Here is a 72089-nt window from a genome sequence, read left to right on the forward strand (position 1 = left end):
GGATTAAGAATATTCCAAGCATGGGGAACAGCCAGGAAGAATTCCTGGAGCCAAGAAGACTCAGATAAGGCAGACAACAATCTATCCAAAGTGAAATGGCCTGCTTTGGAAAGTAATGAGCTCAGCGTCACTCAAGATCTTCAAGCAGGGGCTGAATGATCACCAAACAGGCATGTGGTAGAAGGGATTTCTGTTTAGATATGGGCTGCTCTCTGAGATATGAATGCCAGCTCTGCCACTTCCTGCCTTTGTGACTTTGAACAAGTCACTTCTAATATCAGGGTTTCTGTTTCCTCGGGCCTAAAATGAGAGGTTACTTTTGTTGATTTCTCATATTACTAGATCTAAAATCCTATGACTCTAAGTTAAGGTTCCCCTACAGAAGCCATTACCGTATGGTCTCCCTCCCTTACAAGGCTTGCTTCTTTTAACACCTCATACTAACCACAGTCCAAGCACAGAGAGAGCACCCAGTTAGGAGGGTGTTCTAGTCTAAGCTTCCTGGGAGAATTAAAAAATGGCCTGGGAGAGTAAAGTGGTATTTGGGGACTTGCTCTTTGTTCAGGGATCTCCTCTTTTCCTTATTCAGATTGGTATTGAGATACTGTACTAAGTTGGCACTAAGATGTGGGGTCTCTATGTTTATTGTGTATATTTATCTTTAACACCCTGAGAGATTTCAATGAGGATTCAACATCATGAAGGGCTGGGAATGAATGTTGGGCAATATATTTTTCTTATCACTCCCTGAAGTATTAGCAAAAATTGCTACAAAGGAAGACTGTATTCCAAACCATCCTGACCCTTTAATTTGACCTTACTCTGAGATGTTTGGAGGCAGCGAAAGGCCTATGGGCCAACAAACTCCCAGAGAGGAAACATATTTCCTAATTCAAAAATCAGAGCCCCTTTCAGAAGATCATGGTTCTAGAAAGGGAGGGGAAGGGAGAACAAACCATGAACAATAGGAAAGGACAAGAAAAGATAGAGTGAAGACAGGTGTGGGAGAGCAAAACTCTCTGACATAGAATCAGACCTTAAAAGACTGGCATTGGAGCTGACTCCAAGTATCTGGAGGGATGCCATATGTACGAAAGATTATATTTGCTTTGTTTGGCTCAAGTGAACTAGGAGAAATGGGTGAACATTTCAGTAGCCAATTTTAACTCAACCAATCAATATTTATTAAGTACCTGTTATGTGCTAGGCATTTTACTGGGGATAAAAACAGAGGCAAAAGACAGTTTCTTCTCTCAAGGAGCTTACAATATAATGGGGACGAAAAGAAGCAAATAAGTATATTAAAAGCAAGCTATGTATAGGATAAAAAGGAGATAATTAACAGAGGGAAGGCATTGTAATTAAGAGGGGGGAAGAGAGGGGAGGGGAGAGTAGAGGAGAGAAGAATATAAAAATGAAACCATTGCATAAAGAAGGAAAAAATAGCTTAAATCTCTTAAAATCACAGGGGGAAGCAGAGTGGATCTGATAGAGTCTCTGGAGAGCAGGCATAGAGCATGGAAGTATTTAGCAGTTTCAGTGCCATTACTGCCTAACAGGGTGTGAAAAGTAATATGAATGTAAAATACTGTGGGAAAATGGAGTGTTTCCAGACCAGCAGCAAGAGACCCCCATACTGTTCCAGGAAGGATTCAGGCACCAAGAGCTCTAGGGCACTGAGTTAGACCTGTTCCTGTGCAGCAGCCTTGGAGCAGGGAGATGGCAGTGCAGAGTGGAAGGGGTATACATTATTGAGGATGGTGTGTATGGGCCAGAGTAGAAGGGGGAGGTGGATAAATAAGAATCACTGGAATGTTTAACTGAGCTTTTAACTAGAGAGATTGTAGAGAAAACTGTCTTGTGCCTTGATGAAAAGTACCATTGCTGTAAAGAAACTACAATCAAAGTGTTGTTGGGGACTGAGTCCTTTCAGTGATATACTTCAAAACTTTAGAAGAAAAATTTTATCTTTTAAAAGAGAATGAGATTCAAAGAAGAGATAAAATATTTTCCCCATTCTTTTGTAGAGGTTCAGGGTCACTGGGCACGGAACCTTGCATATAACATCAGACTTTCTGATGCGTTGTTTGGTTTTGATGATTTTTTTTTCTTTTCCTTGATCTTTCAAAATCTTGTCCCCCCCGGGAGGGGGAGGAGGGAAGATAGAAGGGGAAATATAGGTGAAGTAAAACGTATCAATAAAGATCTATTTTAAAAGTTTTTTTTAAAAAAAGAAATAAAGAAACTAGGTATAAGGTAGAGGGACGTTACGACATGCCAAGGTAAAAAGATGAGTTAGTAGGGGAGATTTTTTTGTAGTTTGAAGAAGCCAGGTGTCTCTTCTCTGAGAGGGTTGGGAGCTGAAATGGTCAAATATCTGCCAAAGACTCCTTTTCCCTTACTTAGTCCCAGCCTGTCATTTTCCTCAGATATGTCTGAGCATATACGTGTATGAGTTTTTGCGTACATATGTGTTTGTATGTGTGTTTCAGACTGACCAATTCAGGAGGCAAGGCTAATTGCTTGGAAGGCCCTTCTTTCCCCTCTCAGAAGGCCCTTCAATCAATCTGCTTTTAACACTTTCTGAACCCTCCCTTTCAAGGAGCCCCCCCCCCTTTGGACTGGAGAAATGTGAACCCTGAGTCACAGAGACAAGAGGTGGAAGAAGAAAAGAAAGGCATTGATTGGGAGTGCCGACGGCCAGTGGGAGCCAGAGGGAATTTGATCCAAGCCTTTCCCAAGTCACCTCCAGAGAGGTTACAAAGAAGCACCCTGACCCAGAGCAAAAGACTTTTGGGGTGTTGGGAAACTTTGAAGGGTTTCTCTAGTTAAAGTGAGAGATCCCTTACAGTGCCTGATGCATAGCAATAGCTTGTCAATCGACTGATTAATCCTTGTACAGGGTATGCAGACCTGTAACCATCAAAGACCAGGCTTCTTAACTTTTTGTGTGTCATGAACCTCTTCAGAAGTCTGGTGAAGCCTGTGAACCTCTTCTCAGAATAATGCTTGTCAAGGCATAAAATAAAATATACGAGATTACAAAGGAAATCAATTATCTTGAAATATAATTATATACACACCCATACCCACAAATTCAAGGTGAAGAATCCCTAAACAAGACCACTTTCTTAGTCATATTGACCAACGCCTTTATCCAAAAGTTTCTGTACAGATGCTTGGCTGGAGGATCCTAGGAGATTGCTGTTATTACTGGTTCCAGTACTGCCATTATTCTTGAACAGTTGTTTAATTGAGCTTCAGAGATGTGCTCTTGGTTCCTGAGAGGCTGAAGGAAGATGACCTATCAGTGCACAGAGCCAAAATGAAAAGCCCCTTAGAATTACAATCTCTTACGCTTTGGCTTGGATTTTCAGAAAAGGTTTATCGTTCAATACTCAAAGCAATTAGATGAGGAAGGTAGGGCAAGGCACTGCTTTTTATCCCCATTTTACAGACAAGGATATAGAGGCTCAGAAAGACACAGGGAAAAAAACAACTTTGAAAGACTTGAGAACTCATACCAGTAGAGCGACCAACCATAATTTTGGAGGACTAAAGATTAAGCTCTTCTTGATGGTGATTCTCTTAAGATGCAGAATGAGAAATTCATTTTCAGACACAGACATTGTAGAATTTTGTGCTGTTTAAATATGTATATTTCCTTTCCCTTCCCTTCCCTTCCCTTCCCTTCCCTTCCCTTCCCTTCCCTTCCCTTCCCTTCCCTTCCCTTCCCTTCCCTTCCCTTCCCTTCCCTTCCATTTTACAGTTGGTATAACATAAAGTGAAAGAAAAGAAAGACAAGAGGGTCATTGAGCCTTCTCCATAGAACAGAACAAAGGCCTGCTAGGCAGACCAGCTAAGTAGTACAGCTTTGCAAATGACAAGCTAGTCTTATTATATACCTAAAAAGAAGAGTAAACTACATAATAGAGATCTACAATTTCATGTACCATCCTCTTTTTTCTCTTCTATTATATGAAAGTGCCTCGTCTATTTGGTGTTTGTTAAGTTTGGAATTTTTTGAAAAATACTTTTTACAAAGACTCAGAGTCTTGTCTAGAGTCAAAAGACTTAATAAGTGCCAGAGCTTGAACTAGAATTCATTTCTTTTGACTCCCAGTTGAGGGAGTTTTTTGCTACCCCATGCTGCCTCTTTGCCAATAAATTCCTAGTTAGACCCTTGGAGAATCTGGAAATTTGATCTGCCAGCTCTGTAGTTTTGGGATTACCCCAAACACATGATGTTTCTAGCAAACTTGAACTATCCTGGGATTGATGTGTTGCTGTAGATGGGGGAGGGGGTGTCATCACTTTTGGGAAACAGACTGCTCTACATATTAATATTCTTTAGAAGTATAAGGATGTATCCAAGAATTGGCGGCAGGGGGTGGCAGGCATGTACTCTTTAAGAATTTGATGTTCTGATCATAAATTCAGACTTTGTAAACTGCCTTGCAAGATGCTCCAAACTGCATGGGATAGGAGTCTGCACCTGTCTATTCTAGAGTAGAAGTGAGGGTGATGGATAGTCTTAATCAGTTTCAGTCATCCACACAGCTAGAACCACAGTGCCCCCAGGCTCTATATTCCCTTAGCTTAAGCTTCCTCATACCTACCCCTAAATTGTAGCAAAGAACTTGAGACTTAGAACTCCCATTTCAGGATTTGAACTCCAGGACTACGGATCCTTACAAGCTTGGACTAAAGAACCAAAATTTCAAAAAAGCCCTTGAACTCGATTTTGGGAAGGTTGCTCTGGATCCCTTCTGGGGTCTTTAGTACCAGGGTGATCTCTTGGGGTCTCTGTGACCAGTTCTCCAGTCTTTGGACTGGGCCACCTTCCTTGAACTTTAATAGGAATCTCCTTTCTTTTCTTCATTTAAGCAGTCCCTTGAGTGAGATCACTTCCTTTTCTCCAATCCTTTCTTTTCTTGCAGCTGAATATCAACTCCCTCTAGCTGGGGTGCCCAAGGGAAGAGGAAAGAAGCAGATTTGGGACTTTCTCTGGTCCTCTTCCCCCAGCTTCCCTGTTTTTCAAGGTGCCATCTCTTCTAAAGGAGGGTCAGAGGTGAAAAAGGCAAGGGAGTAGTTCTCTAAATCCAGCTCGTACAGAAGACTTAAAGAGCCAATCATTTTCACTTTTCAGGACACAGGAACAAATGTCAAGGCTGAATGTAGAGAGCATAGCTCTTCTTTCAACATTTGAAGAAACCAGCTTCCCCCGCCCCCATTTTTTCTTTTTTGTTTCTTGTCGTTTTGTTTCCTCCCTTTAAACATATATATTCACTGGAATCTGGCAGACCAAAAAAAATCTCATATTTTTACAGTCAATAGTAACAAGAATATTCAAAATATAATTTGATTTAATTAGCCTTTAACATGTTCTTACATTCTGATATAACTAAGCAAAAATTCATGCCTCAATGAGAGTTGATTAAATGATTATTAGAATCATAAGATATATTTGCATTAAAATTCACTCCCAGAGGATTCATTCAAGATCTGGCCACATCTATCCATTTAAAAAAATCTTAAACCAGGGTGCTAGGAAAGTCTTTTCCGGTTAGTCAGGGTGTCATTGTCATGTATTTTCTTCCTCCCTCCCTCCCTTACTTTGTTCCTTCATTCCTTCATTCCTTTGTTTCTTCCTTCCTTCCTTCTTTTCTTCCTTTCCTTCTTCCTTCCTTCCTTCCTTCCTTCCTTCCTTCCTTCCTTCCTTCCTTCCTTCCTTCCTTCCTTCCTTTCTTCCTTCCTTCCTTCCTTCCTTCCTTCCTTTCTCTCTCTCTCTTTCTTTCTTTCTGGCTGAGGGAGGAATAACAGGATAGTTTCCAAAGTCACTGCTTTTGACTAACATAGTCATAGAAGCATTGCAGAAGCTCACTTATATGGGCAATGTTGATGCAAAACCAAATGGAAATGTAGATAATTATTTGATGCAATGTAAACAAACAGTCTAATATTTTGGGTCTTTTCCTCCCCCCCCAGTTCTCCCCTCCCCACTTATGTAGGTAATTTGTTATCTGTAAGCTGGCAGCAAATGTATATACATACTAAGTCTACCTCTAAATTTAGCCCATGCTTAGGGAAGATTTACTTAGTAGGAAATAAATGTTCCATATTTCATTTTATGTCTCTGTCTTTCTGTCTTTGTCTCTCTGTCTCTATCTCTCCATTTGTTGCTCTCTGTTTCTGCCTCTTTTTTCCTCCAACTTTACCTTTACGGATTTCCGTAAAACTCTGAAACTACTATTATCAGAGAGGCAGAGAAATGTGTATTGGTAGGTCCCAGCTTTCCCTGGCCCTCTCTTTGATCTGGTTGCATTATAATAACATGTGATTTGCGATTAACCACTGGACTTCCCTTGCATTTGATCAACTCCAGAGGTCTGTCTGTATGTCTGCTCAGCATCCTCATCTCCAGACGTTCAACTAGTCTCAAAATAAAACTCATGATATCATGTCAATAGATCCACCAACGTTTGTGATGAGAACAGATATGCAGCTTCCCTTTCTGAAGTCTTTAACTCTTCTCCCCCTTGGAAAGATAAATCTACTTTCTTTTACCTGTTAAATAAAGATTAAGTATTTGTAGTATGAACAGCTTGGCCTCCTTTAGGCTAACTTAAAGCCATTGGAGAAACAGCTTAGACCTACCTGTTGCATTAAATAAGTTATCCTGAAACTGTAATTTAACTGGTGGGTATTTTTCTCCTTCTATACCATATTTTTGTTCAAAATTGTTTCTAAGTGAAAGGTTTCTGTATTCCCATCTACTTTTCAAGTATGACTCTGTTGCAAAGGCATCCAACTGACTATAGGAGTCGCTGAGATAACTTTACCTAAAAATGGCAACCCTCCATCGGAGAGAGAATCGGCTGATGGAATGGAGCAAATATTGTACTGGGGATCAGCAGACCTCAGTTTTAGTCATGACTAACACTAGCTGGGTGACCTGGGGCAAATCACTTCAATCAAGAGTCTTAGTTTCCTGATTTATAAAATGGAGGGGTTACACTGGATTATTTTAAAAGTCTTTTATAGCTGTAAAAATGAACGAAAAGTTCTTATGGAAAAGAAGAAAAGGGGAGGGGGAAAGGATTTTAGAAACCCCAGAAATGAAGAGGAACATATTTCAGTTATTTTCTATGGTTTGCAAAAATGAAGTTTTTCTCCTTTTGTACACAACATTGATACTTCCCCTTCCATGCCCTTATTTCTGTAAAGTAAAAATAATGTTCACGTTTGAAAGCTTCCTGGCCTTGCTATCTTGGATATAATTAATTTCAAAGTCCAGTAATGGGCCCACAATTCATTAGGTCTCTTACTCCTGATCACTTAGGCTCCGTCCATTAATACAGCACCAGCCAAGCGGAGGGCCCAGCATATAAACAGATTTATTAAAGATATGTTACTTGGGCTGGTTATATGAGGAAATGGCCACATAGTGCTACAGGAGGGAGAAAATATATTCTCTACCCTGTTGGAATTGGGAAGGCAGAGTTGATGACCATAAACACACTATAATCCTTACCAAGCCCATAGGATTCATGAGAAAAAAGAAAGGGGGTTCAGCTGTCACTTTTAAAGATAGATAAATGAACAAATCAAGTCCCCTGACTTTGGCTAAAATCTTCACTAATAGTCTCTTAAGGAAGGTGGAAGGCAAACTAGTCAGTAGTTGTTGGAGGAGGTTGTGGGTGAGGGGACCAGGTGGAAACTAATACAGAGATGGAGGGACAGTGAGAGAGATGATGGAGCCTCAGAAATTTAGCTCTGTGAGGGCAGGGACCATTTTTTTGCCCTTGTAGCCCAAAGCTCTTAGCACAGTGCCCGGCAAGCAGGGAGTAGACAGTGATAGAAGGGAGGAGAGATAGAGAGGACAGTTTACACTTGCAACCTTCCCTATAAAGGCATTGCTTGTCATTCCTGGAACTCCCAAGTGGTGGCAGTTTCTCATCTGTGACCTGAAAGAAACTTTGTGTTTCTGTGTGATATTGTCTCCAAGGACATAGAGTCCTTTACTCAAAATCCTCTTTATCACCTATTTAGACACCCAGCTTCGCTGCCTGGTGCCTTTGGCCCAATCTTTCAGTGATTTGGGTAAAGTCATTGCTTTTTAATAGGATTTGCTGTCATTAGGTTAAAGACCAATAGGGTTATTGATAGGGACTGGAGTAGGGGGGTTGCTATTAGTAGAGTTCGTTGTCCATCCATCTCAGCCTGCCTTCTCCCTCCCCACCAACCTACACGGATAACTAATGCAAAGCTACTGCTTTGCCAACATGCTACAAGAGGGATTCAGAGGTTTTTTCTTTCCTCGGAGTAAACTTTGCTCTGAGGAGTTTGCTTGCAAGTAGTCAAAGAGCTTTTGAGAATCAAAACATAAACAGCAAAATGATAGCCACCAGAAGAACTCTTGGTGAGCCTCATCTGAGTGTACTACTTCTAGATATTGCCTTCTTATCCACATAGGAATTCTCAAGGCCTAGGTAGAGAAGCCTTAATCCCCCAAATTGTCACACCTGGTCAGTAAATTGTCCAAATGGGCAAATTGGAAAGACTGGTGATCAGTGCAATGCAGGTAGAATGTACTTTGTCTATACTAGTATCCATAAACTTATTTAAACACGACAGAATTTACTTCAGTCATTCAATTATAAACTTCTTTTCTCCCCAAGGTTTATAACTCATAAAAAGCAATTCCAGGTGAGAATTGGACAAACCCTATCTTACAGCAGGAGCAAAATTTATTTATTAGTTTATTTATTTTACACATTAGAATTCATTTACCCCTTTGCAAGTTGACTTCCAAAAGGATGAAGAAAAAAACACCAAGTATAAGAAAGCAACTCTTATGACTCAAGAATCTGCCCTCCCCGCCCCCCCCATTCCTTCATAATTCTTTCTTTATTCTTTATTGCTTCTCCTTTTCCACAGGGTCATAAGATATAGACATGAGAGGGATCTTAGTGGTTTTTGTTGTTGTTCAGTCATTTCAGTACTGTCCCACTCTTCATTATCTTAGTGACAACCTGGTATAATCTCATTATTTTACAATATAAAGAAATTGAGGTTCAGAGGTTAAGTAGCTTTCTCAAGGTCAGACAGTCAATAAACAGAGCCGGAATTCAAACCCATGCCATCTCACTATGACCCTCCTTCCTTCTTTCCCTGTCTCCTTCCTCCCTCCGTCCCTTTCTTCTCCCTCCCTCTCTTCCTTCTCTCCCTCCCATACCTTTCTACCTACCCTCTTCCCTTCCTCCCTTCTTTCCTTCTTTCCTTCCCTCCTTTCTTTACTTCTCCCATATTTCTCTCCCCCTCCCATCCTTTCTTATTTGGATTGAGCCTTGATGAAATAAAAATAAAAAGTCAAGCCATCTGCTCTTTGGAGCCAGAAAAATCATTTGTTTTGCATGTGCCTCATCTCTTCTCCATATATTTTTAATTATGTTTAGGAACAGTCTCATGCCCTGGTCACATTATGTATCGGTGTGAGCTTTTTTAGTTCCTTCAAAGCTTCCAGCAATTTCTCCCCTACCCAGTAGAACAGATATGATTGGTTTGGAGCAAAATGTATCTTTCTAAAAATATACTATATACAGGCACAAGATCATAAGGAGGGGAGGAGAAGGTGGAAGATCTAGAAGGTCATCCAACAAACACTAAGGGATTATCAAATATGTAATGAATCTTTAATCACTAGGCTGTAGTCACTTGGAAATAACCCTTCTACTTTATTGGGCATTGCATTTCTGCACACATGGCTGAAAAAGGGGGGTACTTAATGGGACATATTTTTAAAAAGTGGAATGAAAATGCACATTTTTGTGGGTTCCTCACACTGGGAAAATTTCATATTTAAAAAAAAAACTACAGCTGGGTGGGGTTGATGGGAAAAAAGACTTGAAAGATGGATTTGGTCCCCAGCAGTGAAAAGCAGAAGCCGAGTGTGGGACTAATAGCAGGACTCCCATTTTCTCTTGTGTTCCTGAAACTGCTTTTTTTCCAGAAAGATAGAACTTTTTTTTTATCAATTGCAGTTTATGCTAACTTTGAAAACAGTGGAGAGAAGATAGTTAACTAGAATTCAGCGATTTTAAGCATGTGTAAAATGTCCCGTTAGGAAACGCTTTCACTGAAACTTCATATTTTAAAGTTATCTGTATAATGAAAAGATGATAGCCTCGAGTTTTCTATATTGGAAAATTTTTACAGATTGCAAGATGGAAGCTCACAAAGTTTCAATAAGCATTTGGACAAACAAATGAATGCTGGCCCTATTGAGACACGCAAAATTTTATCACATATCCATTCTGTGTCCTTTTTTGTTTCTTCTGTCAAGCTTGCTGGCTTGCATGTGGTCCAGCAGGCGACATAAACTTGCCTTTATTTCGGAGGCGAAATTCCAGGACAGAATCAGCATACAACTGACATTGCCTAGGTTTTAAACTCCGTCGTAAGGACTGGGACAGAAAGAGCAGAAACTTATCCTATTCACCTGTCTTACTAAGTCCTTAGGCAAAGAATATGCTCACAGACACGTAAGCATAACGCGCCTTCCAGCCCTAACGTTCTATGATTCTAGAGATCATCTTTCCCAAGTAAAAAACAACAACAACAACAGGTGTTGACCATTTGGAATCTTTTTTTTTTACAGTAGTTTTTATCAAGGGGAAAGAGATTCGATGGAGAATCTGTAAAGTTTTCAGCAAAAGAAAAGAAATAAAAGACGACGGTGAAGAGAGCAGTGGGAGGTTGGTAGATTATTAAGGGTTTGATGAATTCCTCCAGCTGTTCAGAGCAGTTCAATTCTAGGCTTGCAAGCAACTAATTATAGAAGGGAGAGAAAAAGCAAGATGATCTTTCCAAAGCAACTTCCCCGCCCGCCCTCTACCCCCCATGCCCCATAAAGATAAAATGGGCAATAGATTGGGCAATTCTCAGTAGTCCTAATGTTCTGCTATTGGGGGGGGACCTCATTCAAAATGATAGAAAATGGTTTTCACTGAGCAGGGGTCACTTGGAACCAATCCTTAGCATTTAGTAAAAATAACAGGGCAATTATAGAGGCAACTGAAGGAGCCAAGGTATTCGGCTGAAATGGTTCAAGGTTAGCTTTTTAAAAAAGGAAAAAGAAAAAAATCTATGCGAGCTCTTCATATTTCAAGTTTTATAGGTAGTATTTTCCCTAAAGGATACATTTTCATTAGGTCATAAATGCACCAACAGATGAGTGCATGTGTGTGTGCCCTGTGTGTCTGTAGGGGTCTGTCGGTCTGTCTGTGGGTATGTGGGAGGTCTGTGTGTCTATGACTGTGTACACCCCATGGACAGAAAACATTCGTAGGCATATATAGCTGGTTTAGGGAGTGATCAATAAGACGATTTAGCTTTTCAAGTGGCGGGTGGGCTTGGGTCTCGAAGTTTTGTTACTTTTCCAAGTGTCCTCCAAGTGGCAACTCTAAGCCCCTAAGCCTTCCGCATTTAGAGGAAAATGAGAGGACTAAAGACGCGCTTTAGGGTTAATTCAGCGCTTACTGAGGATTTCGCCCTAGCTCATTTCTAGAAGTTAAATAACTATCAGATTCATTCCTGTTCGTCTAGGCGATCTAGGGAAGTTGATGTACAGCTTTCACTTGAGTCCTGAGCTGGAGAGGTTGTGATTTTGCAGAGTTTTTTTTGTTCATTCCACCCGGAAGAGCTCAGATCTAGTGCAGTCGCTCGAAAAATTTGGTTTATCTTACGATTCAGTAAAGGGAGGACTTAACAGAAAAGGAAGGGAACTTTCTCTAGATGTTTCTCCTCTGTTCTCTCCGACCATTCCCTTCTAGGCTTTGTTTAAGGTGAGCATGGTGTAAGCACAAGGCATAAACCACTCACTCACTGCCTTCAAAAAGGAGGAGAATGTTTTATGAACTAAATTGCCATATAGTTAGATGTCCTTGATTGTTAGAGAATTATTGCATAATGTCAATCTATTATCCCCTTCCCTGTCCCAGCAGAACATATATAATTGCTTCGCAGCAAAATATATCTTTCTAATATACATACATACATACATACATACATATATATGTATGTATACATATATATGTATATATATATGTATATACATATACAGGCACAAGATCTTGAAGTAGTGGTGGTGAGGGAAGGGGGGATGATCTAGAAAGCCACCCAACAAGGACTGTTGCATTGTCAGACGTGTAATGAATCAGGCCATAGTCACTTGAAAATAGCCATTCTGCAGTTATTGGACATTTGTACATATAGGAATTTGTACATTTGTACATTTAGGAATTTGTCCATTTGTCCATTTGTACAATAGGAATCTGGTGCCTGTATTTTGAATGTGATCTAAAGTAGAGAAAGACCTTCAGTTTGAGAAAGATGGGTAAGCATAACCCAGCCTTTGCCTCTCAACACTCACAGCCCTTTCTTAAAATTTCTTTCCTCTAAATCAGGCGGAGGTAATTGGGAAAAGGTAGGTAGCTAAAAGTCTACTAACATGAAAACAGGTAACTGCAGTTTGATAGGAAGCCCTAGAATCCTGCCTTCTTTTAACTTATGTTTTGTGCATATTTCTATATTGATTTAGGTTCGTCTTTCAAGGGCTCCTTGGCAATGTTTATTCGTAAGAATACAAACAAAACAAAACAATCTTTCCCTCCCTCCCCCCACCTCCAGTTCATTAAGATGGTTCTTTGAGATCAAGTGCTGCAAAAGGGCTTTTCCATCTCATTGTAAATTGTCATATTGACACATCTCCAGGAAAGGTCACAATTTGTGGTTCTAACTTTATGGGGGGAAAAGTACTTTATGGTTCTGAATCTTGGAAGTGGAAGGGGTGGGGGTGGGGGGGACACTGGAAGAAAGAGTGTGTAGCAACTTTGAAATAGTTTCTTCAAGACTCCAGAAAAGGTGACCAATTGTCTGTGTACTTAAATGTAGCAGAGAAATAGAGGAGTGAAAGAAGCAGGAATAAAAAAGAGAAAGAAAAAGTAGATGGAGAGAAAGTATTAGAGAGAAAAGGCAATCAAGGAGAGGAAGAATGGGAGAGCAGGGCAGAGAAAATGCGAAAGGGGAACAGAGAGGGGAAGAGTGGACAATATGCAGAGTCCCAGCCTGTGACACCAGGCCACCACCACTTGGGAGGTCCTCGGCCCTAATGTAACCCCAGCTAACAGTTCCCAACAGGAGGCTCTGTGGCCCAGGAGCGGTCACAATTACACCTCTGCTACAGGCAAGAACTTAAAACGCAAGGGGGGTGGGGTGGGGACCTGAAGTCTGCAAGAAAGCCCCTTCATTCATCAGAGAAAAGAGTAGAGCTGCCTTCAGTGGGAAGCTTTTACAAGACATGTGGGTACGAGAAAAAAAATCAAAATAAACCACTTTCATCCAGCGTTTGCAATGAAAAATCTCTCTTCCCCTGCTCCCTACTCCTCTACCGAGAGCAAGCGGGAGTTTTGAAATTCAGTTTGTGTTTTTTCTTTTTATAATGAGCTCAGTATTTTAACTGATAAAGAAGGGTGCTCTGGAGGAAGTAAGAGAATGTTAGGGACTGGAGAATGAGAGAATTGGGAAGAGGTGGTCAGAAGGTATTTAAAGACATTTTATCACACGTTTGCTTAAAAATGGATAACAAACATCGACATGTATTTAATATAATTAATTCTACCAGTGTAATGAAATTTCTTTGGGAGAAATGAAGGGATTAAATCGAGCAGATTTTTATATGTAAAGTAAGATCTATTTTTCCCTACCCACTTTTTCTTTTTAAAATATGTGTTGAAGGGAGGAGGGACGGAAGTCGAAGATTGGAAAACTTTAAAAGTTTGGCATCTGATTTTACTAGGAAGCCGGGTTTCAGGGTGCGGGAAGGTTTGGCTTCTTTGAAATAAATAATCTTCATCATAAAATGCTGGCTAAGGGGTAGGGTGATGGATTTGCTGCCTGCTGCCAAATGGAGCGTGTTTTCTCAGTTGGCACCACTGCACCCTAGGATGTGTACACCAGCAGTTGCCCCCTTAGAAAGGAGAAATTCCCCAAAGGGGTCCCTAGGGTTCTAGAGGAGTTCTATATAAATCCCAGAGTTCCTAGTGGATTCCCAAAAGGAGGATTCTGCAGATCCAGAACCTCTGACTAAATGACAGAAAGCTTCAACCTGGTTATTTCTGAGTCCTGAGGGTGGGAGTGGGGGTAGGAGGGTTGTGTGTGTGTGTTTGTGCGTGTGTGTGTCTTTATTCTCAAACTTGGCTCCATTTTTAACTCCAGTGTAACTAACCCTACGGTATCAGTAGAGCTGGGTGTCCAAAATAAAATAGAAAGAAAAGTGTGATGAGAGTCTGGGAGCTGAAAGTTAGTCCTGAAGGGATAAAGCTCTTTTTTTCTCTGTGCCTGAGACCCCAAATAAGAGTCGGAATGTTGAGGGTAGTGTGATCACCCCCAGTCAGATATCCTGGAGGAGTGTGAATGTGTGTGTGAGGGGAGATTGGTAAAAGAAAGGAAAGGAAGTATGTTGGTGATATTTTCCCTCCCTTTCTGGACCACTCCTGGAATCCCTTTCATCCTCCCTTCATCCTCTCCCTCTAGCTCCATGGCCACCCGTTTAAGCTCGAGTTCTCGGTTTAATGTACATTTATATATACACAAACACACATATGCTACATCTATCTCTGTCTCTCTATCTCCAACTACAGCTGAATTTCAAAGCTCGAGTTTCCTTTCTGGAGGTAAGAGGGGACCTTTCCAGTGGGGTGGAGGGTCCAGGGACGTAGGCGAGCATGAAGATTTTTCCTGTGGAAAGTGTTTGTCTCCAAGCCTTCCCGATCTTGGCTCCTACCCTCTCTTTTCCACCCAGGAGAGGCCCTAAGTCCAGTGTCCCCGCTTCTGCCCCAGACAATCTCTCCGAGCTCACCTTTCTATCCCCTCCCTACCTTCCGCCCTCCCCTCTCGACAGCTCCGCCCAGATAAGACTCCTTTACCAGGAGCTCGTCTTCAGTTCTCTTAGGACACCTCGGTCCACCTCTCCCCTGCCCCAACTTCACCCGACCGCAGGTTCCTGGAGATCTGGAGCCTTTGCTTAACTCTAACCGCACCCCACCTTCCTATCCTACACTCCCCGGTTTTCCGGAGGGGGACCTGGCAGCGAAGTCTCCTTGGGCAGCTGGCGGAGAACCCGAAGGAAATCTAGCTGAAAGAAAGGGAATGGAGCTAGTCTCAGTTTCGTTCCCTCTGCAGAGCTCTCCCCTACTCTCCGCTCCCCTCTTCTTCTTTCTCTCTTCACCCACTCCCTCCGTTGGCCTAAGGCGAATTTGAGCCGGTGCCATCTGGCGCTTCTCTGCCAAGACCCCCTCGCCAAGGAAAATGCAGCAATAAGACGACGCATCCCAGAAGTAGGCGACTCCCACCCTGTTCTTTACCCTCGTTCCAACTTCCTTTTTCCTTTTCCCCTCATCCCAGTCCCGGCACCCGCACCTACCCGCCGCAGGATTTGCTTCAGGCCGACTCAGTGTTTTGGTTGTCTTGGCAGTCATTCGGTACCAGCCTTGGGCCGGGGATACCCGTATAGATGTATTGGGGGCTTGTGAGGGAGCAGTCGGTAGGCCCAGGCTCAGCAGCCCTCTCTGATCTGGCACCCGGGGGCCAGGAAGAGTGGTAACATCTGGCTACAGCTGCAATGCTCGCTTTTAGCAGCCACAGGCAACCCTTGGAGTCCGTGCTAGGCGAAGAGGCAGGCAGAGGGAGAGGCAGCGCAAAAAAACAAAAAAAAAAAAAAAACAAAAAAAACCCCACAAAACAAAAAAACCCCAAAAAACCCCAAAACTACAACGCATTAAAAAAAATAGTAGAAGAAGCCCCAACCTTTGAGGTCGGGCCTTTTCATTTTCAGACGAAGTGACCTAGAGTATCTGGAGAAGGTTTTTGAAGACGTTTAGGAGGGAGGGAGAGAGTTTTCTGCTGGGAAACTCAATCTGCCATACAGTAGCGGTTCCATCTGGGATCTGTCACCGCTGACAGCACCGAGGGGCAAAGACATGATCTTCTGCACAACACTGCAACTCCCCAAATACCCTCCTCAATCAAAGGGTGTCTGCTGGACTGAGCAAGCCTCCAAGCCTCTTTCTACCAGGCTGGGGAGGAAGAAAAAGGACTGCTTCTTCCATCTCCCTGCTCCCACCTACCCACCCCTACTACCTTTTCTGCCCTTACACACCACACTCACGCCCCCCCTGCCAACCCCTTTTTTGGACCTTTTTTCTTAGATATTAGTTAAATTAAAAAAAATACAGAGGATGGAAATTGGTGTCATAAAGGACCATTAATGTAAAGAAGTTATTTTGTGAGAGTCCCTGAAAATTACTTTAATAATTTCAGAGATTGTTGTAGCTTGAGGTGATTACTGGGCGAGTATACGAAAACCAGCTTCTCAAAGCGAAAGGAAGGGCCACCAGCGACTTTCCCCCCATTATAACCTATTGGCGTTGTACTGGGCACCGGTTTCCAGTTTCAGACCCAAGTTGCTTTTTCTATTTTCTTTCTTTCTTTTTCTTTCTTTCTTTCTTTCTTTCTTTCTTTCTTTCTCTCGGTGGGAACAAGGGGGCAGAGATTTGCAGGAGGGTCATTTTTCTTCTTCATACACTGAAGTAAAAGATGTCTGATAAAAGACGACAGCTGCCTTGGTGTATCAACTGGATTTTTATTATCATTTTTTTGTGATTAGCATTTATAAAGTCGATTTCTCTCCTCCTGCAATATGCTGGGAGTTGAGGTGGTTTAAATGGACAGTGACTTCAATCTTTCTAGGAAAGGCGAAGTTGCTGCCATTTATACTTAGACTAAAGCCTCTTCTGGCCCTCTTGGCTATTCTGAAGTCATTGATGGAGTCTTTAGAGTATTCCTTTCCCAGCCCCCCACCCCCCCCCCCCACCCCAGCTAGTGACAGGTTTACTTTAAGCTGTTTCATCTGGCTCAGCAGTGTCTCATCAGAGAAAATCTGCAGTTCTCTTCGGCCCCTAATTTCTTATTCACCACAACTGGATTGAAAGATGATTTGGCGCTACAACAAAGACAGATATTTTTAAACCCTGGGGTCCTGTCATACAGAGACATCCGGTCGCACGTGGTTAGTTTTATATTTAAAAAAAAAAAGCCTTCTGGGGTAAGTGGTTTTAACGTCAGTTGTAGACTCCAGTTTCCTAACAGAGGTGGTTTACCTGGGAGTTACACACTTCCGTTTTTCCTTATAAAATATACATTCGAACTAGCCACTTGGTCTGTATTTTATAGAAATCGGTGAGATTATCTGGATAATTCAAGCCAAGAAACTGTGCTTTTACTTTCAACATCTAAACACATTTAAGGCAGGAAATGGGGTTTTCACCTGAAAAAAAATGTGTATAATTTAGTCTCCTGCATAGACACCACAAAGACCTGATTGGGGATTGCAGGCCATTTAGGGCTGAATATTCTTGAGATGGAGCCCTTGGGGTTGATAGCACAGGACCCAGAAAGCAACTGAAGGCCCAATAATCTTCTAGATAGCTTGCGGATAGTATTGGCTAAAAGTTTCAGACTTGTTTCTTTCTCCCCCTCCCCGCCCAGCTAGTCCTCCCAGCCTCCCCTCTCCCTCTCCTCCCAAACCATAAAGCTCGAAGTTTCCTTTCCTCTTGGCTGGGATAGAGAACTGAACTCACAAAGTGCCATTTTCCCTGGCTTAGCAAGGAAATGTTCTTTTTCCTTTCTAGATTACAGGGCGACACGGTGAAGTTGTGGTGTCTTGATTTGGAACAAAGGAAGAACTGGGAGGGGGCGAGCTGGAGATATTTATTTACTTATGTATAGTTATAGCCAACTTATCCATTTCCATTCCCCTCCCCCCCCAACACCCAGAAAAGGAAAATTGCGATAATTCAAGTGATCTACCTAAGATAACCAGAGCTAGCATTAGAATTCTAATCCTCTGACTCTAAGCCCAGCATTCTTTCCAAAACAGCATACTTTCAGCCTGGCTCTACTACTTATTACGTGTGTGACTTTGGCGAAGTCATCTAACTTCTCTGGGCCTCCGTCAAGTCATCTGTAACGTTGTACTAGATGACATCTAAATGTCCCTTCCAGCTCCAAGATTCTGAGCGCTAAGAAACTTACTGGGCTAGGCGTTTGGAGATAGAAATATGGCAAATGACACTCAAGGACCCTTCAGGTGAATTGGGGGCCGGGGAGGGCAATAGATAATTTGGTGCAGTGAAAAAAGTCTCAGCTTAGAATTTGCTAAGAAATGATTGATAGATTAAAACAAATACCAGCTCCCTCATCCTTTCATCCACCCACCCTTATTTTTACCATTAACCCAAAGAAACAAAGTACATAATCGAGTGATTCTTCTTAAATACTGATGTACAACCGACCGCTTTGAATCGTTCAGACTTCCCTAGTCTCGCTCCCCGGTCATCAAACGTAAAACCCAAGCAAACCCCAATCACCGCCACTCCGACCTTTAGTCTGGCTAGCCGCGGGTTGGGGGCGGGCCGTGTTACCAGAACTAGTCAGCTCATTGACTCAGCAGTACACTCCAGGCCCTTTTACTGGACTAGATCCAACTCCCTCCGCCCGACCTCCATCCCCTGCCTGCAACAGATTGCCTTGGAAAAAGTAGGTTTCGTAGAAACCATTCTAAAGTCTGGGAAGCCAGTTCAGGAATCTCCGATTCATTAGAATTTAATAACAGGTGCAAAGTGAACATCCGGGATTGGCTGGAGGATTCCTTCGAGAGTCATCTTGTTCTTCAATCAGCTTCGCCTTGGACCCAGGAGTTCATTAGAAAATCAATCGACTACCACTTTGGCTGGAGGACTGGGGGAGCCGCTTGGGGCGCGGCTCTGCGGGGGCGGGAGGCAGCCAAATCAGCCGCCTGGACCCTGTCTTCCTTTCTAGGCGCTAGCTGGCTCCCTGTGCCGCAGAGGCCGAGAGCCGTTCTTCCCGGTTGCTGTTTGTTTTGGAAATCAGTGGGGCTGGAGAAGAGACAAGTACTGGGAGAAGTCTGCTAAGAGCGGGCCGGAGAGTGTTTATTTTCGAAATGGGAAGTCATTGTGCACTATTCTCTGGGTTGTTGGAGTGGAAAGAAAAAATAATATTTAAAGCTCTGGAGCACACACACATACATACGTGCACATATACATATATATTAAAATTCTCCAGCTCCGCTTTCTCTTTTATTCCCTTAATTAAAAAAAAAAAAACCTGGGCCTAATGTTCACAGAAATGTATGCGTTTGAGTCCTTGTCCCATCACACCTGAATTCCAGCAGCCCGACTGGATTGTAGATGAAATTGGAAAGCAACGCGACGATTACACCCAGCTAGAGAGCAGGATGGCTCCGAGCCGTCTGATCTGACGTCAGCATGTCTCTAGGCCCTCACTACAAGATAGAGGGAAAAGAGGGGTGGGGGAGGGCCGGAGCAGGCTCCAGGCTTTAATCATTCCCAGATGTGTCTAATAGCAGATATAAAGACTTATATAGTGCCCAAGAATAAATTTGTAATCAGGTCTCTACCATCTGATTATCAAAGTGGTCTAAGCGTTGGGAGAATTTAAAGGGCAAGTGTGTGTTGGGGGGGGGGCGGGGGAGGCGGTGTTAGGGAAACATGAAGCTTTTGGAGAAAAGGCAATGGAGGTTTCTCTAAGGGAAACAGTTTTCGACAGGGTAGGGAGTGGGGGGTGGGAAGAAATTATATAACTTATGTACGTATGTAATTCAGATAACAACTGCACTTTAATCTCCATTATACTACGCGAGCTAAAACAGCTGAGCCGTAATTGGCCAATTAGAAATGGAAAGAGATTGGAGCTATTCTTGAAAGGGCATATATTTCATCTTAGGCAGAAATGATAAGGTGGCCAGAATCTCAAAGCAGTTCAGCTTTGTAGCAATGTGGCGTTTGTTTCTTTTCTTAGTTTTGCCCTTTATTTTGGGTGGGCTGAGAAGGAAACAAATTAAAGCTCTCTCTCTCACTCTCTCACTCTCATCTCTCCCCCTTCCCCACCAATTTCTCTCTCTTTAATTTCTCTTTCTTCTTTTCTCTTTTCTACCCTCTCTACCTCATCTCTCTTTTCCCTAGGACCCCCTCTCTCCTGTCTCTCCCAATCTCAGAGGACATAACTTTTCCTAGAGATATTTCCAAGCATCTCGAAGGCATCCTAATGATAAAGCAGGTCTACGCTACCGCCTATCCCTAGGGACAGGGAGAGGTGGGAGGTTCCTGTGCATTTCATTGCAACAACAGCTCAGACAATTTCTGCAACAGTCCCAGAGTCGGGGTCGCGCGGAGGGTACAGAGCTAGGGAACTCCAGCCCGCCTGCCTGCAGGGTGTCTCAGCCCTAGTCCCCCCCCCCCCCCCGCCCTTTATCGGTGACGCCATCTTTGACACTGATAACATATGAACCACCATTAGCTACACGCCCGCGTTTCCCTTCCCCCCATCTCCCCGTCCCCCCCCCCCCCATTTACTCCTGGACATCAGATCTAGAAGCCAGTCTGATTACATCCCTGTATTCAGGAGGACAGAGGCTGTGGGCCAAAGCAATTGGCCCCTCGGATATCGTAAAACATCCGACGGTGACAGGCCAGGGTTTGGTTGAAGATGGCATCTACCCTCCTTTGGTGCAGCCAATTTTGCTCCGACCTCCCGGATTCTGACAATTCTCGGGGCTGAACTGCTGATCCTTTTGCGGTTGCGTCTTTCTAACCTGTTTTGTTTGGCTTTTCCATCCCAACACCGCTCCTGGCGAGGAGATGAGTAAGGTGGGGCGGGCCGGAGGTGGGGGTGGAAAGAGCACACTCCGGAACGAATCCCTTTTAAAAATTAAAGGACGAAGATTTTTGAGCAGGACCTTCAACATCAGGCTAACTCAGTGAGAAAATAACCATCCAGCCCCGCAGGGCGGCCTCGTTTCCCCACCCGAAGCACTACATACATTGTTCAGACTTCAGAGAGAAGCAAAGCTTCCAGGGAAAATTTTTGCTTGCTTCTACGAAACATTTTCATATTGTGATGTGAGAGAACCGTCTCGTGTAGTCTTCCCACCGCACTTCCCATCGTTCCTGGGAGCCTAAAGGCGTGTTAAAACAAGGAACCAAAGTCCAGACAAGGAAACAACCTCTTCTTGAGAGCACTTTGGCTGTCTTAAAGGTGTGTGTATAGTTGTATATACACTTGTGTTTGGAAGGGAGGTGATTCTTCGTCTGTTAGTTGAGGATGTGAATGGCGAAGAACTGGAGCTAGGCACACACCCAATTCTTGTTACCACCCATCAGGTATGGATGGACTAGGAAGGGGGAGAGACTTGATGTCCTGATGTTCGGTTTTGAACAAAAATGCAATTTCTCTTGCCCATCTGATTTTTTTGACGAGTGGTATTCTCCGTTTTCAAACCTCAATATTAGCGGCAGCCATGGAAGGCTGGTGAGAGCATTTGGCATGTCTAAAACAGCTGATCTTGTCTCAACCAGGCTAGGCTCTTTCATTCCATTCTCCACACTCCTTTCTCTTTTTTCTCTCACCTTCTTTTCATTTCTCTTTCTTTTTATCTCCTTTTCCTTTCTCCCCTCTTTTCCTCTCCTTTCCTCTCTGTTCTCACTTTCCTCTTATTCTTCTCTGTTCGTCTCCTTCCTCTGATGTATTTTTGTTTGGGGGGGTCGCAAAATCCTACAAATGGACTTGTCCTGGCCCTGTAGGAGAGACAGATCTAAAATTCTTGGAGAAAAGAGAGAGAGAGAAGAGAGAGGAAACGGAGAGGGGAAGGGGGAGGGAGGGGGGAGAGGGACAGAGAGAGAGAGAGGGGAAGAGAGAGAGAGAGAGAGAGAGAGAGAGAGAGAGAGAGAGAGAGAGATAAACTTCTCGGTAATGTTCCCAGGGAGCATTCTTCCATCTTTTCCCCCCAGGAGATGATAGTGTTGCTGAACCAAAATACAAACGCACACAAACACATACCAACACCACCACCAGCAATAAGAACAATTCTCTTGCCCGTTTAGTATTCCCAGGGTTATCAAGCACGCAGCTCCACTCAGTGGTCTGGGGCCAGGCCACTGACATCCCGATCTACCATCAATTTACCTTCTGCCGCCCTGCTTCCCCATTTAGCTTTTAACGTCAAAACCTACATTTTTGTCGGCTCCGGCCTGTCTAGAGCTCTTGTGATTTCGCTCCAGGAGTGATTGCTTTTAAGAAAATGGCAGCATCCACATTATCCGAGCAATTAAAATAGATTCCTTCTAGCTTGTCCCACAAGGAGCCACTTGAAGAAATTAAAAAAGGAAAGAGAACTTTAACAGAGGACGAAGGGGCAAGAGACTTGAATTGTCAATTAGCTGGGGGTGAGAATCACCTGAACTTGGTCGCATCCCCCTCAGTCGGAATGAGTGACCAGCGGACTCATTAAGATGCAGGGAGCCGGAACATTCACGAGAACAGGGCATGAGAGCCCACCCCTAAGGAAGGGGGGTGGGGCTGAGACTGGGTACAGTGGGGGTGACAGGGAATCGGGAGTTCCTAATTCAGCTTGAAAGTCAGTTTTCAAAGAGAGATTTTTGAGGCATATTTACTACATCGCTGCAAGTGCAAGCCAAAAGTTCCTTCGTGAGTCTAACTGGCGTTTATTAGAAAAATAACGCTAAATCCAGCGGACTTCTGTTTTAAGCCCTGAGCTGATTAAGGACACAAAGATACACATACTCACAAACTCTTAAGATAAATTGAATTTTATCATGTTTTCTCTCTCTTTCTCTCTCTCTTTCTCTCTCTCTTTCCTGTTTTTCCTACAAACACGCAACACATACTCATACAACACACGCACATTCTTGCACACTGTTCAGAGAGAAGCAGCTGTCTCTCACATATACATTGGTATATATCAGTGCCGTGGCACACACACATTGTGTACCTAGTTCTCTGTCTATCCATTTCTGTCTGTCTCTCCCCTAGACACATTTTAACTACACCATAATCGCATACAACACCCAGGCTCACAACTGACATGGAAGAATGTAAGTTAAGGGCACTATTACATGGAAAGCTAGGGCTTGTTGATCGTTACATCAGGAAAGCGAAAGAAAATAAGGCAGAGACTCTCCTCTCCTGTGTTATAAACAAAGGCAAGTGTCTGTAAACACAGCCCCATGCCAGGATCGGCCAGCGCAAGCTGACCTGAGAGGAGAAAGTTCAGATCGCTTTGGCCTAGTTGTTCTAACCCTTCAACCTCAGCGTTGTCAGAGGAACCGGGGAAGCAGCGAAGAGACCTTTTCTTATCTTTTTTTTTTTTTAAATGAGCCCTTGCAAATCTGCCCTTTTCCCTGGTTCAGGACCGTCTCGAGCTACAGGCCGGGGAAGGGCGACAGGCAAAATAGGATAGAGCCAGACAGTCCCCTGGTTTTGATGGATTGTTCGCGAGCCTGCTGACTACTCTGGAGGTTCGCGGCGAGATCATCACTCCGAGGTTTTCAGGCAAGATGGAAACTCTCTAGCAAGCTTTGCCAAATACAGGATTTATATACTTGCGCGTTTCCTGAACAAACCGCTTTTCAATACGTTTCACCTTTCTCCCTCTGCTCCCTTCTTCTCCCTAACACTCCCACTCCCACTCTGCCACCACCACCTTCAGTCTTATTAGAAATCCTTTATGACCCTTAAGTTTCTTCCATTATTTAGGATTTGGTTTGTTCACACTCCCGGCTCAAGGCAAAACCTGGGTCTCTGGCTTGAGGGAAAATGAACTTTCTTCCAGCCCATTTGACCGAAGACTGTGTGTGTGTGTGGGGGGGGGAGGCGGGGGGGGGGAGGTGGGGCAACAGAAGTGGGGAGGCAGAGGAGAAGGCACACAAAATCACTGAAAAGGAGAGAAATCCACTGAGGCTGGGGACTGCGGTAGAGCAGCTGGGAGTAGAGCGGGGAGGGTGTTGCCTTCATTTTGACCGCCTGCAACCTGGGAGAATTCTGAGATTCACAGAAGTTCATATCCATTTCTCTGTAGCTCTCTGTAAATCTAACATTCTGAGCCCACCCCTACACCTACACCCAAATTAAATCCCTGGCCTTGTTCGCGATTTTTAACTTGACATAAAATTACCTGTTACCTAATCACGGGCATAACTCTAAATCTCCCCTCCACCTCAGGTCCAATAGCCCGAACAGATTAGAGAGGCTCTGAGATGCAGATTTCTGGCAAAATTTCACGCCCGTGTCTCTCTGTGTTTTTCTCCTTTGTCTCCGTATCCCCCTCTCTTCCTCTCTTCCTTTTCATATACTTTTAATATTCACCTTCTCACCAGGAAAACAAAACACTCCAAACAAATTTTGTCAATGGTATAAATGGGAAGAGTCCACGCAGATCACGGCCTGAACACGCACGCACCCATCATCAGATCACAAAGCTCTAGAAAAGGCTATTCTATCTTCCTGGAAGACCTGTGGATACTCCCACCTTTTGAGCTAAGCAAGGACCCCTGATCATTCTCTTGCCTGACATCCGAAAGATCCCTCAGAGCTGACCTGGAAAACCCCATGGCCTTTAGAGCTGAAGACGGCTCTCACCAGCCCTCTGGCTGTAGTTCAGAGGGTCTTGGGGGGTGGTGGTGGTGGTATTATATATGTAGATTGGTTTTAATTAGTGACTTCTTTAAAATAAAGTTAGAGGCAATCTTTATAACTTAGTTTACTTCTGAATCTTTTAAATAGTATGAAAACAAGAACAACAATTTTGTTTTCCAAACACTTTGAGGTATAAAACATAAAAAGATTTTTTTTGTAAAAAAACACACAGTGGTTTATTGAATACTTACAACGTTTACACCTTCAATATTAATTAAACTCCACTAATTGTTTTTAGAGGACGGAAGTGCACAACACAAGTAGCTGTTGGGAACATCTTCAAATAAGGAAAGCCCATTAATAAAATGGCAACACTACATACCCGAACCAACAGAATAACATTAGCGGCCCCATTTCTTCTTTGAAATATAACTTTATCATCCCCAGAAATATTTATATCTGAAAGGCCAAGTATTAAAGATACACTTCACATACACACTGATGTCAGGAGTCTTTTAGCTGGGTTGCTTGAGTTGCAATGCTGAGTGTCCTATACAGGCAGAAAAGGAACATTCACACTCGGACACACACTCTTTAAAAAAATAACAAAACAGAAACAAAACAACAACAACAACAACAAAATCCAACACAAATCAAACCTAAGAGACGATAGAACCCCTTACCACGATGGAGTTTCCTCTTCATATTAAAATATGGAATGCTTTCTTCAAATATCCATTTTTTAAAGGAAGGGATGGGGATAGGGTGCTTCAAAAGGGGCAATAGGAGAGAGGGGAGGGAAATTGCACATAAATAAACTGGCTGATTCCAAATACAAAAAGTCCTTGGAGCAGATGTCCGCAGAGCCTCCTGGAGAGGTTTTCCTTGAGTCCATTCAAGTCCAGCCAGGGGACTCTTCCTTTCTTCTTCTTCTTCTTCCTTTTCTTCTTCTTCTCTCTCTCTCTTTTTTCCCTCTCTCTTTCTTCACTGTTTGAGCTCCAGGGCCCAGACATGCTGTGGCCAGCCCGTCCTGCCTTTGGTTTTCTTGTCGTTGCTGCTTACTGTGCTTTTCAAGATTTCATTCTGGGCAGAGAGGAAGCAAGGGAGAAAGAGCAAAGGAGAAATTCAGAGATGAGATATGATTTCTTTCAATAGCCCTATTCTATCCCACCTTAGGGGAAATAGCAAGAAGGGACTGGGATGGCGGAGGAAGACAGCAAAAAGCTCAGCCAGGGCCAGAGGAGACAAACTCAACTACAAAGATCTCTGCTGCTCTGGCTCAGGCAGAGAGAGGCCTCCTCCTGTCTGCAACGCTAACCCTCCTGCATCGGAAAGTTTATAAAACCACCGCCTGTTTTAAAGTATTTTATAGCAAAGCTGGGGGCCTTTTCCCTTATGCCAGATGTGTACCTCGGGTGGGGGTGGAGTGCCTCTGGGGGGTGGGGTGGGGGGAGTCTGTTTTTGGATGTTTTTAATGGCAACCGAAAACTTGCGGTGCAAGGGAAGATTTGGGCAAAGACTTCCCGGGTTCAAAGCCACACACCGCCTAATTCTTGGCCTCCGGCTCTGCCTTGTTGGCTTGTGTTTTTTGGCTGGCCCAAGCACCTTCGGATAATGGGACTTCAAGGGTCTTTCTGTTAGCCAATGACTATTAACGTTAGTCTCTATACTAATCAGACATACAATGGACGAAGGTGAAATCTCTAATGGGCAATATTCACCCACACTCTTGGGGTCTTATTAGTTAGCAAAGACTGAGACACCCTTGGCCCCCAGGGAAGAAAGTGGGTTAGTGGGATTATTCTAAAGATTCTCTTCTGAACAATCAAGATATACTGAATATTGCCCATTCTTGTTCATAAGAAAAGGAGAGAGTTCTTAAATGGTTTGAAAATCCCTACTATTGAGCAAGAGCCATAACGGGAACAGTAATATTTATTATTGTGTCTCAAATTAAAATTTATAATCGACTTCAAATAAAGCTACACCATGCTCAGGAATCATACCCATCTGGGAAACATGAATCCAGTATTTCCTTGCTGGTCAATCATGGGATGTGGGTCTATGGTGCCTTTAAACATTCTTTAAGACTTCAGCCTCACCAAACCCGGTGTTGGACTTATCCCCCCTTCTCTCTTTAATTTTTGGCAAATACACCAACAAAGCTCTTAAGACCCCCAAATCATGGAAATGGAATTATTTTCATTGAAAAAAAAAGTTGCTCACATGGTTGGCATGGCAAATTAAGTTGATCTGGGGATTTCTAAGGGATTCCATTTAGGGGAAACAGAAGGAAGGGTCGAATCCGAGACAAAAATAAGGGATGCAATGTGGCAATTAGTGAAAGAGGGTAGGCTGGTTTTTTTTTTTTTTTTGGCGGGTTAGCTAAAGGAGGTTAGAAGTAGGGGGTTAGCTAAAGAGGTATCTCTGCTTTATCATATGTTCTTGTGAGGCGGCTAACTCGACCTTGCAACCAGCTTTGAATTCCGAAGCTGAAAGGGCTTTGCATTAGCACTCTTTCAAAAAGAATACTTGAAGGTAAAAACAGAACAAAAAACAAATGCAGCTTCAGCGTAAAAACCTCACTAGCTTGCCTCCAAATTCCACTCAAATTATGAGTCCTCTCCTTAACTAATAAAACACTTTCATACTAAAACCCTGTTATTGCTTATAGGTGTTTAATGAAGACTAGTTCGGCGGGTGCTGGCAATCTGGCCTGAGGAGTGAGTTAGCAGAAACGAAGCCTGCTCTACTGCAGAGACGTGTAAAGGCGGAGCACTTCCTCCTCCTTCCACAGAGAAAAGTGTGAAAATAAATAGAAGAATTGGGAATATCGTAGTTATTCTCAATACTGATAAGGCCTTCAGCCAGCAGTAACAGACACCCCTCCCCCACCTCTCCTCCCTCTCCTCCTCCTCCACCACCCCTACAGTTACTGACCAGCTCCTTCTTCCTCTTTTCCTCCTTCACATCTGTCTTCTTGATTTCTGCCTTGAAGGCCTCCGCTTCCCCGTTCTGGTCGTCCTTTGCCAGCAGGTCCATGAGGTAGGCGATATAGCTGGTAGCCAAGCGGAGGGTCTTGATCTTGGACAGCTTGGTGTCCGCTGGCACGTTGGGGATGCATTCCCGCAGCTCTGCGAAGGCGCTGTTGATGCTCTGAGTCCTGCGCCTCTCTTTGCGGTTGGCGGTACCCCGGCGCTTCACCGGACGGGGCCCCCCCAGGCCCGGAGGCCCGTTCCCGGGGGGTACTCCCCCGTAATGGGAGTGGTCGAGCCCTGCGGCGCCGTTAGCGTATTCGGGACTATAGGACAGTGCCATGCTGTAGTCAGGGGGGGACATCTCCGGGTGGCTGATGAGCCAGCCATGGAAGTAGGGGTTCTCCTCGTGGCCACAGCGGCTGGCGGCAGCCGCGGCAGCCGCTGCAGCAGCAGCGGCGAAGGGGTAACCCTCATGGTGTACCACCGGGTGGTGGGGGAAGCCTCCCACTAGACTCATTTCGCACTCTGGGCCCCAACCTAGCGTCCCACGGTGTCCTCAACCACGAGGCCCTAGAGCCTACCGGTTGCACCCGGGGGTTGGGGCCAAGAGCTGCTGCCTCCTCTCTCCTCTTCCTCCTCCACCCCGTCCCACCCCCCACCCCCCAGCCTCCCCTACCTCGCAGAGGTAGTGGCGGCAGCAGCACCCCCTCCCCTCCCCCCAGCCCCGGCAGGCCCGCCGAAGGGCTTCAGCAGCACTGGTCCAGCCTGAGGCTAGCCATAGAGCTGGCCAAATTCCCGGCGTGGTCACGGATGCGCAGCCAGGCTCTCTCCTTCGTTTTCTCTGCCTCCTCCTCCTCCTCCTGCTCCTTCCTGGCTAACCGAAGCTGTTGCTGCTGCAGTGTGGACAGCGTGAGCCTTCGTGCTCATACAAAAGTCCCTGTTCTTCTCCAAAAGTGTCTCTGGGGCCTTGGGTTTCCAAATCTCAAACAGTGACCGAGGCGGAGGTAAAACAGCAGCAACTTCGGACGAACGAATTTACCAGATTGCCCCTGACTCAGAAGGGGCAAGCAGGGAAGGCAGTTTCTCTCTCCCGTTCCCCTCCACTGAGAGCCGGACCACTTCCACGAGCTGGATCCTGTAGGTCCCGCAGCCCAGCCCTGAGGGAGGGAGGCACAGAGACTCTGGGGAGAGGAGTCCGGCTGGACTGGACGAGTCTCAGAGGCCGCGGGAGGGGAATCTACCAGTCACAGTGAAATCACCTCCATCCGATTCTCCCCTCCCCCTCTCTTCTTCCCTCTCCCCTCCCCCCGCCAGACCCCCCGGGTTTGATTCTTGGGTCTTTTTTTTTTTCTTTAATGCTTGGGGGGTGGGGGATTTGTTTGTTTCTGTCTGTCCTTGAATGTGACTTTTCCCTGCGAGGAACTCGTTCCCCGTTGCTCTTCTCCCTGCTTGGATCTGTGGCCTTTCAGAGCGATCTCGGCGCATCCATTTTCTTTGGCCCCTTTCTTGCGTCCTGAGGCTCAGAAGGCGCCGGGGGCGCAACCGCTCCTCCCGGTGGCCGGGCGCTTGATTCCGGCTGGCTAGGCCTGGGTTGTCTGGCTGCTGGGTCGAGCTAGCGATCCTCAGTCAGAGGCAGCGGCGGCAGCGGTGAGAGTTTCGGTGGCGACTTCCCTGGGCTGGTGGCCGTGCCTGGAACAAGTCGATTTTCCCAGCAAGAACTCCATGTACAGCTACATCTTTAGGGCAGCTCGGGTTAATATATGTCGTCAGAGGCTGTCCACGCCAATCGCAGCGAGGCAGGGGCGGTGCCTTGGACTCTCAGCAATAAAACTTTTTGATGTTCACGTTGCTAATTGCTGAAGTCCTCTGTTAGGATTGGCTACCCTTTCATATCCATAAGATAATTAAAACGAAGGAGGATTTTTTTAAACTTTTTTTTTAATCAGCCAATGGTTAATGCAAGAGTTTAGCAGATGCTTTGCTATAAAAAAAATCTTAAAAATCTTCTAAACTAACCGGATCTTCTCAAACCAGGTATAGTATCATTTCCCTTTATTGTCATTATTACTATTTTCTGTTTAAGAACACAGCACGGATACTGATTTTCAGGGTTTTAAAAAATGGATTAAAAAAATAAAAGGAGACCTCTCCATACATTTTTCCTGCTGTCATTGGAGTAGCACAATAACAGTTTTGTGCCGGCCCCAGGACCAAGCTTAGTCTAGGTTTTTATTGATACTTTCATATGTATTACATATATATGCATATATATATGTATATGTATATATGCATACAGCCGATGCGGCTAGGAAAAGTCTTCACTTTCTCGTCCCGAAGCCCAGAGCTGCTGTTAAGGGAGGAGGCTTGGGGAGGGGGCTACAGCATCTGACAGAGTAGTTCCTTTCCTAACCAATCTCCCATTAATTAAACTAAAGTCTTGAAAGGGAAGGGTAATTTTGTGAGCATCGCCGTCAAGGACTGACTGCGGAGTCAAAAGGTTGTGATATCCTCGTTTTTGATTAGGGTTATGGTTAATGTAACGATTGTCACTATTCTTGCAGGGAACACCAAGACCCCCAAATGGTTTTCCTCCAGCTTGCGGAATCTTAAAAACCCGGCACCTCGTTCCCTCCGAATCAGTGGTGTGGCCGATATCGGTTTTCTGCTATTTTAACTAGCCTGTTTGGTGAGTAACTGAATATTTTTTACAGCGTGTTCAGAGCTTATTTTCCAGTTTTTACGAACAAACATATAAATATATCTCTGCATTCCTGTCTCACCCATAAAAGCAGGCATCTGTGGAAACCAGGTTTAGTTATCGAAGGGGAATCATTAAACCCCAGTTTAACAGCCAGGCCGGATGAGAGCCAGTAGATGTTTGGATATTTAGGCTGGGTGATCTCAGACGCATCATAACGGGAAAATGGCTCTCCAGTTCTTATTCACTGGAGCTCACCGGTAGCTTGCTGGAGGGCACCTTGAGCCAAGACTCCGCGGTCATCTTTTAAAAAGGAACAGGATAACAGCAATGAAAATAGCTAATACCAGTCCTGGGTTGGCTTGGCTCCGAGACAGGCAAGGACTTGGATTTGGTGTATATTGAAATCCAGTACAGTATAGTTCTGTGCGGACAAGGGTGTCAACAGGAGCGTGCGGGCCATAAATGGGAGAGAGCCAGGGAGAGAGGCTGGAGCAGACAAAGAAACTCTGAGCCCAAGTTCTGCCAAGGCTCAGAGAGAAAGGCGATGTCGCTGGGGAGAGCCATGAAGGGCAGATCTCTTGGTGGGTAAATAACAGAAGAAGTGGCGCTGGGGCAGAGAAATGTTTTTATCAGTAGATGAAGACCCCCTGGAATAAGGGATTTTATTAATTTATTCAATCCACAGTGATCTCATAATGTCATTACTGTAGAGCTGCAGGACTCTCAGAGAATATGCAGTTTTAAGCTCCAGTGTTATCGTTGGTGTGACCTATTTTCCTATCAAAACAAGGGACCCTCATGGCGAAGCTGGCCGAACTTAAAGCGAGGGCACCGTGGCGAGGCTAACAGGAGGTTTAGGTTCACCCTACCTACTCCGGCACGGCGTTGGGTTTCCAGCTGATTTGACTTCCACTTGAGCATCGAAAGGAAGGAGCCACCAACTCCAGATCACCTTTCCCAGATTCCCGGATAATGCCAGGTTTCACTTTACTGGTTTGATTCTACGCAAAGAGAATAAACTCTCTCTTGCCGTGAAGGCCTAGAAGTTGAATGCATATTTGCATAAACGCCCACTTACCCTGAGGGCCAAACTTTCCTAGAAGTCCGAATTACAGGGCCTAAAGGGAGAGAGATGATGTATTCGTGAAACCAGGTTCTTGGGAACCCATATTATCCCACACTTTCCCACTACCTTCAACCCCCCAAAAATAGAAAAAGAGAAAGAAAAGTAATACCCCAAATCCAAAACCAAACTCAGCAACAATTTAGGCAAGTCTTCAGTTCCATCTTTAAGATGTAAATACTCTTTAAAAGGCTAGCACCCAAAGAGGTCTCTCTGGTTTCCAGTTGCCTCATCAAGGGAACAAAGCTGGTAGTGTAGTCAGCCCGCATTGTGTATTGGTTCACGGGAGAGGCAAACACAGAATGCATAAATACTAAGCCTTCCACAGACTGACATCTGATATATTTCTTAAAATGTCTGTGTTTATAAAAACATGTCCAGGGCAAGCAAGCAGGTAGATGAAGCAAGATGTTGTTTGAACTGGGCCAGGAGCAGATGAGAACTGAGGAAAAGTCGAATACTGGGCAACATTCTGGCTGGTTGGATGCAGAGTTTTGGGGGTGAAGAGGAGGTAGAAACCCTTTTTTACCGAGGCTAAAATGGGTTAGAGAGACCGCTTTGGCCACAGGGATGCAATTTATTCTTAAAAGCAAAGCCTCAGGAGCTTTCCATTATAGAGTTTTTCTGACTTTATTTTTAACTAAGAAAAAAGCAGCGGTAAACCACTACCACTGTGCAGATAGGATCTCAAGTGATGAAAGAAACGAAAAACATGAGGCAGAGCATCAGTAGAGTTTAATAATAAGTGGTACCAAAGGGTCCCCAGGATTCCAGCACGTCAGAGGCTTTTGAAACCTAGACCCAGATCCTTCAGCCTCAGTGAGAAGCGGGTCCATCAGGTTGAGGTGGCATGAGATAGAGAAAAAAAATCAAGAAAAGATTTTTGTATTCTCAACTAAATTAGTTGACTAAAATTTAGGCTCTACGGTATCCTCTTTGCTGCAATCCCTGTGAAGACCTATATTGAGAGAGAAAGTAAAAGGCTTTTCTTTGCCTTTTCTCTTTTCCCCTTTTTCCTCTTTATAAAAATCTGTCTGCCCACCCTCTTCCCTTCTTTCAATTTTTCTATAAGGAATTGACCACAGTGGTAAGATAGAAGCTAACTCTATTATCTATGTTTCCTGTTCAGATGGCCTAGGTACTACTCAGTTCCCCAAGTGGATACACCAGCACTTAATGGTGAGGGCATGAAGAAGGTGTTGGTGAGGTGGGCAGGAGGGATAGAGAAAGAAAGGAGGACGGGTGCTTCTGTACAAAAATTAAAAAAAAAATCTCTTCCCTCTTTCTTTTTGTTGTTGCAGTGAAGCATTACTTCATAGCAGTTATTATCTCAGTATCCACCTTTTCCCACCCAGACCATGGTCATCAGAAATCTGGAGGAAGACTGCCATCTTGGATGCATGTGAATCAGGCAAGAAAAAGCTCGGTAGTGAGAATTGCTCCATATGGGTGACTGGTATTGGACTGAGAAGTTTAGCTAGAAGATCTAATGCCTAGGGTCTCATTCTTAGGGAAGGTACCTTGGAGAATCTTCTCTTTCTTCCAAACCCTTCTGCTAACAGAGACAACAAATCTGCCATTTAACTCCCCATCATCCCGACAGCCTCTACACTAAAGCCTGCATCCCTGAGAATCAGCCATAGCTTTTGATAGGTTTTTATTATTCTAGAACAATTGTCTTCATTCAGTTCATCTGATAAACTGACTGATTGTTGTTCCTCTCCTCCTCCCCAACAAACAGGCACAAACTTTTTTTTGAGCTGAGGTTACTTGTCTTTTTTTCAACCCACCTACATACATGGAAGGGATTCAAAATGTGTTGGGAGAGGCTGAACATTGTAAGAGTTTGGTCTTTGTGGGGTACTATTTCTTAAAAATCAGTTGGATCCAGCCCTTATATTTTAAAGAAAAACTGGAACGTGTTTTGTGGGGGAAAATAGAGCTCCTTTTCTTATATTTATGATTGAAAGCAAAGCATGTCTCTATCTTATGTTTTGTGCAGGATAATTCAAAATAAACTGGACCACAAAGAGGAATCAAAAGAATCAGGCCAGATGGACCATAAATTCATGTTTTGTGTTGATGGGATTACATCTCAATTTCCTTTGTCATCTTTTCCAAATCTAATTTCAAATTTTCCAAACCATCACATGAGAAACGACTTTGACCTTGCTTTCAAGCTTCCATAATGTCTTAGGATAAAGTGGACTCTAAGAAACTTCTCTGATTAAGCATGAAACTGGGGAGCTGTGTGGAGAACACAAACTGTTCTGTAAAGAGATGGGATATTTGGGTTTCAGGCTTCAGAAGCATTGCTCAGATGACATGGAACCACTCAGGTGGTTGCTTACCAACTAGGTCTTTCTCTGTCTCTGTTTCTCTATGTTTCTTCTTTCTCATGAAAATTGACTTAATAGCTACTAACTGCCAATACCACAGTTCTGAGACTTTTAGGGAATTTGAAACAGTGAAAACTTGTCTAAAGAAAAGCTAGTTATCATCTCTGCACTGGTTGTTTTTTCCCCATTTTTTAAATGGAAATGATCACAGGTAGAAACTAAATTAGTTTTATTTTGTTATCTTTTTACTGCCACTCTAAGAATCAGGCCTCTCTTTCAAGACTGGGAGGGGGTAATTTATGTAACTACCATTGTTTTATTCCATTTTAAGCAAGATAGCTTGTTTCCCCCCTATATTTGGAGGGTGGAGTGTATATTAACAGAACAAGGACTAGAGGTAGGTAAGTTCTGTGACTGCCTAGGGCTCAGCAGGCAGAGGAGCATAAAGAGGAATGCCATTTTATATGACTTTTAAAATGCATATAATTTTAATACCAGAAAATTTCACTGCCAACGACACCTGGATTTTTACTTTGTGTTAAATCAAGTTTCCTACGCTAGACTGAAGATCTTATGATCAACAGTTACATACAGGGGGCGCAGTTTTCAAACCAAGGTTTGCTACTGATGGGTGGAGTAATTTTTGTAAGATATCCAAGTTCCACAAATGTCCAAGCGTGGTTCTGAGCTGGAGAGTGGGAGTGCATGGGGGGTGGGGATGGGTAAGACTGAGGGTAATAGTAGAAAGGCCCCTCCCTCCTCTTTCCCCCAGTGTTCTGACTTGTCCATAGAGAGGGAGCTTTCCTTGGGTGGGTGTCAGTGGCATTGATAGAATGGGGGCAGACGTAGGTCCTTCAATTCATTTCTGTTCCTGAAACTTTAAACTCATTATAGGAGTCATCGATTACTTTGAGTTTAAATTCCTTTCCTCCAGATTATCTCTGAGGTCTGTGCTTTCCCGCAGTGTTTGGATTTGTAGAGTCCAGCCAGTCATAGAACCTGAGGCTGAATGTACCCAAGTGAGAAGCAATAGAGTCATTATTTAAAACAAAAAAAAATCAAAGAATTATCTTAATATAAATTCTCCTTCTGAAGATTTCCCTTCCACCTTCTACGAATGCTAAAAATTAGACCACCAGACAATCTTAAACACACACTTTTGCTAGGGGTAGATCTTTTTAAGAGAGGAGAGAAATGCCTCAAATTTCTTTCGTTTGTGCTAGGGAAAATAAGGCCCATGGCGACCAGAGAGGACGGGTCTACACTGACTTTAACAAGGGGTAAGCAATGTGATCTTTCCTACACCTCTGTAGGTACTCTCTAGAGCGAATGAAAACGTAACTGAAGTAAACTGACATTTTTGCTACTTACACCCTTCAAGGGCTTGCCCACTCTGGTTTGAAGCATGACACCAGCAAGGGCAATATTTACCTCCTGTCAGGAGGAAACCACTAGAAGTTTGATTGAGGAAGTAGTTGTGATTTTGCAAACACACCGTTTATCTGTCGAAAGTAGCGGGTTTCAATTAGATTTCGGCGCAGACTCCATGGCAATATTCATTTAAAAGAGAAGCACACTTAAACGCGGGAGCCTTGCAAGAGCAACGTGAATAACGGAGCCAGCATGCTTCTAACTACCGAACTTGGGGTCGCATTTACATTTCTAGTTCCCAAGCATTGCCTGCAGTCCTGAGGAATTGTGTTTTGCAGCCTTCTTTGTAATTCTACGTGGATGGGATTTCTACGCACAGTTTTCTTGCAAACATTTATTTTCTTGCACGTTATAGAGGACTTCCTGTACAGAAAAACGACTTTAGACAGGGTTGTTAGGTTTCAAGTTAACAAAAAGAAACACTTTTATTGTCAATATTAATGGAAAAGCTCGATTTTTTTTTACGAGTTTGGTTTTAGCAGCGTGCATAGATCAAAAGCAGCCTGGTTTGATTTCCAAATATTCTCTGGAGCTTAGACAATTACCTGTAATTTTGCTTTCAAAGACACAACACAAAAATGTTAGTTACGTAAATGTTAATGCCATTGCGGGGTGAGGGTAGGGGCGGGCAGAACCCTCTACCTGTTTCTGCAGCGTCAGATTCTAATAAACTTTTCCCACGGAACCACAGAGTTCAGTTTTTAAAGGCAGCCTTCTAATTGAGAAAATCTTGTGACCGGTTTATTGACAATTGCACCCGGCTCCTTATCCTGTAGCTGTATATATCCCACTATCTTCTCATGGACCCAAAGGTAATGGATCTGGCTGAGTGAGGTCTTTTTGGTAATTTGGATACACCAAGTCTCCAGTTAATGACATATAATCAGCCTTTGGGTCATTTGGTCATTCTCTTATTACAAACCCCTCCTGCTCTCTCTGATCTCCTTTCAAACTAAATTTCACACAAACAAATAAAGCAAGACAGGGACAAGTCCTTAAAAAAAGGGAGAAATATTAGAAATGCCTGATATAGAACTCCAAACACGGAAAGGAAAACTCAAAGAGAATAGGAAAGAACATCTTATCAAAAAGAGCATGTTGTGTACAAAACATTAAAAGAAAATGCTCTGGTTTATGTTAAAGTGACATAAAATTAAAATAAAAATAATTGCAAACAGAAAAGTCATAATATAAACAGAGAAGGCAGAATGCTGGCTGGAAATGCGCGAGGAGGGTAATTTGTTGTTTCAGATTATGCATCTGAAATGTGATTGGAGAGGCATTGCTTTGTTCCATTTTCCAGAAAGAAAAAAAAAGATGATTTTTCTCTTTAATGCATGTGTAAGCCCGCACAAGTTAACACATGCCAAGACCCTGAGGAAAGAAAAAAGTGACCCAGCTGTTCTTGTGTTCTAAAGCCTTCGCCCTCCAACCTCCTAACGAAAGAATTAGTTATATAAAAATACACAATTCTTTGGAGGAGTACACAAACTCGATCTCATTTATGGTTTTTGTTCTGCTTGAAATTTCTCCGATGACATTATCCTGGAGGTCTTAAGCATGATTCGTCTGGGACCATCGCTTTCCTAAGCATCCCCACTTTTCTTTCCATCCAATTCCTACCTCTAGAAATATTGTATTTCAAATTATGCAATACACACTGAGAAAAGAACCATGACTGTGTTATCACCAGATTACCTTAGTAATGGAGAGACCAGTATTTGGTCTAGCTGAAAACAGCTCTACATTCAAAAACTCCAAATGTAAGTTGACTCTCCTTTCCTCAACTCATAATTGTGACTCCTTGTTCTTCCAGATAAGGTTAAAACCCCAGTCTCCTATTCTCCTCTCACCCTTTTCTTAGATAGTTGGTGCACCATATACAAACTTCTGGTAAGCTCCCGCTTCAGGCAGGGCTGGGAAGATAGGTAGCTTGAGAGACAACTGGATAAATCCCCCAAAACAAGGAGGGAAAGCCTTAAAGAATTAGACCACTGAGTGAAACCCCTTCTGAGCTTCAGTCTATATGTTAAGTAGCCCTATGGCTATGCAGTTTAGCCTACATTTCAAAAGTTTGGCCAAAATTTTCTTAGCTTCCTGAGCTGACTTGTTAAGAATATTTGAGCCCTATGTTTATAAACGCTATCCACTTGGGCCTATGCATAAAACCACCCCCTCCTTGTTGGACCCCACTGAATAGATGAGTGTTGGACCCAAGCAGGTTTTATTTTCATTTCTTTTTCGGACCACTGAGTCCAGCTGTCTTCAGATCTGTCCCTTTCTCAATTTTTATGAGCTGGAATGAATCAGAATCCCCATCTTTAACCTCTCCCCTCCTCAATTCTTTCCTTCCCCTTCTTCAGAAGAGGGATTTTGGACGAACTGGCAGGGATTTTGCTCCAAGATTATTTCTTCTTTCAGGTAGTTGGAGGGAGGTAGAAGAATGGTAAAATTAATGGTAAAACACCTCAGTAGGGGGTGAGTAGGAAAGAGGCAGAGAACGACAGAGAGACACACAGAAGCAGAAAGAAGTAGAGACAGAGACAAACTGACTGAGGAGGGAGATACAAGTAGAGAGACAGAGAAAAAGAAAAGAGCAAGGCAAGAGCCACATGGGGAAGGGAAAAGACAGAGAGAAGGTCTAAGACTTAAGACTGCACCCGGCTCATGAAAAAAAAAAGACTTTCAACTCTCACCAACAAAGCACCCCCAGGGCTCTTTCCACAGGAATCAGACAGGGTGCTGAGTATCCTCACATCAAGTCCCACCTCCTGCACTAACCCCCAGTTTTACCTTACCATCTGTTCATACAAGACTAGAATCGATGGTCTTTCGATCTCTCTTTGCTGGGCCAAGGAGGGGAAAAGGACAGTGACAAATGCAGAGAGATTCAGTCTCCAGACTAGATTTGCAACCATTTGGATGGTAGATCTGATAACAGAGCGTTTGATTAAAGCATCTAAGTGATCTCAGTCTCTTTAGTCCCTCCTGATCAGATTGCAGTACATTTTTGTCCATTTTCACCCGACCTCCCACTCCCCGCCCCAACCAGCCCTGACAAATATTGACGGTGGATCGACCCTTCAGTCCCAAGCCCTGGCTTCACTATATGTTCACCATATAGTTCTACATGGAGGAGTGAAAAGCTGAGCTGGCCCTCGGAGCAACCATAGCTTGCAAGAGCTTGCCAGAGAGAGAAGGATTCTGTCGCCTGGATTTAGACCAGAGGCTTCCCTGCCAATCTCATGTCATTTAGGTTGGGTTCCCTTTTCGTTATAATAAAACTCTCATTTTTGTCACCGAGGAGGACCCTTCCTCCTCTTACCAGGCAGGAGGGCAAAAAACAAAAATCCTTTTTCCTCAGCCGCTTTCAAGCTTTTTTTTTCTTTCTTGAACCGGGCGGCGGTTAGGAAGGGGTTAACCATTTCTCCCTCCGCCTCCTTGGCTCTAGCTGCGCCCCCTTGAATGCCACTGCTTTCCTCTAGAGGTCTCATTAGGGAAACCCTCACCGCTATTTTCAACATTTCCTCAATCAAGTGCCTTTAAATATAGCTACACAAACAAATTGGCGGCAAAAAGCGTAGATCTTGTCACGATTGAGACCAATCCAATATTTCAGCCTTGTTTGCTTTGTAATTACTGGTTGGTTTGTGGCTCCGGTGCCACTGGAACAAATCGGTTGAGGGCCCAGTAGCAACGGGGAGAACTTCGGTTGTCCCAGAGAGGACTGGCAGCCCTGGTGCCCACCCCCTTAGAGTTCGGGCGGACTCACGACGGAGGCGGGGGGTGATCTCACTGCGAGCTAGTGGGGTGTGTGTGTGTGCTGGGGTCACCCGTCCTCCGTTACTCTCAGAAGTCTGTGTAGAAATAGAGTAGTGTTTTAAAAAAAACCCCATCAAAACCCAAAACAATCTCCTCCCCCCCCCCCGCCCCCCGCCAAGCAACCCAACAACCTTTCTTTCCAGGTCTGTAGCCACTCTAATGTTCCAATAAATTCATATTTTTTGCTTTTTATTTAAAAATTCTTAAGTAATTTTTTTTGTCATGAGAACACAGAAATCTATGCTGTGTCCTTACAGGGGGTTCTTTCTTCCTTTTACTCACTCCCCCCACCCAAGTCCAATCTTTACAGGATTCTGCCCCCCTCCCCAAACTGTTAGTATGATTTGTTATATTTTCCACAGCTGCTTATTCTTGTTTGACTTTTTGTGCAAAGCCACTTTAAATCTGCTGCAGGAAGAATAAAACTCCCAGCTCTTTGGATGGGTTCCTGCAAGCATGTGGCTTCCCCTGGCCCACTTTAATTCCTGCCTAATAGCCCTTCTGTATAAATCAGACCTGGGATATGTTTGGTCACTGTGCAAGCAGCCGCTAGTTTGTATCAGCAAAACAGTAGTTAACTCAAATCATGTCCTAAGCCTTATATTTCACAGACAATTAAACCTTGGCTGCTATTTAACAAAGCTGTAATATTTACTCTCTTCTATGCTGAGGACCACTTTTAAAGTCCAAAGCAAATACTACATTTCAAGAAGAAAATATGGTAATAAATCTCTTTTTTATGGATTCTCTCTTCATAAGAGGAAAACAAAAGGATTTAACCCCACCCACTTTAGCTGAAGTTATAAAGATAACTATTAACAAACACACTTTATGTCCAAGTGGACTTAACATTGATTAGGACCTGTATATATGTTATATTTAGTTTCTTTGTAAGTGCTCATATCACTTCTGAGTCTTCTGTAGATAGGTATTCTGAGGTTTATCATGTCTGAGCTATGACTTTTTCTACATGGGATACATGGATATATGGGGGATGGTTGCTGGAGGGATGATTATTTCATGACTACTTTCTAATAGACTAACTTATTTAGATGGTAGATTTTTTTTTTTTAAATAGGAATCTGTAGAGTATTTCCTGGAAACTTTTTTTTGATCATTTAACTTAAAAATGGGAAAAGTGTAGATAGGAACACAATAAAACCATAGAAAAGGAAAATGGAATCAATGAAAAGAATTCCTATTCATTTTAGGCAATAGTAAACAATTTTATTTCATGGTGTTATTTTTTCCCCAGAAAGCATTTTAGAAATTCTAGCTAATTACTTCTTAGTAATTTTGGATTCCTTTCCTGTCTTATTTGAGTTGCTGTTTAAACAATTTGAACTTGATGCACACTTCATAAACAAAAATTTCTCACAATTCCAAAGTGATAAAATTACAAGCTATTAATGGTAGAATACAGAGAGATAAGCCTAGTGGGTCCTTTATATTTTCCATACCATTTACTTATAGGCTGGTGGTACTAGTACTTAGGGAAAGGGGAAGCAATAGCTGCAAGGGGTGATTTATTCATAAGAATTTTCCCTTTACCCAAGAATTGTTCTGGCTTATTATTAAAAATAAAAATTTGAATGTGATTTTCATTGCACTAATCTGTTTAGTATTACACTCTGAATTTCTTAACCATTAACATGTTTTGCCACACTACTTTCAAATGAGGGATCTTAGATAATTATGAACATTTTGATGTTAATGCTTTGTTAAGTGAAAAACTGGAAATGATGCATTTGGAGTTTTTAAAATATCTTTATGCTTGTACACACTAGGAAAAACACATGCACACATGATTATAGTTGGGAGTATGTATGCCATTTTTCTGAAGTTGCTCTACAAGAATATAGAAATATTTACCCTTAAAAAGGGGGGGCAGTTTTCAATTACTTTTTAACAGAAAACTTTCAATACAACACTGTGTTTAGTAATACCATAAACCACAGCACTTTCTACTGACAGCTATATGATTTTTCTTCATTACTCTTCATTACGCCATTTACAAACGAAGATAGAGTGCCATTCTAAAACATCAAAATAGGCAGAGCAACCATTATATTTTACATATTTATATAGGTTAATGCTGTTACAATGAAAAACATCTGCTGAGCATGTAAATGCTCCTTTTAGGAATGCTTTTTTGGATGCTCAATTATTATTATTTTAAAAATCAACTCCCGGTTTTCATGCCACAATTTTTCACTTTAAACAGGCCTTACATTGTTTTAAACAGTAGCTACTGGAACAATACTGCCCTTAGTGTTTTAGCCTTCCCAACAACAATTGGAATTGGATAAATGCTTTCAGCTGGGAGCACTTTCCTAATACCTTTGTAGGTAATAGGTTTCCCAGTTTGTGCTGGGTGACAAACACACAGGGCACCAGACAGGCCTCCCTGTCCTCTGCTAAGACTGTCAGGAAGTTGATCATGGCAGAAAATGGAGTCTTTCTATTGGAGTAGGGTATTTCTTTGTGGCCCTGTTTCTTATTCTGTTTTAAAAAGTGAATCGAGAAAAACAAAATCAATGTTTCTTGCGGTATAGCTACCAAACTGATGGCTTAAAAAGGGATGGAAAAAAGAAAATGGTGGGATGGATGTATGTGGAGAAACACAAGCAGGAAAGGAGGAAATTTGGTCCATCAATGTCTAGACATAGAAATGCAGGAGGTTGGTTACAACCATCTGATTTGATAAATGACTTCTTTTTCTTTCCTACAGTGCAGTTATTTCTATTAGTTTCATTACACATAGAAAGTATAATCAGAGGGGAAAAGGGACTAATTCAAATATAGCTGCAGTCTTGAAAGAGGAAAAACAGGGGAAAAATCCAAGAATATGATCTTGACCTTACATTTTTAGAAGAATAATATATATATTTTATTAAACAAATTTCCTTTATAATGCCATTTATAGAATGGAACAAGGTATGTCAAAAAGTATTGTACTTCTCCAAACCAGTATTAAACTTGAATAATCAAATAATTTCAATGAGAAGCTTTCCATAAAGACCAACTCACTGAAAAAAATGAGAAAAGTTCTTTCAGCAAGAAGCTCAGCCACTGTTATTAAGACAGATTAGGCAAAGCAGAAAATTGCCTCCAAGTATATCTAACAACTCCTTTTCAACTCCACTGTTTTTGCTTTTTCTTTGTATCCACAATCCTTAGTACAGTACAATGCCTGGCATATACTAAGCATTTAACAAATGTTTATTGATTCTCTACCACTGTGTGCTACATATGTATTCTGCTTCTAATGTAACTTTTATTTTATTTTTTCTTCAACTAATAAGCTTTTATTTTCTCTCCAACACATTTGTCAAGCCAAACAAATTCCCACATTGACTGTGTCCAGAAATGTATGTTTCATCGTGCATCTTGAGTATATTACCTCTCTGTCAGGAGGTGGGTCCTGATTTTAAAGTAAGGATTATTTTGTTTGCATTCAAATGATTTTCCTTGGAGGAGCGAATCAGGTACATATTTCTCCTTGATATCAAGAGTCATATATTGCATCCATCAGTTGACATGCTTAGCTATTTTATTGTAGCCTTTATAATATAAATAGAAAGAATTAAAGAGTACTGGGTCCTATGTATTTACGATGGTCAAGGTTGACCCTGGAGAAGTGCTGAGAGAATATACCTCTTTACTTTCATCATAGAGGTGGTAGTGGTGGGAACTACGAATATGAAATATTACATACATTGTCAGATGCTGTCTATATTTTAGATGATTTTCTTGAGCTGTTTTATAATCTTTATTACAACAGAAGGTTATCTAGGGAAGGGAGGGGAGGAGGGATGCATTCAGAAAGAGATGTGATATAAAAACTAAAGGCTTTAATAAAAATTCATCTTAAATACAATAAAGGAAGAACCCAGTTACTGTGTGTATGGGGGGAAGGGAGAAAATAAAATTTATCAGTAGGAAGGCAGGAATGGTGGCAAAGTCACCTTTAATTTTGAATTCATGATTATTTAGATTATGATTTGTATTTTTTTTGGAAAGAGATCAAGTCTGGACCTGTGTTTTCATCACTGTATGGAACTCCTTCTATGAAAGCAGATCCATAACTGTCTAATTTATAGCCTAAGAGAGTTGCTGGGGGTGGGTGGTGGGGTAGAGGAACTGAAAGAGTAAGTGATTTGCCTATGATCGCACAGCAATGTTACAGCAGGGGCAAGGCCTGAACCTTTGACAACTTTCTCTAGTACTACACACAGCCTCTCCTCATAATTGTAAGGTATAATTACTTGTACTTGATAAACTTTGTAATTAGTAATACCTTATGAATCATACAAAGATCAAAAGATTCATAAGAGGTCTTACTAGAGGAAATTCAGTAGTTCTCAATTTCTATTGTATATGTATATATAATTTACCAATACTGAAGTATGTATTTGGTGTAATTTTCCCTCACTGCCTCCTATCCCCAGCATTTCACCTTGTTAATGTTTGCTTAAAAAACAAATACTAGCAGCAATAAACTTTTTTCTTCCCAGTGTGTAAGGCAATTTCTAAATAACACCAAACATATTTTATGCTGCTTTTGGGGGTCTTTTCCTTAATTTTATTTAATAGCTATTTAAAAAACATTATTTTTATCTCCCAATATTTCTCTCTCTTCTTCCCCTCACCCACTCTCAGAGGTATTGATTACATAGTACTTCTCAAACTTTTTGGATCTCAGAACCTTTTTACACTCTTAAAATATCTTAAATTGCACCCCTTTCCCAATATTTTGATTGTGGGGTTATACATATCAATATTTTTTACATTAGAAATTAAAACATCTTTATCTTATTATGAACATAGTTTTGACCTCCAGGAAGCCCAGAAAGGGTCCTTAGACCCTTTAAGAACTGCTTCCTTATAGGAGACAGAGAGGGAGAGAGAGAGAGAGAGAGGAGAGAGAGAGAGAGAGAGAGAGAGAGAGAGAGAGAGAGAGAGAGACAGAGAGAGAGAGAGAGAGAGAGAGAGAGAGAGAGAGAGAGAGAGAGAGAGAGAGAAAGAGAGAGGAAGAGAGGGGAAACTTCTGCCAAATGAACACATCAATCAAGTCTGCAGCACATGCAGTGTTCGTGTCCTACCTTCACAGTTCTCCAGTGCTGCGAAGAACGGAGGGAGGCATGTTTTCATAGGTATGCATTGGCAGTGCACAACACGCAGTTTTGAATTTTTGGGTGGCTGCTCTTTCCATTTACAGGGTTGTGGTCATACTGGCCATTGTTTTCTTGTCCTTACTTCATGTAGCAGCAAGCTCTTTATGTTTTTCCATTTCTCCCTGTAAAATAACTGTTGAAAAATTCAGTTAAATATTTTAGTGTTTTGTCTCCAGGATGTCAAATGTCAGAGCACTTGGAAAATCTGATGTTTAGCTAATTTTAAAAAACTTTTTGCTTGGACACTTGGAGTATACATAACCTAAAGACAATTCTTATAGTCTTTAGGTAACTTAGGTGTGTGTGTGTGTGTGTGTGTGTGTGTGTGTGTGTGTGTGTGTGTATGTGTGATTGTGTATTACCTAAAGAACATATATTTATATGTGTAAATGTATATACACACATACATAAACATGTCTATATACACACACTTATGGGTATGCATCATATACATGTACATATTTATGTGCGTATACATATATACACAGATGCACTTTTTGTATGCATTCGTATACACAGAGACACATGCATATATACATATACATGTATGTATATAGATGTTAATACAGAGATATAGATACAGATATAGTCTATAAAATAATCTGTCAAATTCAGTCAAATATCTTAGTGTTTTGTCTTTAGGGCATGAAATTCCAGAATATTTGGAAATAGGTGGATGTTTGGCTAATTTTTAAAAATTTTTTTACTTGTATACTTGGAGTATATATAACCTAAATATTGTTCCTTGGAAAGAATAAAAGATAGGGGTAGGGGGAAGGGAACAAGCCTTTACTAAGCACAAACTGTGTACCAATCACTGTGCTTTACAATATTATCTCACTTGACCCTTGTAGCAACCCTATATGTTATGTAATATCCAAATTAAATCAACTTTTTATATGCATGTCATAGGTTGCTGATGCCTAGTAAAAAGGAAAAAATGACACTTTAAGTCATTAGTTCTTGGGGTCTATGAATTCCTTTCAGGGAATCCACAAGATCAAAACTATTTTTGCAATAATACTACTATGTTTTGATTTCTTTTAAAATATTTATTTATTTTAAATAAGTTTTATTGATATTTTCTATTTTCTCATTTAATTTCTAATACAATAAATTAACAGTTATAACTCCTGTAAAACAAAAGCTCTTTGGGGATCTCAGTAATTTTATAGTGTGAAGAGGTCTTGAGACTAGAAAGTTTGAGAACTGCTCTTTCAAGCTGAATGCCCAAGACTGAAAAGTCATTCCAGTTTTTAGCATCTCATTCAAGACAATCTAGGTTGTGCAGTAGCTAGAATGCTGGGCCTGGAGTCAGTAAGACCTGAATTCAAATTTGGCTTCAGACACACTTACTAGCTGTGTGATCTTGGGCAAATTGCTTTACCTCTCTTTGCCTCATTTTCCTCATCTGTAGAATTGGATAAAAATAATACCTACCTTCTGGGGTTGTAGTGAGGATCGGATGTGATAATGTTTGTAAAGCACTTAGCATAATGCTTGGCACGTAGTAGGCCCTAAATGTGTTAGCTATTATTATTAGCCATTATCTAATCTAACAAACATTTATTAAAGGCATACTATGTACAAGGAATAAGGCTAGGAGGTACAAAGACAGGACAAAAATAGTTTCTTATCTTGAGGACTTTACAGTCTGCTGAGATGACACAACACTTATATGGATAAGTTTTTATATTATTATTTGAAGAGCAAATTTTCAGAAAAGTCTTCCTGTAGGATCTGAGCTTTGAAGAAAGGTACAGATGCTAATAGAAAGAGGTGACCAGGAGTGTTTTACTGCCATAGGGGAAACTTTGGGAAATTGGTCAGCTTTTTTTCCTGCTCTGCCCCGTGGAGGGGGAGGTACAACAAGAGTATCATGTATGATAGAACTTTATCTCCTAAAACTTTGTGTTCCACTCTGGCTTTTTCTTTTTAGAGTACCAATTAATCTAGATTAAAGGGAGGGGTTAGTAGAGGTAGAAACCAAGTAGAGATTAGAAGTTCAACTGAAGTCCATTTATTGAAGTATACATGACAGTAAATGAAGTAACGAAGGAGCATTTGCAAACCATTGAGACATGCTAGTTTTGAAAGCTGCCTCTTCACGAAATGTTAGAGGGAAAAGGCAAGACAAAATGACAGGCTATTGTAAAGGCAATCAGTGAATGGGAAGATCTTTCCCGCCCATTCCCTGGGCTTCGGGGGAGGGGCTCTCAGGGTCCTGGGGGAGTGGCTAGGACTGGAGCCAATGGTAGGCGCCTGAGTTCTGGTCCACGTGATGACATGAAGCCTGTGGTGGGAGGAGCTTGCTGAATGGTTGGAGCAGAGCTAAGAGGCAGTTGGTGAGAGCAGTTAAGACCTGAAAGAGAGAGGAAGCAGTCAGCTAGCTGGAACACAGCTTGGAGATTGTGGCAGAAGTGGCGGTGGCAGGCGCCACAGAAAAGCAGGACTGACCCTCATGGAGATCAGAGAGTGCTGAGCAGGGGCTTGAGGCCACCGGGTGGTCTTCTTGCTGGAGGGCCCTGGCATGGGGGGTGGGAAAGCACCAGTATGTCTTGGCTTGCTGTCATAATGTTTTTCTGTAGCCTCCTGGTCACTATTGTGAGATGGGCGTTCTGGTCTTGGAAGGTTCTTGCCAGGATGTCGAACTGGGGACACTGGTCCATGGGTCTGCTACTTTGCTACTTTTGAGTTTCAATAAATGCTTTAATTCCTCTGCCTTCTACTTAGAGAATTCCTTATATCCTGTGATAATTGACCATCCAGGCATATTCATGGTCATCTTTGAAGTCATGAATTCTGCCTTCATGATATATCAGGAATTGGCAAGAATTCCAGGAATGCTAGGTGCTTAGGCAGTCACCTGAAAGTGTAGGGTACTTAAGCCTAAAGGAGACAGAACTAGCCACAAGGTTAATCAAAACAAAGAACAAAAGAGTAGGCAAGTATGGGCTATGAATATATCCTTGTGGCAGGTGTGTAAATGTATACTGTTGGCCTTGCCAAGTAAAAGCAAACTGGTCCCATTGCTTGGGGTGTATTGGGATCACGAAGAAGGCATTGGCCAAATCAATAGCTGCATACCAAGTCCCTTCATGTTTCTGTATTCTCTCTATTAAAGTAACAGTGTCTGGAACAGCAGCATACAAGGGAGGAGTCACTTTGTTCAGCTGTCTATAATCTACTGTCATCCTCCATGTTACATCTGACTTTCCAACTGGCCAGACAGGGTTGTTCCATTGAGTGGTTGTAGGGACTAACACTCCCGCTTCAACACATTCTTTTATAGTACTGGCAATTTCATCTTGCCCACCTGGCACATGATATTGCCTCAAAGTAATTACTTCAGAAGATTTGGGCAAAGTGATTGGATCCATCTTTATTTTCCCCACTAAGACTGCATTAACACCTATTTTCCTCACAGCAAATTGGTATTTCCCTTCAGGTAAATTCAAGGTGATACCGTTCAATACATCTATCCCAATGATGTATTCAGGAATTGGTACATTAAACACAGTATATTCTTTCTTGGGCAACTGTCCAATTTTCATCATCAATTTAACTTGTCTGGCTGATATTTCAGCCCCTCCTAATCCTGTGATGATAATAGGAGTTACATGGCTGAACTTGTCTGGATTTCCATATATATATAAGGGTGGCCTCTGTCCTAGTATCTATTAATGCCCTAGTTACCATACTTGACCCGTTTTTCCAATATATGGCCAAGTTAATATGGGGTCTGCAATCCAGCCTGTGTATTTCCTTAATGTGGATTGGGGTTTGGCCTGTTTCCTAGTATTCCCTAACATGTGACTCACTTGGGTGTGAGAATTCAGGGTCTGTAGCATCTATAGGAGCAGTTCTTATTCCCCTATCTTGTCTGTTATCAAGTCCTTTATCTTGGTACATTCTGTACAGTTCATTGGTTGGAATACCATCTATCATTTCAAAGTCTACCCCTGCTCTCAATAGAGCAGTGAACATTTCTTTTCTGGTCACTCTATTTTGGTGCCAAATTTGCTGGCTATTCTCATTCTCCTCTCTCGGGGACATCCATCCCTTCCCCAGTCTTCTAAGTCGCTTAACTGTAAAATCTTATCTATCACCACTGAAAGATGGCTCCCTATTTCCCTAAGTAACAGAGTCAAAATTAGGTGTTTATAAGTAGGAGGAGCTGTCCTGACTATTAAATTCCTATGAGGGACTCCTAAGGGATCATCGTAATATCTGTCTGCAATTCCTGTCATGATAGCAGTCTTTATTATCTCCTCCTTTAGTTTTATGATACAATCTCTAAGTGAATACCAAGGTTTATTCTCAGTGGGCCTCATAGAATTAGTAGCATATCTCTTATTACATCACTCAGCGGCTAATGCCATCAGATTAGTCTTGCCATCACCATCTCTTTGCTGATAATGTTCCCTAAATGTTTGCTGAACTAGAGGATCATGGCTCTTACCTATGAATCTCATTTAATCCACCCTATCTACTCATATTCTACCAGCCCCTTGATCACTGAGTCTTACCATCCAAGATATTAATGGTTCTCTCATTCTTTGGGTGAATCTACTCAGAATGTCTGTGATCTCTTGCTGTGAAAATTCTTCCTGAATGTCCCTCATAACTGAATTGTCACCTTGGGTTTCTGTCCTCCTCCTTTGTATGGGATGAACATCTGTCTGAGTATTTGACCATCTCTCATTTTGTATGTGAGGGACATCCTGAATCCTAGTAGCGTTTTGTGCCTCATCCCCTGACGTTGTCTCATTTTCTCTCCACTACTTTCCCCTGCCACCATGGCAAGGACAAAGCTGGCAGTCAGGCTCGACCTGGGCTGGGTTGAAATGCACTCTTGGCTTATTTGGACTCCTGTTGCTTCTAGCCACATTAATGGGAAAATTCTCATTTGAGTCAGTAGACTCTTGAGCCGCAGTTTGTTCTCCTGCTACCTGAGATTCCCCTTCTTGATGTGGCATAGGAGTGCCCCCATTTCTTTCACTTATTCTCAATCTTTCATATACTAGCCGGTAGGCTGATAACACTATCCAGCTTTGCCTAGATAGTGATGCCCCTGACTGAATTCTAACCTCTTGTAAACATCTTTCCAAATCCCTAGGATCTCCTCTCTGTAGCCTTGGTTCCCAGTTTTACAGAGTCCGACTCTTTTAGCCCATTCCTTTGCTAGGGAGGAATAAAATGGATCCTCCCACCCTGGGACATTCATCTCTTTCTCCAAAGTTCCTCTGCTTCTAAATAGAGATCTTATACCTAGCGATCCCATTCTTGTTGCCAGATATATCATGAAGGCAGAATTCATGACTTCAAAGATGACCATGAATATGCCTGGATGGTCAATTATCACAGGATATAAGGAATTCTCTAAGTAGAAGGCAGAGGAATTAAAGCATTTATTGAAACTCAAAGGTAGCAAAGTAGCAGACCCATGGACCAGTGTCCCCAGTTCGACATCCTGGCAAGAACCTTCCAAGACCAGAACGCCCATCTCACAATAGTGACCAGGAGGCTACAGAAAAACATTATGACAGCAAGCCAAGACATACTGGTGCTTTCCCACCCCCCATGCCAGGGCCCTCCAGCAAGAAGACCACCCGGTGGCCTCAAGCCCCTGCTCAGCACTCTCTGATCTCCACGAGGGTCAGTCCTGCTTTTCTGTGGCGCCTGCCACCGCCACTTCTGCCACAATCTCCAAGCTGTGTTCCAGCTAGCTGACTGCTTCCTCTCTCTTTCAGGTCTTAACTGCTCTCACCAACTGCCTCTTAGCTCTGCTCCAACCATTCAGCAAGCTCCTCCCATCACAGGCTTCATGTCATCACATGGACCAGAACTCAGGTGCCTACCATTGGCTCCAGTCCTAGCCACTCCCCCAGGACCCTGAGAGCCCCTCCCCCGAAGCCCAGGGAATGGGCAGGAAAGATCTTCCCATTCACTGATTGCCTTTACAACTATCCAAGTGTTAAATTCAGTTCAATTGAAGTGACTTCGATTCACATTTATGAATGTCACTGCCACAATGATTGCAGTTTCACACAGAATTTGTGATTTTAGCCAGAAGGCTAAAAGACTTTGGGATAGGCAGTTCTATCCTTTTCCAGAATTTAGCTGCTAGAAATAGTAACAGAAAAAAAAAACCTAATTATAGAAAACATTGGAAATTTATTGTTTCTGTTGTTTTTCCTCTCTAAGTCAGAGAGGATTTTAGGATTTTGCCTTACAAAACTTTTTTGCAAACCATGATGATTTTTTGTGGGTAATTAACATGTAGGATCCCGTTTCCCTTAATTCCTTGCACAGTTACATTCATGGTAATGGCTTGGATGAAAAAACATAGCAAATCTCTCTCTCCCCATCTCCTTTCCTGAATGGGACTAGGGGGGCAGATGGTGCAGCCCTTTCTGTTTGGCTTAGCAGTATTTGAAATGAATCTGTGTTTTTCTCTTTTCAGGAGGAAAGATGTTAGCAAATCTAAACATTTTAGCTTCCTTATTACCAATGGTACTAAGCTTAAGTACTTCCTAAATAAACCCATTAGCTTTAGAGAATGTTATCCAAGCTCTCTAAAACTCTGTAGATACAATTTTTACCTACAACATCCACCTCAGTTAAATATTGCTCCAGTAGTCCTTGCATTTCAGGGAGATTGGATATCTCTTTATTTCACAAATAGTATAGGATAAGAGGTCTCTTTCAGAGTGTTTTTCCTAAGGTCTATAACTTAAACTTCTGCTGTTGGCCTAATATTTTTCTTTGGGGAGGGGTAGTAAGGGCCTTAGGATAATTAGTAGCGCTCTCTCCCTCCAACCCTAATTGAATAGCTGGACTGTGTTCTGTTCTGGGCACACACTTAGAACAATTGCTCTGACTGGGTACCTTTGAAGAAAGAACAGCAATAATGATTTCCACGGGGATAAGTCCAGTTAAACTTCATTCAACTAACATTAATTGCCTACTGTGTGCAGAGCACTGACTAGGTACTGGACAGATGAGACATCTTGGGGTATATAGTCCAGCAAGGGGATGAGACAAAAACAGAGAGCCATGTTACATAATGTTCCTTGGAAAATGCATTAGGTACAAAACAAAGTGCTACGGGAGGTATACGAGGGGAAATCATTTGTTACGTAATAAGGCGATTATAACAATAAACTTACAAAGCCAATCTGAGAAAAGGTTTGTTCTTTTCTCTTTCTCTCATTCTTTTCCTCCTGTTTTTTCCTCTTTAAGCCACTTAATTTTTGTCTCATACCTTCCCTAGTCCTGCTCCTGTGCATGCCTTCTCCCTGATTCTTTACTAGTTTATCTAGAATCTGGAATTATAGAATGAGGAGGGACCTTACATACTGTGTATTAGTCTAACCCTCTCAATTTACAGATGAAGAAACTGAAGTACGGATGCTAAGAAACTTTCCTGCATAGGTAGCAGAGCCAGGGTGGGGATCCAAGTATATACTGAATCTCAGGAAGCGGTGGAAGAAGCAGGCATTTACTGAGAATCTACTATGTGCCGGGCACAGGGCTGAGCACTTTACAAATCTTCACTTAATTTGATCTTCACAGCAACCCTAAGAGGTAGGTGTCATTATTATTCCCATTATACAACTGAGAAAACTGAGGCAAACAGAGATTAAAGGGTTTGCCAGTGTTACACATAGCTAGTAAGTTTCTAAGGCTAAATTTGAACCCAGATCTTTCTGACTCAAGGTCCAGCACTCTCCAGCTACACTTAGCTGCCTCTATAGTGTACTATATATTTCAGTACTGAATAATGAATCACTTTCATCATTGTGTGCACTAATATTAACTTAATGTGCATTTTGTCTCTGTGTGAGTTTATTTTTAGGTTATATGAATCTAATTTATAGCATCCGGGCAATGATCAGGCATTATGCCTAGCAATCAACGAGGTGTGTGTGTGTGTGTGTGTGTGTGTGTGTGTGTGTGTGTGTAGGACTATTGTGTCCTCTCATTTCTAAAGTCTATACAGTAGGAAATCACCGGACTTCTCTCAGCAGGGAAACACCGCAATACAACAGACCTACCTGTCCCTGTTTCCACTTTTTTTCCATAGTGGTACCCACAAGGATACATATTCTACTGACTAGTCCTAGAAAATTCTGTAAGGAGGTAAACTCCATCTTTAACTGAGCAAGTTGGAAAATTCAGTCTTGGAGTGGTTTCAGGAAGACAGGCACAAGATGATAGGCGTGGAACTGTTAAATGGTCCAACCACTCTGGAAAGAAATTTGTAATTATACTAAGAAAGTGACTATAAAATATACACATCCCTTGACCTTGATACTCCACTTCTAGGTGTATTTGCCAATGAAGTCAAAAATAGAAAATTCCCATTTACACCAAAATATATTTTTGTATGTGTATGGATTGATCATGTCCTACTCTTTATGACTCCTTTTGTGGTTTTCTTGGCAAAGATACTGGAGTGGTTTTCCATCACCTTCTCCAGCTCATTTTGCAGATGAGGAAACTAAGGCAAACAGGATTAAGTGACTTGCCCAGGGTCTCACTGCTAGTAATAGTCTGAGGCCAAATTTGAACTCAGATCCTCTGATTCCAAGGCTGGGACTCTTTCCACAATGCCACCTAGCTGCCCTGCACAGTTTTTTCTACTTTCTTACTTTACTTTCTTTTTTAAAAATTTAATTTATTTATTTTCAGTTTTCGACATTCAGTTCTGTAAGTTTTAAATTTTTCCCTTTCCCTTCTCCCTCTCTCCCCAAGATGGCATGCAATCTGACATGGACTCTACACATACATTCCTATTAAACACGTTTTCACGTTAGTCATGTTCCATAGAAGAATTATAATGAATGGGCAAACCATGAGAAAGAAAACAAAATAAAACAAAACAAAAGTGAAAAGAATTTCCTTCACTCTGCATTCTGACTCCATAGTTCTTTCTCTGGATGTGGATACTATTTTCCATCATGAGTCATTTGGAAAAGTTTTAGGTCCTTGCATTGCTGAGAAGAGCTAAGTCTATCAAAATCAGCCCTTGAACTCTGGCGATTACTGTGTAGAATGTTCTTCTGGTTCTTCTCACTTCACTCAGCATCAGTTCATATAAGTCTTTCAAGGTTTCCCTGAAGTCCACCTTCTCATCATTTCTTGTAGTACAAGAGTATTCCATTACATCCATATACCACAACTTGTTCAGCCATTCTCTAATTGATGGACATCTCCTCGATTTCTAGTTCTTTGCCACCACAAAAAGAGCAACTATAAATATTTTTGTACATGTGGGACCTTTTCCCTTTTTTATGATCTCTTTGGGATATATCCCTAGAAGTGATATTGTTGGGTCAAAGGATATACACATTTTTATAGCCCTTTGGACATAGATCCAAATTGCTCTCCAGGATGGTTGGATCAGCTCACAGCTCCACCAACAATGGATTAGGGTTCCAACTTTCCCACATCTTCTCCAACATTTATCATTTTGCTGTCTTGTCGTGTTAGCCAATCTGATAAGTGTGATGTGGAACCTCAGAGTTGTTTTGATTTGCATCTCTCTAATCAACAGTGATTTAGAACAATCAATAGTGATTTAGAGCATACTGTGCATATTTGTTGTAATGTTTGACTTTTTGTGATCCTGGGGGCCATAGAATGTCAATACTGTCCATGGGGTTTTCTTAGCCAAGATATTGGAGTTATTTGCCATTTCCTTCTCCAGTGGGTTAAGGAAACTGGTTAAATGACTTGGCCAGGGTCATACAGCTAGTAAGTGTTTCAAAAACAGTAGCAGAAAAAATAGCATTTTAGTTTTTATTTCACTCAATGGCATGTAAACATTCATGACTTTACATGGATATGCTCTTGTAGTTACATTATGGAAATGATCAAAACTTACAGGTGAATTAACATTCGCTAATCTGGAATTCTTTCACCCACAAGATAGTAGGCTTGTGATTTTTTTTCTTCAATTCTTATCTGAGAGTGTGATAGAGGGGGAGAATGGAATGACTTTTTAAAGCTACCAGTATATTAAATGGATTTCCTCTAAGTACTTGGCTTACTAGACATTGAGTTGGAGCTGGCTACACTATATTGTCATGTATTTGAAATAAGAAGAAATTGTAAAGATCAACTCATTCAATTTCCTCATTTTAGAGATGAAGAAATTGAGACCCATAAATGAAGTAACTTATTAAGATCATCCAGGCAACAGAGGGCACAGGGTGAGTTAAATATGAAGGGATAATATCTAAAAAATAAAATTAAAGGATGAGAGAGGAATACATTGGGAGAAAGAGAAAGAGTGAGATAGAATGGGATAAATTATCTCATATAAAAGTGGCAAGAAAAAGTAATTATAATGGAAGGGAAGAGGGGGCAGGTGAAAGGGAATGAGCGAATCTTGCTCTCATCGGATTTGACTTAAGGAGGGAATAACATACACACTTAATTGGGTATCTTACCCTACAGGAAGGTAGGGGAGAAGGGGATAAGAGAGGGGGATGATAGAAGGGAGAACAGATTGGGGGAGGAGGTAGTCAAAAGCAAACACTTTTGAAAAGGGACAGGGTCAAGGGTCAAGGGAGAAAATTGAATAAAGGGGGTCAGGATAGGATGGAGGGAAATATAGTTAGTCTTTCACAACGTGACTATTATGGAAGTGTTTTGCATAATGATACATGTGGCCTATGTTGAATTGCTTGCCTTCTCAAGGAGGGTGGGTGGGGAGGGAAGAAGGGAGAGAATTTGGAACTCAAAGTTCTAAAAACAAATGTTCAAAAAATGCATGCAACTGGAAAATAAGATATACAGGCAATGGGGTATAGAAATCTATCTTGCCTTACAAGAAAGTAAGGAAAAAGGAGATAAGGAGGGGGAGTGAGGTGACAGAAGGGAGGGCAGACTGGGGAAAGGGGCAATCAGAATATATGCCATCTTAGGGTGGGGGGGAGGGTAGAAATGGGGAGAAAATTTGTAACTCAAAATCTTGTGGAAATCAATGTTGAAAAAAATATTACATAATAAAATTTCATCTAAAAAAAGAACAGATTAACTAACTGGGACCTTGGACTAAATAGACTACATTGGCCATGCCTGAGCATATTTTTCTTTTATTATAAATTAATTTTTTTTAGTTTACAACACTCAGTTCCACAAATTTTTGAGTTCCAAATTTTATGCTCCTCCCTCTTCCTCCCCAAGACGATGTGTAATCTGGTATAGGTTCTACATTTGCCTTTACATTAAGCTTCACTTCCCAATAATCAAATTGTAAAGAAGAATTATAACCAATGAAATGAACCATGAAAAAGATGTAACAAAACCAAAAAATAATATTTAAAAAAGAGAGCAAATAGTTTGCTTCAATCTGCGTTCAGATTCTGTAATTCTTTCTCTGGATGTAGATAGCCTTTTCCATCATGAGTTATCTTTGACCTTGCATTGTCGAGAAGAGCCTAGTCTATCAAAGTTAGTCATCACAGAAGCAATGTGTCTGTGGTTGTGTATAATGTTCTCCTGCCTCTTCTTCCTTTACTCATCATTAGATCATATAAGACTCTCCAGATTCTTATGAAGTCCATCTGCTCCTCATTTCTTATAGCATAATACTATTCCATTACATTCATGTACCACAGTTTGTTTAGCCATTCCCCAATTGATGGGCATCTCCTTGATTTCCAATGAGGATATTTCTAAAGAACAGAAGTGTATTATTATATTAAAAGTGGATGACTCCATGTTGCAATGGCTTCAAAAATTATGCACCCCATATTTCAGTATGAGGGCATTAATTCTAGTTGTTCATGTCTTCTCCACCAAGTAAACAAAATTATTATAAATGTTCAGAAAAAAATTTGATCTGGTCCTTTCCACTGGTAAGTAGAAGACTAAATTTTTTCTTTATATAAAAATACTTCAAGGCTTCAAAGATTTGTAATTTCATAGGCAAATCCTCTGCACTGGTGCATGTTGCAATCTCAGTATAACTTAGCAAGTGGATATAGCCTTTGAGAGTTGTTGTGGAAAAAAAATCAATATCCTATGGCCAACTTCATGATGAGGAAGGCTCTCTGAATTTAATAAGGCTGATTCTCAGACAATAAGTATGTTGTCAAACACGAGTCAGTCAATCAATGAATATTTATTAGACACCTGCTATATGCCAGGCACTGTATGAAGCACTGAAGTTACAAAGAAAGGTAAAAAGCAGTTCTTGCTCTTAAGCAACTCACAATCTGAACAGACCTGCACTCAAAAGCTTTCCAGTTCAGTTAAATGAGTTTAATCTTTTAGAGCTTAAAACTGCACTGAGATTCTGTATGTAACTAAGAAAATATTTTGCAGTCGTAAAGACTATAAAGCACTAAATTGATATAAAAAATTAACATTATTTTTTGGGCTCAAGTTAGTGAGAAGGCTAAGATTTTGAGAGTTTATGTGAATTGTCCAGTGATGCACAGATAGTAATTGGCAGGGCAAGGACCTGAATCCAGTTTTTTCAAAAATTTTAAGACCAGCACTCTTCTCCAAAGGAATGGGGGTATGGATTAGACCTTTGATTTTATTGTTATACGGGATTCTTGGATGAGGAGTCTGCCTCTACCAATGCCCTCAACAAACTATGGTTTTAGAAAGTTACTTAGAATACTAGAAAGTTAAATAATTTGCCCAGAGTCACAGTCAGTTTGTATTGGAGTCAGGACTTGAATCCAGAACTTGTTCCCTATCTATCTCAATTTCCAAGGATATTAGAAGCTTTTCTTTGCTTATGTTGTTGTATTGTGTGGACTATGAATTTCTTTTATTCAAAGCAAGTCACTTAACCTCTCAGTTCACTAGGCAGTTTTCTAAGATTTGCAAAAAGGCACCATCTTGCTTTAGTAGAGGGAATCTCTTCATCCAGAAGTTCCCTGTACCAGTGAAAGTCCCTATCCCCTTCACCTTGCCAGCAAATGATATTAATATAGCTATGATGGAAATGGGAGGGTTCGGAAAGAAAGCTAGAGCTAGAAGCTCCTAATTTCACTTGACACATTAGTCATACAAATAAGATTCTTGAGACAGTTGCCACTCTACATGAGAGAGGGAGTTCACTATACCAATGGAATTACAGGTTTAAACCATCCCTACCCCTTAAAAACACACCAGGTTACCTTTCTTGGATAATTCCTTCATGGAAGTTTTATGATAGGACTTGCACAAGAATCACACAGGATGAGGGAGTGTTCCCCAATGGAGAAAGTGACTATATTGATGAGATCAGAGGTTCACTGAAAGAATTAATAAACCTTGTACTTGAAGAGCAATTGATACTCCTTAAAGATCTGGTTTGGGAGACTGGATAACCAAGTAGTCTAACATAACCCCATGGGGAATGTCTTTTTCATTTGTAGCTACTGATAGAAGAGGCAATGATGGTGCCAGTCTATAGTTCTTGCCATTGGAGGAGGCTAAAGCTTGTGAATTCGGTTTAAGAGTTCTTAGCTGAAGCAGGTGAGTTCTCAGCTGAAGCTAATGGAGTGTCTGCACTAAATTTGGCACCACTATGGTAAGCTTCCAAGAGCGAAAGGAAGGGTGAACCAGCTCAGGTTGGAAATGGAGCAGAGCCAAGCTTCTAGGCCAGTTTTGGACCTGTGAATAGTTGCTATACTTCCAGACTGGGTGAGATAAGGGACACAATAAAAAAAAACGTGGGGGAGGGAAGGGATGAAGATGCTAAGATTGAGACAGGTGGAAAAATGGCTAATTGTGTCTCAGCTTGGGATAAGGCATGTCCTTCTGAATGCCTCAATGAGAGCACTTGGTCACTAAGCTGCCCATCCATCACGTTATGCCTTAGCTCAAGCACATTTTTTAATTCTCTGCTTTCCCCAACTCCTCCTGCCCCTATCAAAGCAAAACCCATAACACCTCCCACCAATAATACATTCACAAACACAGACGAACAAATCTGGTACAAATAACAGAAGGGATTAGGCTCATTTTGTGAGGTTCACTTGAGTTCAGGAAAAAAAGAATGATAAGCTTTTTAAAGGAAGAAAGAAATCATCAAAGCCCCCAAGAAGCTCCCAAAGTGCGATTTAATAGCAGCTATCATGTTGCCTCCCATGTCTTGACCACTTCTTGTGCAGCTGTTTCACTTTAAGATGCCCCAATTCCTGCCCACATGTACAGCCCTCCATGTTGACCTAAGCACACATGCCCAGGCACTTTGGTCACTCTTGATGACCATAAACCCTTCAGTGAGTGACTATAAGGGTATTTCAAATGGATAGGATGAAATTCAATCCATTCAGTCGCTAAATCATTGTCTAAGGTTAAGACCAGAGAACAATTAGCAGTGTGGGGGAGTTTCCTCCTACCTGTCAAAGTGGCAACAAGGGCCTTTTGTTTGTCCAGAGGACATATCTAAAACTTTAATTTTACTTTAATATTAAAGGGATATAGATGCAACATTTTTACATAGAAGAGCAGGACTGAAGATATGATTCTGAATCTTGAGTATTTTCATTCTGTGATCTCAAACCAGGTTCATTTCCACATTCATTTTGATAGAATGATTTATGACAGCAACATTCAAACAATGATGTGCTCTGGATTTGGTCTCTCTTAACCAGGGGTCCAGGAACTTTAAAAAAAATTGATATGTAAATACTTTGATAATAGTATTTCAATATAATTGGTTTCCTTTGTGATCCTGTGTATTTTGTTTTATACATTTAAAAAACATTATTCCAAGAAGGGGCCCATAGATTTCACTATGGACCATTCCCAAAAGGGTTCATGACACAAAAAAGATTAAGGATATCTAGTACATGGTGGTATATTAAATGGTGTCAGTGCCATTATCTTTAGTTCCTTTTCTAAATTATGAACTATAGGCCTAGGAAATTAGGCTTGCATAAGTGTATACCAGTATAGCTAGGGTATTTTTCTATGCAGAAGAGCACCATACTTAGTTATATTCCAAGTGTTTAGATGAGAAGATTCTAACATGTATGTGACTGGAATGAAAGGGAACAAGAGAAGCAATGTTTTAGTCCCATTTTCTTTTAAAAAATTTTTCCTTCTTTATTATGCATGTAATAATCAATAAACATAAACATTTAAATACAAAAGAATAAAAAAGAAGGTTTAAATGAAACCGTGAAGATCTGGTTTTTAAAAATCATTAATTAATTAATTTTTAATTTTCAACATTCACTTCCATAAGATTCTGAGTTTTAAATTCCCTCCCCTCCCCTGCCCCAAGACAGTGTGCAATCTGATATAGGCTCTATATATACATTTATATTAAACATATTTTCATGTTACTTATGTTGTAAAAAAGAATTAGAACCAATGGGAGGAACCACAAGAAAGAAGAAACAAACAAAAAAAAAGAGAGCAAATAGTATGCTTTGATCTGCATTCAGACTCCATATTTCTTTATTTGGATATGGACAGCATTTTCCATTAGAGTTGTCTTAGATCCTTGCATTGCTGAGAAGAGCTAAGTCTATTAAAGTAAGTCATCACGCAATGTTGCTGTTATTGTGTATAATGTTCTCTTGGTTTTACTCACTTCACTCAGCCTCAGTTGGTATAAGTCTTTCCAGGTTTTTCTGAAGTTCACCTGCTCATCATTTCTTATGGAACAATAATATTCCAGTACCTTAATATACCACAACTTGTTCAATCATTTCCCAATTGATGGGCATACCCTCAATTTCTAATTGTTGGCCATCAAAAAAAGAGCTGCTATAAATTTTTGTGCATGTGGGTCCTGTGTGGGATGAAAGACCCTCACCAATTAAAAGTTAATAAGGAGCCATCTCAGGATGGGAACAGAAATAAATTTTATTCAATTCTCGAGAACTGAGCATCCCCACTAGAACAAATCCAGCAAGGGAGGCGCTTTACAAGGGGCAAGGCACCCATAATTATACCTAACACAAGAGAATTCCTGCCCACCTCTGACCCTTCTCACCATTGGCTGGGAGGTGGGCTTACAATCTGAGCATGAAAGCTAGACAAAGAACCAGGAAACTGAAGCACAGAAACTCCAATTTCTATTCCCTTAGTTAATGATTACAACTGAGGTGACATCTATAAATCTAAAGAAGGAGAATAGGATAAGGGGAGGGGGAGATCCTCCCCATTCTTCCACAGTATTTTTACAGTAAAGTAAAACAGGTCACAGTGACCCTATTCTTACTGAGCAGATCTTTAAACCAGAACCAGAAGAAAGAACAAAAAGTTTCAGGGTAAACTCTCCCAGAGGCTGAGCCATCAGACTCTCATGGCCTCAGAACTTTTTTTTTCACTTGCCTTTTTCTTGATTTTTAAACATTTGTTAGTATAGATATAGATATATATTTATACATATCTTCCCTGTGAAGTCTTCACATTTTATTTACCTCACACAGTCCTTTCCCCATTTTTATGATCTCTTTGGTTGGGATACATACCTAGAAGTGTATTGCTAGAAGAAGTATTGCTGAGTCAAAGGGTATGCACGGTTTTATAGCCTTTTGTGCATAGTTCCAAATTGTTCTCCAGAATGTTTGGATTAATTCACAACTCCACCAACAAAGCATTAGTGTTCCAATTTTCCCACATCTTCTCCAGCATTTATCATTTTCCTGTTTTGTCGTATTAGCCAACCTGATAGGTGCGATGTGCTACCTCTGAGGTGTTTTGATTTGCATTTCTCCAATCAGCAGTGATTTAGAGCATTTTTTTTCAGATGACTATAGATAGCTTTAATTTCTTCCTCTGTTCCTCATATCCTTTGACCATTTATCAATTATATTCTTATAAATTTGATTCAGTTCTCTATGTGTTTTCAAAATGAGGCCATTATCAGAGACACTGGTTGTAAAAATTGTTTCCCAGCTGTCTTCTTCCCTTAGAATCTTGGTTATACTGACTTTGTTTGTGCAAAAACTTTTCAATTTAAGGTAATAAAAATCATCCACTTTGTACTTGTAGCAACAATCTGTAGGGGTGTGTAAGACCAATAACATCAGCATACAGAAGGACTGCTAACACAGGTTCTTTGATCTGCTTTTCTAAGGAAAGCAACTTTAAGGGGTTAACAATCTCAGTTTAATCAAACATATATATATATTTCATTCACTTAGTTCTGGGGGAAAACTTCAAGGCAAATACAAACAGAAATTACAAACATCAACAGACAGACCTTGTCTGATTCAAATCACAATATATAGTTACCAGAGAAGAACCAATGGGTCTGGGTTACAAAGCCAGGGGGCAGTTATGGCTTGCCTAGAGTCTCAACACTCCTTCCATTAGTGTGCCCCCAAAGTCAAACAGGAAGCTCCCCTCAATTATACACTGTTCAGAGCCCAGGCTGGGTGTGTGAAAGTTCCCCACACCAGGTACAAGTCAATGACTCCTGATTGTCTTGATGCTGAGAAATTCCAAGATGAAGACAGCAAAAAGCTTTCCCACCCATTCAAACAAAAGGGAGACTTGATAGTCTTAGCATCACGAGAGAAGAATAGGGAAAAGTCTGATTGCCTTAACAGCACTTTCTCTATCTCTTGTTTGGTCATAAGTTCTTCCTTCTCCATAGATGTGACAGTAAACTATTCCTTGCCCTCCTAGCTTGCTTACAGTATCATCCTTTATGTCTAAATCATGTACCCATTTTGACTTTATCTTGGTATAGGATGTAAGATATTGGTCTCTGCTTAGTTTCTGCCATATTATTTTCCAGCTTTCCCAGCAGTTTTTGTGAAATAGTGAGTTCTTATCCTAGAAGCTGGAGTCGTGGGTTTACCCAACAGTGGATTATTATAGTCATTGACTACTGTGTTTTGCATACCTAATCTATTCCACTGTTCCACCACTCTATTAGCCAGTTACCAAGTAGTTTTGATGATTGCTGCTTTATAATACAATTTAAGATCTGCTATGGCTAGGCTACCTTCCCTAACATTCCTTTCATTAATTCCCCTGGTATTCTGGACCTTTTGTCCTTCCAAATGAATTTTGTTATTATTTTTTCTAGCTCTGTAAAATACTTTTTTGGTAGTTTGATTGGTATGGCACTGAATAAGTAAATTAATTTAGGTAGAATGTGAGTCTTTGTTACATTGTTTTTATTAAGTAAATATGAAATTGAACAAGGTTGTATTAAAATCCCCTCTTTGTTCTAGTCCCTTTCTAATTAAAAAAAATATTTCATTGATGTCTCTCTCTCTTTCTCTCTCTCTTTTTTCCCTTCTTTCCTTTTTCCCATCCTTCTTTCCTCCCTCCCTTCTTTCTTCTCTTCCTCTATATGTTTATTTCTTTCTTCTGGCACTACTCAATTTATGTCTTCTTCTCTGAATAGAAGTGTTTACTTGTAATAAATAATATAATCAAGCCAAGTAAATTAACACAATTACATTTAGCCCCATTTTCTGTGAGATGTACACTTCAGCTTTTTGTTGTTGCATATGTGACTTTTTCTGTGCTCATTGTTGTATAGATCCAGGATATGGCTCTGGGAAAGACCAACTCATGAGTTCAGAAGAAAAGATAGGAAAAGGCTAAAGGACTATTCTCTCTTTTATGTACTTTAACAATACAAGTTCCCCAGTACAGTATTTAAAGATTATACACACACACACACACACACACACACATATATACATACGCACATACATACACATATATGTATTATATATACACATAAACATATATGCATGTATGTATATATAAAGATAGGACTTCCCCATTTAATCTCCTCCAAATCTCTCTTTTCTTTGGATCCTTTGGTAGCATAGATGAATCTCTTCTTGAAACCTCACCTTCCTACAAGGTAGGGTGTTTGTAGGTAGGTTACTATCTACCCATTATTATAGGATAGAACTGTAACAACAATGTTACTTGCAGCTACTGTGGAGGTGTAAGGTCAATAACACCAGCACACAGGAGGGCTGCTACCACAGTTTCTTTGATGTGATTTCTAAAGTAAAGCACTTTAAGGGGTTAACAATCTTACTTTAATTAAACATACATATCTCATTCACTTAGTTCAGGGGAAAAAGTCAGTACCCTGAGCTTCAGGACAAACACAAACAGAAATTACCAGCAGAGAAAATAAACAAATCTAACTGTCTGACCATAGCAATACATACATAAGTTACCAGAAAGAAGCACCAGCATCTGTGTTTTCAAAGTCAAAGGGCTCCTTAACACCTGCTCAGAATCTTGTCTGGCCAAATCACATCAACACTCTTCCAATGAGTGAGCCCCAAAGCAAAATGCTAACCTCAGAGTATATATATCTATATCTATATTTATATCTATATATCTATATCTATATATCTATATATGCTATTTCCAATCGAGGACTATTGATTCAGTCAAAGCTCTTGACTCAAACAAAGGCAAGACTCAATCAAAGGCAGTTGATTGCCTTAGTGCTGAGAAGAATGCCAAAAGAAAAAACTGCAAAAAAGTCCCACTTTGTTTGCCATTACAAGAACTGAACCCAGTATTTATGATAGTTCACTTTTGGTCTCCTGGGAGGCAGATCTGGGACAAGACATCTATTTACCTTAGATGAAGTTTGAAAATTCTACTCATCTGAGTGTTTGCAACAAAGATACTACAACATTTCATTGTGTATAACACATAAAAATCGACATATTACAAAATGAATATTTATGTACCACAGAGAACAGAATTTTCTAGCATTTAAAGTGTCACATTATAGAATGTTCCTTGTTATTCTCTCTTCATGGTCCCCCACCCCCTTTTTGATGTGTGCTAGGGGGCTGACCATCTGGCCTATTCCTTAAGACTAGGGTATATAGTATGAAACCTCTAAGTACTGGATTCCTGAACTAAGGTGAGTGGGATTTGAATTCATATGAACATTTATCCTTCCTTCTTTTCTTCCTTCCTCTTCCTTCCTTCCTCCCTCCTTTCCTCCCTTCCTTTTTCCTTCCTTCCACATTTATTGAGTGTTCCTTGTGTATGAATCTTTAATTTTAGAGATTGCTTGATTTTTTTTCTTTCTTTTTTTTAATAAAAATATCAGGCTTTTAAGATTCAGTAACTTAGTTTGAAAAGTGAATTGGAGTGGCATTTTCATTAAAAAGGTTCTAACTGAAATAGAAATTAAACCATATAGGACTACAAGTTTTAAGAAAATGGGAACATCAATAGATGTATCTATAATCAGAAAAATACTCTTGTAGAAGTTGTTGTTGTGTTTGTCCTTTGCTCTTACACCAGGGAGATGATGACATGACTTGCAGTTGATTTTGATTTGAGTGAGGGAGGGCTGTGCAAGGTCACTAGCCTCACTTTCTCTTCCAGAACCATTTGGGTCCAGTGGCCAGATATTCATCAGCATGACTGGAGATGACTCATGATGCAATGGGAGACCTTGGCCCTTTTTAAGCTAAGGTCTTTTCAGGTTCTCTCTTTGAGTGAAGTAATGCCCATTCAGTGAATAGGCATCCTTAAGAAGTGAGTCAAGGGATGGCCCTTTTAATTAAAAAAAAAAAATCAAACTGGGAGTGATAGACTCCCAGGGTTGCTGGCTAAAAGAGAAACAGTTACTATTTACATTCGCTCTGAGCCAGAATGGCCCCCCAAAAAGCTTGGGCAGGGACCTATTGTACAATCTGTGAGCTCCAGAGTGAATTGGGTTTATGGTTTGTATGGCCTTTGACAAAGAAATCTAGCCAAGTGAACGAGGCAGCTTTCGGCCATCAGAATTTGCCTTCATTTGGAGAGGAGGGGAGAGTGAGATAGGGAGAGGAAGAGAGAGAGGATGAGCTGAGTTACCCAACTGGCTGGGTCCCCATTCAGGCAGCTCAGACTACTCACAGGTTGTATTTGTCCTTCATTCTCGAAGAGGACCATAAAGATATTCCATTTATTTGGAATTATTCAGAGTTGATTCCACATATTTTTTATCCATTCTTGAATTGCACAATCTCTTCCACATAGTTCGGAAATGCACATTTGCTGACAGTAGGTAGTAGTTTCCAAATCACTAGAAGCTGGATGTCCATTTATTGCAAATGTTACTGAAGCTCTACAGATATGGGTTGGACTAGAGTCTGGGGGTGGGGAGCCTGCAGCCCTGAGGTCACATGTGGCTTTCTATGTCCTTGGGTGTGGCCTTTTGACTGAGTCCAAGTTTTACAGAACAAGTCTTTTTATTAAGGGGATTTGTTCTATGAAGTTTGGATTCAGTCAAAGGGCTGTACTTGAGGACCTAGAGGGCCATATATGGCCATTACTTCCAACTTGAGATTCTAATGAAAGACAATACTGTATATACATACATACATGAGAGATTTATGATTTCACCAACATGAGGAACTCCTTGTATAGGAACTTTGTCCTTTAATGGAGTACCCACTCTATACCTTAGGAAATAAGTTCTCAAGAATTGCTTGGGGCACAGAATCGTTAAATGATCGCCTGTAGTCACTTATCTTGTTAAGTGTCAAAGACACAATTTGAACCTAGGTCTTCCTGACTCTGAGCCCTCCCTATTTTCTTAAAAAAGCAAGCAAGCAAACAATCTATTTGTGTTTAAAAAAACCCATTAATTTTAGCTTTTTGATGAGTATTCAGGCTAAGAAGGAAGCTAGTGATTCGAAGACTGTTCAGGAAACAATTTGTGATTTATTCAGTTTTGGAAGAGCATGTGTCAGTCTAAAAAACATTAATATATGCATGAACACATGTGGCCCAGAATCAATATGCTTTTTATGAGGATATATCATTCACAAACACTGTGATCCATTCTGTTATGAATGTGTAAAGTAAGTAAAGTTTTATTCATGCTAATGCTAATGGGAGTTACATATGTGCCTAGGAGGGAGTCCATAATCCAGGGCTCAGCATATTATGGGCTTCATTCCATCACTGTTTTTTCCCCCCTCCACTGCTGTGTGATTAACCTCTGTAGAGCAAAGCCTGTCTTCATATATTTGGTGTATGAAGAAAACCATGAAAATGATATTGAATTAAGACCCCAGTTTCTCAAAAGGGGAGACCATTGGTCTAACACCTTACTAACGTTCAGCTGTCAACATCCTTGGTTTGATTCTATTGGGAGCTGGGGAGGAGGAGTGAAAAATTTTGTAGGAAAGGTTATGTGATATTAATGAGAAACACATTCTTCATGTTCTTTTGATGTTCTCTTAAGCCCTCTGTGCTTTATCTTTCTTAGAATCTGGCCATTCAAAAGGGAAAATACTCCTTTTCCATGGCCCACAAATAAGCTACATTTTGGATGATCAAAAAGTACTTGTGCTAAAGGGTCCCCCTCCTTCCAAGTCTGCTTTATTTACTAGTTCTGATTTATTGCAGAGAACCACTGCATTATCCTCCCTCCCCACGCCACTCCCCGCCCCCACCTCAGTATCAAAGCCATAATGCATTTCACAAATACCAAAGGGTGCTCAAAACCCATGGACCTCTGTCTTAAGTTTTTCTCTCCTCTATTTATGTATTTAAATTGGTTGAACAGATGGCTTTCTCTCTCATTCTTTCTTTTAAACTGGTAAAAATATTCACCCAAAGATGGAGACCTTGTAGGTCAAGTTTCATTCTGGAGTGCACTTTTACAACCAGGTAATTAACCTCTGAAAATGAGGGTTTATGAAGGAAACAAGGAAAATCCTAACAACAGGATCTCACTAAAACTAGGGTGGTAAATAGACTTCTCAGCAACAGAGGCCTGAAGAATAATCATTAAAGAAGTTTTCAAAATACTTTCAATACATAGCTAGTTTAATTTACAAGGGTCTTCATGAGTCTTCCCTAGTGTCCACTACAGTAGGCTCATGAGGTTAACACTTTTATTAGTGACAGGTATCAGAAACTGTGAATAGTGTGAACAAAAAAGTGGGAGGGAAGGATTGAAATCAGTAAATCAAGAAATATTTACTGAGCACCTTTCATGTGTAAAATATTATGTTGGGCTCTCTGGGGAATAAAAAAAGGTGCAGGATCATTTCTCTTTAGTAGAATACTGGTAAATATTTAACAACCAGCTCTCTAAAAAATGTACCTATGAAATATTTTAAGTTTAATTTTCATTATTAACATTTTCATCACTTTCTTAAATCTGGAAATCAATAAAACAATGTCAGATCCTTATTTGTAGTGTTTGTCAATTTCTGAAAATGTAAATACTCACATAAAAAATTTAACAATTAGCTTGGAGGGTTTGAGCTGGCTTCAGCACACCTGCAATTTATAATCTAGTTGGGGAGAAAAATTTCAAGTACATAAAAAATTAAATAGGGGTGCAAAACACCGATGCAAAACAAGGGATGTCTGTGTCTAAATGGCTCATGATCAAGTTCCAAATGGATGGTATGGACAAAGTCCCTGTCCCTTGGCTCCTGCTTATAGCAAATTCTCCCCACACGTTTCCTCAAGTCATACTAGCTTTCTATATAAAATGAACCTTAGGAGTTCTGTGTGGAATAATGATCATAAAAGCTTTTGTCTCTTTGTTCAGAAGAATATGAAATTGGATTGACCAGTGTTTGTGAAGAGGAACAGAGGTTTAAATAGTATTAATGCAAATACATGATTGCTATAAACTTAAAATAAACCTATGATTTAAGGTGGAGACCAGTGGAACAGACAATTAGTGTTGTCACTTCACAATAGATGGTTATAAGGTAGAGAGGCCTGGAAAAAATTTTCATGGAGGAGGACCTTGAGTGGGGACTCGAAGGATGGGTTCAATGAGGAAAGGGAGACACCATAGGAGAATCAACATGATACAGGGGGAAAGCACTGAGCTTGGAGTTAAAATTACACAAAAATTGGGTTCGAATTGCACAAAAAATGTTTACTGTGTGACATTGGACAAGTCCCTCAACGTCCCCAAACATCACATTTCTCACCTGTAATATGAGGGGGATGGACATGATAGCCACTGAGGCTTATTCTAGGTCTTATGATTTTATAAACATTTCATGAAGAAAGGTACTGCTTTTCAGTCAGTTAGTAGAGTAGCCTAGAGGGGTGTGTTGGTAATCAAAATGGGCTCCTTAGCACTTAGTTCAACAAGTGCCCTTGAAGAGTTTGGTCTTTGTTTCCTTTGATTAATTCAGTGTCTGTGATTGAGTCTTTCTAGGTGCTAAGCCCCAGGCCCAAACCCCTATTAGGTATAAAACCTTAGTGGGTATGGATTTGCAACTAAGGTGGGGCCCAAGGTGAGGCTAACTCCAGGGAGGGCCTAGTTTACATGTCTGGGAGAGCAGAGGCTTTTAGACCATGTGGGTTTAAGTCCGCCTCTTTGTGGACGATTCTAGGTCACGTGGGTGAGTCGCATGTGTGACTTACCTCTGACGCTGAAAAAGATATAAAAACCAGGGGTTGGCTGTCTGTTCTTTGGAGCTCTCTTACTCACAGCAGTGGTGGCACGTGTGACTCTGGGCCAGCCCTTGTTCTGAGCTCCCGGGCTGAACCTAGATGTTGGTAACTATGAATTGTATTGGGTCTGTCTGTTGATGTTTGTACTTTGTAATTTGTTCTGAAGTTCAGGGTGCTGGCTTTTTCCCCTGAACTAAGTGAATGCTGTCTGTATGCTGGATTAAAGTAAACTTGTCAACCCCTTTAACCTTGCTTTCCTTATTAAGGCAGATCAAAGGAACCTGTGCTTTCCCAGCATGCCGGCAGCTTTCTGGGTGCTGGCTGTGTGTGGATCTTATACCCCCACAGAAGCTGTTGAAACAAGAGGGAATTTGTAGAGAGAAGCAGTGAGATGTAAGTCTGAAACGGTAGGTTGGGTAAGATTAAGAAAGACATTGAATACCAGGCTAAGGAGTTTGAACTTTATATTGTAGACAATGAAGAGGCATAGTTTCTATTTAGGTGACTGGAGCAATTCTTTTGCAACACTCTGAACAATTGTGCCCATAGTATGTATATAATTTTTCCTTGTTAGCCAGGAGGATTCTGTTGTTTTCTGCGGGGAGAATCTCAGATTCCCATGTAATTCACCCCTAAGGTGTTAGATTCCTCCTCTTTCGAAATTCCCTTAAATTAAAGAAAAACATTTGTTAAACGAAAAAAAATTACCAAATAAAAAGTTGGAACATTAATTTCATGACCATTATAAAATGATTTATTTTCAACTCTATGCATGGGCATATACAGGCAGAGCCACATATATAAAACACACACATGCATACATATGCTCATATAATGCCCATGTGGACCAGTTAGATTAATTTTGTTTGAGGTCGACTTGACTTTGCTTCTACCAGATGTCTTGCATAGATCTGCTCTGAGTCATAAATGAACAGGACAAGTATGGATGGTCCTGATTAAATTTCTTACCATTATGAGAAAAACAAATCAAAGCACATAGCCTAAGAATGATGAGTCAATAAATGATATGCTCTGAAAAAGAGTGGTCTATTATTATCTCATTATTGAAAAGGGTCATGAAGACTGATTATAAAGCTTCAGATTTCATGTAAACTCACCACTAATAAATTTAGGGATACACACACATATTCACTTAAACAAATAGTAACAAGGAATTTTGGGGAAGAATTCATCAGTTTCAGAGGAAAATGGTTATTAGTATCAGAAGCTGTTAATATAAAAATCCAGAAAATGGATTCCTGAGCAATCTCTGTAAGATATTTGAGAGGCAAATAGGATTTTAGAAAACTAAGATGTGCAAAGCAGAGAGGAATGTTTTTGTGAAATTCTATTTATGAAAAATGGATACCCTCTTTTCTTGTTTATGTCCAATTTGTTCAGACATTTCTGTTAACCTTTAACAGGGAGAAACTTCTGATATTGAGGACGAGTAGAAAACTTTATATAAAACATTTGAATGTGGATGGTGCATGACATTAGGAAGGAAAATTTTTTAAAATAGTATTTTATTTTTCCAATTACATGTAAAGATAATTTTAACATTCATCTAAAAATAATCAAGTTCCAAAATTTTCTCCTTTCCTCCCTCTTCTTGACCTTCTCTAAAATGGTAAGCACTTTTTATGTGTGCAATCAAGTAAAACATATTTCAATATTAGTCATGTTGTAAAAGAAGGAATAGACCAAAAGAAAAAAAAATCATGAAAAAATAAAGTGAAAATAGTATGCTTTTCATCTGCATTCAGACTCCAACAGTTCTTTCACTGGATGTGGATAGCATTTTCTATCATGAGTCCTTTGGAACTGTCATGGAGCATTGTTTATTGAGAAGAGCTAAGTCATTCATAGTTGACATTCATACAATGTTCTCCCAGTTCTGCTCTTTTCACTTTGCATCACTTCATGTGCGTCTTAGAAAGGAGAATTTAGAAAATCCCACAGCTACAGAACATTTGAGGTCTGCTTAAATAAAATGTCAATAATCCTCTCATTTCAGGAGATCTTGATAATTTAAAATCTAGAAACTAGGAAATAGGAAGGGAGGAAAAAAAAAAGAAGACAGTTTTTGGTTGTTATATTCAAGGAGTACCTTTCATCTGCAGACCTCAAACCACTTCCCAAACATTATTTTAATGTTCTTGTTAGCTAATAAGTTGCTAATAAGTTAGCTAATAAGTAGCTGTTCTTGCTAAATGTCCTTGTTAGCTAATAAGTTGAGGGCTTACTATACCCTATGTTTCTGTCATGTTTCTGTCACGTAGATGACAAATACGCTAAATTACATAATAGACAAGTGAATTGGTTAAAATAGGACATTATGATATTAAGTTCATCTCAGTGTACCACAACTGAAGTACACTGGGAAAGGTGTAGGATTGTAGGATTTCCACCTTGTGCATACTGACCAAAACTAACCCTTGTCTTCTTGGGAATGTCTTCAAGCATGTCACAACTCAGAAGACCTTGGAATTAGACTGTGAGCATCACTGCCCACTCCAGACTAGCTCTGGAAATAATCACCAAAAGATTTTAACATGTAGCCTGAGGGAATCCTATAGCCTTGTAGAGTTGATAATAACAACAGTGAAATGTGCATCAGAGTAGTAGTATTAATAATGATGATGATAACTAATATTTATTTAGCACCTTAAGGTTTACAAATCACTTTACACTTATCTCATTTTATCATTTTGGAATTTACAAAATGTTTTTCTTCTAGTAACCACCCCATGAGGTAAGGAATGCAAGAATGATCATCTCTATTTTATCATATTTTAAAAAGTTTTGTTGCTCCCGTTTGTTTTACAGCATAGCCACTTTTTGATAATATTTTATTTCTCTCAATTACATGTAAAGATCAATTTTCACATTCATTGAAAAAATTTTGGGTTGTAAATTTTCTCCCTCCTTTCCTCTTCCCTCCTTGACATGATAATATACGTTATACATGTTCAACCATGAAAAACATATTGCCATAGCATTTTTTATCATAGGTTCTTTGGAGTTGTCTTATATCATTGTATTGCTAAGAATAGCTAAGTCACTCACAGTTGATAATTATACAGTGTTGCTGTTACTGTGTACAATGTTTTGTTTTCCTGGTTCTACTCCCTTCATTTTGCATCAGTTAATGTAAGCCTTTCTGAAATCAGCCTGCTCATCATTTCTTCTCTATGACTGGTATTATTTGTTATAATTCGTCAGGGTCCAATTATGCTGTTACTTATATTGTTACAATTATTGTATATAGTTTTCTCTTGGTTCTGTTTTCTTCAGTCTATATCACTTCATTTCCACACTCTTTGAATTTCTTATATTTGTCATTTCTTATTCTACAACAAGATTTTATTAAGTTCACCTACCAACATTTTTTTTAGCTGTACCCCAACTGATGGTCACTGATTCACCCTTCTCAGGTTTTGGCTATCAAAGGGTGCTGTTATGAATATTTTCTTATACGTCGGACATTTCTTTGAACCTGGCTGATAAGAGAGTTTAGTTACCTTTATTACAAAATTCCAAACCATTTTCTAGAATGGAACCAAT

General features: G+C 41.0%; 1 protein-coding gene and 1 long non-coding RNA gene across 3 annotated transcripts; one reads left to right on the plus strand and one right to left on the minus strand.

The window, feature by feature from the left end:
* Nucleotides 1–24727: 24727 nt before the first annotated feature.
* HAND2 (heart and neural crest derivatives expressed 2) lies at nucleotides 24728–28197 on the minus strand. The gene is made up of 2 exons (XM_036762513.1): nucleotides 27532–28197; nucleotides 24728–25674 (listed from the first exon to the last, which is right to left on the minus strand). The coding sequence occupies exons 1-2, from the start codon at nucleotides 28084–28086 to the stop codon at nucleotides 25576–25578; spliced, it is 654 nt and encodes a 217-aa protein (XP_036618408.1). The 5' UTR covers nucleotides 28087–28197; the 3' UTR covers nucleotides 24728–25575.
* Nucleotides 28198–29443: 1246 nt separating this feature from the next.
* On the plus strand, nucleotides 29444–35848 carry LOC118854403. 2 transcript variants are annotated; one of them, XR_005010716.1, is made up of 6 exons: nucleotides 29444–29603; nucleotides 30131–30255; nucleotides 31061–31249; nucleotides 32523–32572; nucleotides 32695–32819; nucleotides 33396–35848. It is a non-coding gene; the product is annotated as an uncharacterized LOC118854403 (long non-coding RNA). The 2 variants fall into 2 exon arrangements; XR_005010717.1 differs by lacking the exon at nucleotides 31061–31249.
* The last annotated feature ends 36241 nt before the right edge of the window (nucleotides 35849–72089 follow it).

Source organism: Trichosurus vulpecula, chromosome 6 (assembly GCF_011100635.1).
Source record: "Trichosurus vulpecula isolate mTriVul1 chromosome 6, mTriVul1.pri, whole genome shotgun sequence".
In the NCBI taxonomy this organism is placed as follows: Eukaryota; Metazoa; Chordata; class Mammalia; order Diprotodontia; family Phalangeridae; genus Trichosurus; species Trichosurus vulpecula.

What these genes read in the sequence shown, in the direction of transcription:
- HAND2 (XM_036762513.1), bottom strand. Translation starts at nt 28,086, where the DNA reads ATGAGTCTAGTGGGAGGCTTCCCCCACCACCCGGTGGTACACCATGAG. An exon ending in AAAAGAGGAAGAAGGAGCTG is followed by an intron (nt 25,675 to 27,531) that starts GTCAGTAACTGT and finishes CTCTCTGCCCAG; the next exon opens with AATGAAATCTTGAAAAGCAC.